Source organism: Ovis aries, chromosome 8 (genome assembly GCF_016772045.2).
Source record: "Ovis aries strain OAR_USU_Benz2616 breed Rambouillet chromosome 8, ARS-UI_Ramb_v3.0, whole genome shotgun sequence".
Lineage (NCBI taxonomy): Eukaryota > Metazoa > Chordata > Mammalia > Artiodactyla > Bovidae > Ovis > Ovis aries.
The window spans coordinates 46,485,849-46,557,937 of NC_056061.1; the positions used below are offsets into that span (position 1 = coordinate 46,485,849).

General features: G+C 39.4%; 1 long non-coding RNA gene across 1 annotated transcript; it reads left to right on the forward strand.

Moving 5' to 3' along the window:
• Positions 1–11,194: 11,194 nt before the first annotated feature.
• Positions 11,195–53,147, forward strand: LOC132660239 (uncharacterized). The gene is made up of 2 exons (XR_009601622.1): positions 11,195–11,921; positions 51,500–53,147. It is a non-coding gene; the product is annotated as an uncharacterized LOC132660239 (long non-coding RNA).
• Positions 53,148–72,089: the final 18,942 nt, after the last annotated feature.

The window sequence follows — 72,089 nt, forward strand, 5'->3', positions numbered from 1 at the left end:
AGGGAGCAAATCTTACAGTCATGCAAGCCTCTATATCATCAGTCCAGTCCCTGCACATGTGTGCTTCCCAGGACAACACGCATACACAATTCAACATGCATTACGACCCTGGACTTTAGAAACCTGTGGTCCTGGCAGCCATGATAAGGTCTTCATATCTGTGCATTTTCCAGTGGTTGGAGATAGTCATCAAGATCCTGTACGACTGTGGATGCACTTTGAAGAGTGTACCATGTAAATAAAATATCGCTTCTGACTCAGAAAGGGTCACTATTTATATCTTAACCTGAAATTGCCCTTATCAAGCATAATACTTTACCCTTAGGTTATATAAAGGCCACCTTGAAGTCACAGTTTTAATTGTCTGTGCTTTAATTTAAATCTTAATATGATTATCAATATGAAATCCTCTCACTGTTATTTTGCCTCCACATCAATATAACCTATTTAAATTCCTGAGTATATCCTCTTAAAATTAGAAAATGACTATTTGATGTGGAACACCATCAACAGATGATTAGTGTAGCTAGTTTGGTCGATGGAGATAAGCAACTGAGTGGAGACTTTTATCAACATAGCTGTGCAAATATCCTGGGTAAACCAGGTCACATAAGACCCATATTCCTCTGGCAGTACTCACGGTCACAGAAAATAGGTCTAAGAGCCATCTCCTTCTGGCCCTTTTCCAACCCAGTGATGAATCCGTTTATCAAAATCACTGTCAGGTAAATGTTCAAATGTTCTAAGACCTTGACCAGGGTATTCCTTAAACTTTAAGAGTTGGAACATTTTGTAATGTATTTTCAAATTGAAAGTCACTTATCCTCTTAGCACCCCAAGGAGGTTTATGAACCAAATTCATGCTAAGAAATATTTTGAAAAGAACCAGTTAGGCTTAGATGGAAAGCGTCAACACAGTGGATTGCAGTGTATTTCCAATTCTATCTAAAATAGGTTTTCATAATTTAAAGTTTAGGGTTTTATTTACTCAGGAAAAAAAAAAAGTAAATCTGAAGTACTGGAAACGGGATGCAATAAAACTCTAGGATTTCATCCAACTATTGCTTGGAAATGAAAATTCCCCAATGGGAATAGGTCTTTGAAATGGGACATCTGGGTTTTACTAAGTGGGTAATTAAAAGTTTGAAGTCTTGCCTGGAAAATGGGACAAAAGCTCAAATTACCAAGATAGGTGAGACATTCCCCACTGCCTTTATCATAGGAATGGCAGGGGTCCAGGCTCTAACAAAGCAAGGCAGAGAATGTGTGGAGCGTTAAGCCACCCAAGGATAAAGAGAACTTTGAAATCTGATTTCTAGGGGATATTTTTCAGAAAGCATGCTATACTTCCCACAGCTAACGACACATCCTCTGTTCCAAGTCCAGCATGTAGTGACTAATGCACAGCCAGGTAAACTGTCATCTTAAAACATCCTCTGCTCTTTACCGACTCACTGTCAAGACCTGGGCTTTCCAGGGCAATGGCCAGGCACCAGCTCAGAATGAAAGTCACCAGCTAGCTCTTCACCTGGATAGCCTCCTAAGACGTTTAGATGCACATCAAATTCAAATAGAAGCTGTCTGACTGTGCTTTATTCTAAGAATGGAAAAGCCTACAGGATCCAATATTGAACTTAAATGAGACTCTGATTATGTATGAACTTTGAGTGGTCTTCCCAAACCAGCTCCTATAGGTCTTCTCCCTATATTCTTTATAACTTACTTAATTTTTCTGTGACATTTTTGTTTAAAGAACATTGGGTAGCACATCTAGCTGGGTTGAAGGATTAGCAATAATAGACCCAGAAGAATGCTCAGGGAAAACTGTCACTGAATCATCACAGTACAGGATGTGCCTCATAGTAATGACATTCTACTCAGCAGGTTACTCCATCCAGGGGGACAGTTTATAATATCATCTGACAGTGAACATCAGTATCTTTAGTGTCTTTGCATCACAGTCTTCCAGGAGGCCATGAAGAACCATGATTCAAAGCTTGAAATATTTCACTTCTCATACAACTTTGTAAAATAGTAGGAAAAGAGTAAAGTATAATATTATGGTAGAAATGTGAGCACTGTGCCATGCTAAGAAAATGTTCGGTTAGTTAGTAAGTGTAAATTAGTTTAATTTGGCACCCAAAGTAAGAATTTCCCAAGGCTAAGCGCTAATATCCAACATTAGTGCTTCACAGTTAGAATTCAGAAATGTTCAGCATTCATCCTAACATTGCAAATCTTCTAGAAAAAAAATATTTTTCACAATCAAGTCAATTTCAGTCTTATGGTAAGTTCTAACAATGGTTTATTCTTTTCATCATACACTAAAAGGGATATTATACAACCTGAAAGAATAGATCAGAAATCAAGGTAAGAGGGTTTTCCAAGTTTGATTTTGTCCTTTCTAATGTTTGTGACCTTGAGCAAGATTCTGAAGCTCTCTGGGCTTCAGGTTTTCTTCATACAGGAAAACTCATGTGGCTATTTTACTTCAATCATGTTAAACTTTTGATTAGAAGCTGTTCAATATTTTACAAAAGGCAGTACAATGAACGAACCGTCTCACTAGGTCAAGGGCACAAGACCCGCTTCAACCATCTGCCTACTTTTGCCAGATGACCTAGTGCTGCCTTTTAGGCCAGAAGGTGCTGGAGGCAGTTAAGCAACTATTATTATTATTATTATTATTGTTATTATTTGCTTTGCTTTCATATTATCAAAACCCTCCAAACATCACAACTGCTGTGGTTTGTCAGTTGATCTGGTACCTCACTGAACCACCCTTGACCTCAGGAGCCAGTGGAGGACAGAACAATAGCAAGGTGGCCTACTCACCTGCTTTCCAAATGCCATGCCAGCTGTGGATATGGGTAGCTGAGGATGAGCCTCTGGATCTGCTGGCCCTCACTCTCATAGACAAGATTGCCACAAAGTACCACCTCACTGGTAATCCCAGTGGGCATGTGTCCTCAGTCTCTGCATCCATTTCATTGCCCCACCACTATTACCACATCTCCACCCACCCCTAATCCCATCCCTCATTATCCTTCTGGTCATCTCTTTAGAGAGTCTAGTATCACAGAGCTTCAGATCAAGAGCAGATAGACTGGTAACTCTGGATTCAGAGGTGTGGGCTAGACCAAATGATATTTTTGTCCTCTTTGCACTAATTTTAACCCATTTACCACTATTCCCACACATGCCTTAAATATGGGACAAAGAAGAAAATGAAGGAAGAAAGAGCAAAAAGTGAGAACTTATACTTTCAAATAGAAGTATTTCGGTGTCAAGTTTTCGCCACTACCTCAGATGGATATTAAGGATAAAACCTTATTGAGCAGCTAGAATAAAATCTGTGAACCATCAAAGTCCATTCTTTTGCTTATTCTGAATTTCTGCTTGATTAAATCAACACATAGCTTTTAAATCCAGTTGTATAACTCTTGCATTATCTCTCAGATTCTAGATTCTTTCAAAATCCTTATTATCAAATTGATCAATTTTGTAATGAATAAAAGTGGTTGTATTTTCCCCTCCATTGAAGGTATCAAAGATATGAAAATAGTTTTTACTTTTAAGAAAAGTAACCAAAACGTAACAACAGATGCTAAAATTTTACCTGACTCGACTCTGAACATAACATCTTAAATAAACATTCTGATAAATAAAACAATATGATACATAGAAAAATTATGAAAACTCAGTAGTTATAAAATAATTTGTCTCATAAAGCTCAATGCTGATACCCTTTGGGGGTTTAAAAATTCCAGAACTGAACTATAGTATAAAATGCAAGGAGACTACAAACAAACCTTTTGAAGCATTTTTTTTTAATATGACTGATACAACAACTACACGAAATAATCATAAAGTGTCAAAGCACAAAATGTGGCTCCAACATGCACAAATACTATAGTCAAGAACAGGATCTTGGAGTCCCCCAAGATGCTATTGTGAATTTCCTAGTGAATCAGGGCTATAATCACCCCCAACTCCAGTTTTGAACACAGCAGTATAAATGCTGAAGATTCACGTGGTGCTTCGTGATTTTAGCTCGTAATTTAAAGCCCTTGAGGAAATGTCAATGAAAAGCTAGAACCCCATTCTTCAACTCACAAATGAGTGTCTTTGCCTTTTTCTCTGCTTTTATTCATGAGAAATTCCTAAAGAAACCCATGGCACTCTGCTGGTGCCACCTGCAGCCCGTGAAACGGGGAGGCATGTGACTCCTGTAGAGCATCCCTGGGGCGTTCCATCTGAAGAGTCTGCCTAAGTTCAACAAAGTCTCTCTTGCACTTCCGCAAATATCAGGGAGAGATAAACATGAAGAAAGAAAAAAGTCACCAGCATAGTAAAAGGATGTTAATGAAAGAAAATAGACTGGAATTAAGAAGAGGGAAGTTTTAGCCTAAATATCAAGGGGGGAAAGAACTTCCTGATAATAAACTCACTGGATTAAGGTATTGAATGCATTTTAAATGACATAATAATTTAAAACCATTTAAAATTATATATCTACAAAAAATACAAAGGATTTTTTAAAACCTCCATTAGCTTCAAGAAAAGAATTTATCTATGATTAGACAGATATTTTTATAACTTAGCATTTTCTAGGACCAGGAGCTGACTGTGGCTCAGATCATGAACCCCTTATTGCCAAATACAGACTGAAATTAAAGAAAGTAGGGAAAACCACTAGACCATTCAGGTATGACCTAAATCAAATCCCTTATGACTATACAGTGGAATTGAGAAATAGATTTAAGGGTCTAGATCTGATAGATAGAGTGCCTGATGAACTATGGACGGAAGTTCGTGACATTGTACAGGAGACAGGGATCAAGACCATCGCCAGGGAAAAGAAATGCAAAAAAGCAAAATGGCTGTCTGAGGAGGCCATAAATAGCTGTGAAAATAAGAGAAGTGAAAAGCAAAGGAGAAAAGGCAAGATACAGCATCTGAATGCAGAGTTCCAAAAAACAGCAAGAAGAGATAAGAAAGCCTTCCTCAGTGATCAGTGCAAAGAAATAGAGGAAAAGAACAGAATGGGAAAGACTAGAGATCTCTTCAAGAAAATTAGAGCTACCAAGGGAACATTTCATGCAAAGATGGGCTCGATAAAGGACAGAAATGGTATGGACCTAACAGAAGCAGAAGATATTAAGAAGAGATGGCAAGAATACACAGAAGAACTGTACAAAAAAGATCTTCACAATCAAGATAATCACGATGGTGTGATCACTAATCTAGAGCCAGACATCTTGGAATGTGAAGTCAAGTGGGCCTTAGAAAGCATCACTAAGAACAAAGCTAGTGGAGGTGATGGAATTCCAGTTGAGCTATCTCAAATCTTGAAAGGTGATGCTGTGAAAGTGCTGCACTCAATATGCCAGCAAATTTGGAAAACTCAGCAGTGGCCACAGGACTGGAAAAGGTCAGTTTTCATTCCAATCCCAAAGAAAGGCAATGCCAAAGAATGCTCAAACTACCGCACAATTGCACTCATCTCACACGCTAGTAAAGTAATGCTCAAAATTCTCCAAGCCAGGCTTCAGCAATCCGTGAATTGTGAACTTCCAGATGTTCAAGGTGGTTTTAGTAAAGGCAGAGGAACCAGAGATCAAATGGCCAACATCTGCTAGATCATCAGAAAAGCAAGAGAGTTCCAGAAAAACATCCATTTCTGCTTTATTCAGTATGCCAAAGCCTTTGACTGTGTGGATCACAATAAATTGTGAAAAATTCTGAAAGAGATGGCAATACCAGACCATCTGGCCTGCCTCTTGAGAAACCTGTATGCAGGTCAAGAAGTAACAATTAGAACTGGACATGGAACAACAGACTGGTTCTAAATAGGAAAAGGAGTACGTCAAGGCTGTATATTGTCACTCTGCTTATTTAACTTCTATGCAGAGTACGTCATGAGAAACGCTGGGCTGGAAGAAGCACAAGCTGGAATCAAGATTGCTGGGAGAAATATCAATAACCTCAGATATGCAGATGACACCACCCTTATGGCAGGAAGTGAAGAGGAACTAAAAACCTCTTGATGAAAGTGAAAGAGGAGAGTGAAAAAGTTGGCTTAAAGCTCAACATTCAGAAAACAAAGATCATGGCGTTTGGTCCCATCACTTCATGGCAAATAGATGGGGAAACAGTGGAAACAGTGTCAGACTTTATTTTTGGGGCTCCAAAATCACTGCAGATGGTGACTGCATCCATTAAATTAAAAGACGCTTACTCTTTGGAAGAAAAGTTATGACCAACCTAGATAGCATATTGAAAAGCAGAGACATTACTTTGCCAACTAAGGTCTGTCTAGTCAAGGCTATGGTTTTTCCAGTGGTCATGTATGGATGTGAGAGTTGGACTGTGAAGAAAGCTGAGCGCCGAAGAATTGATGCTTTTGAACTGTGGTGTTGGAGAAGACTCTTGAGAGTCCCTTGGACTGCAAGGAGATCCAACCAGTCCATTCTGAAGGAGATCAGCCCTGGGATTTCTTTTGGAAGGAATGATGCTGAAGCTGAAACTCCAGTACTGTGGCCACCTCATGTGAAGAGTTGACTCATTAGAAAAGACTCTGATGCTGGGAGGGATTGGGGGCAGGAGGAGAAGGGGACAACAGAGGATGAGATGGCTGGATGGCGTCACTGACTCGATGCACATGAGTTTGGGTAAACTCCCGAAGTTGGTTGATGGACAGGGAGGCCTGGCGTGCTGCGATTCATGGGGTCACAAAGAGTCGGACACGACTGAGTGACTGAACTGAACTGAACTGAGGATATTCTTTGACACTACGAATTCCTAATATTTACATAGTTTTTACAATTTGCCAGTATTTTCTCTAAGCACTTTGGATACCTTAACTTATCCTCACAATAACCTTATTAAGTTATTACTATTACTAACCCCATTTTATGGATGAGGAAACTGAGATGCTAAGAATCTAAGTAACTTACCCAAAGGAACACAGATTGAGCAGCAGAAAGGTTCCAACTGGGCATATGGCTCCAATATATCTTGTGTAGAGACCTGTGTAAAAATATCTTGGTTTAAAATATCAACTTATTATATGGCTAATTCATCCTTGAGCAATTGTCATCATTTTACATGGTTGAGTTCAGTTCAGTTCAGTTCAGTGGCTCAGTCGTATCCGACTCTTTGCAACCCCATGAATCACAGCACGCCAGGCCTCCCTGGCCATCACCAACTTCTAGAGTTCACTCAGAGTCGCATCCATTGAGTCAGAGATGTCATGCAGCCATCTCATCCTTGGTCGTCCCCTTCTCCTCCTGCCCCCAATACCTCCCAGCATCAAAGTCTCCTCCAATGAGTCAACTCTTCACATGAGGTGGCCAAAGTACTGGAGTTTCAGCTTTAGCATCATTTCTTCCTAAGAAATCCCAGGGTTGTTCTCCTTCAGAATGGACAGGTTGGATCTCCTTGCAGTCCAAGGGACTCTCAAGAGTCTTCTCCAACACCACAGTTCAAAAGCATCAATTCCTCGGCACTCAGCCTTCTTCACAGTCCAACTCTCACATCCATACATGACTACTGGAAAAACCGTAGCCTTGACTAGACGGACCTCAGTTGGCAAAGTAATGTCTCTGCTTTTGAATATGCTATCTAGGTTGGTCATAACTTTCTTCCAAAGAGTAAGCGTCTTTTAATTTCATGGCTGCAGTCACCATCTGCAGTGATTTTGGAGCCCAAAAAATAAAGTCTGACACTGTTTCCACTGTTTCCCCATCTATTTAAATGAGGCAAAATTATGAAATAGGTAAAATCTGTCCACTTTTTACCTTTCTATGCCCTTTTTCTGAGCCTCATCTTCTCTTAGAGAATTTTTTCTGCAGCCCCTAACAATTAGGATTCTTTTTTTTTTTAACTTTCCCCCTAACAAAACCTGCTGACAGTTGTCAAATGATTTAATAAACCTATTCCAATGAAGGGCAAGTGCCCAGAAAGTGAAAGTCGCTCAGTCATATCCAACTCTTTCAGTCTATGAGATTCTCCAGGCCAGAATGCTGGAATGAGTAGCTTTCCCTTCTCCAGGGGATCCTCTCAACCCAGGGATCAAACCCAGGTCTCCCACATTACAGGCAAATTCTTTACCAGCTGAGCCATAAGGGAAAACCAAGAATACTGGAGTGGGTAGCCTATCCCTTCTCCAGGGGATATTCCTGACCCTGGAATCAAATTCAGGGATGCATGGGTCTCTTGCATTTCAGGCAGATTCTTTACCAACTGAGTTATCATGTAAAAGAATCCTCTAAATTTGTTGTTGTTTAGTTGCTGAGTTGAGTCCAACTCTATAGCCACCCCAAGGACTATACACCACCAGGCCCCTCTGTCCATGGGATTTCCCAGGCAAGAATACTGGAGTGGGTTGACATTTCCTTCTCCAAGTGACCAGAGCCTCCTGGTAAATAGTCAGTGCCCAATAAGTAGCTATTGAATGACTACTCAATGTTTATGAACTGCCTCCCCCCCCAAATTTTCTTAATGACTTTCTAGCACCAAAAGTCCTAGGATTTAGCAGCTGGGCTTAAAAACTTCACATTAGTCTTTGTGTAATTGAAATAATAACTTCAAATTATGTAGCACAGTTCCATAAAGCTAATCTCACTTGTCTATGCTCAAGTCAATTCTAATGAGAGAGAGAGAAAGAGAGGGAGGGAGAAAGCAAGCAAGCCTAAATGGTATTGCCCAAAGACTAAATCAAAGGTTCAGTTCAGTTCAGTCACTCAGTCGTGTTCAACTCTTTGCGACCCCATGAATCGCAGCACACCAGGCCTCCCTATCCATCACCAACTCGCGGAGTTCACTCAGATTCACGTCCATCAGGTCAGTGATGCCATCCAGCCATCTCATCCTCTGCCGTCCCCTTCTCCTTGTAAATCAAAGGTTAGTGTACCCTTTTACAGGATTTTGGGGAGTGGAGGCAGTGTTTGGGGCATGGGGTGGAAAGTGTGAGAAAAGACAATTCTACACCCTGTAATTTCAACACCTTTGGTATTCCACAAAAACCAAGAGCCAGCTGAAGGGAGAACATCTGCCAACTGCTTCCAAATGAAGGAGAATCATTCTTCCAACAAGAAAATAGTGATGAAGGGCCATCTTAGACTGAGAAGAAAATTGAATTTTCACAGTGCCAACATCAGGCTCATTTTTAAAATATTCCCTCAACATTTGTACATGCACCGGGAGAAAGAGAATCAGGAATGTGGTTCCTCAGAATTAAAAGCATATTGGAAAAATAGTTCTATTAAGCATGTGCCTAATTTAAAAATACAGAAGTTTTATTAAGTTGAGATATATAAAGCTGACACTTTTGAAAACCAAAAATGGTCAAATAGAGGCAAGTTCATATGCTTTGACCTAAAAGAGGATGTCATACTAATCAGTAGGTGGCTGTAAATCACAACAAACCTAATACTTTTAAGTTGTGTTGGCTATAAAGTGACTTTCCAATGGTCACAGAGCTGGCAGATGGGAAGTTTTCTGACTGGCAAAGTCCTCCTTTCAATAGGCCTGCCCTCGAGCATTTATTCATCCAACGCGTATATCTGAACATTTACCACGAGAAGGCAATGGCAACCCACTCCAGTACTCTTGCCTAGAAAATCCCATGGATGGAGGAGCCTGGCAGGCTGCAGTCCATGGGGTCGCTAAGAGTCGGGCATGACTGAGCGACTTCACTTTCACTTTTCACTTTAATGCACTGGGGAAGGAAATGGCAACCCACTCCAGTGTTCTTGCCTGGAGAATCCCAGGGACAGCGGAGCCTGGTAGGCTGCTGTCTATGGGGTCGCACAGAGTCAGACACGACTGAAGCAACTTAGCAGCAGCCATAGCAGCATGCATGGTGCTCAAGGGCATTTTTCAATGTGGGAGAATCACCTACTATTTCCTGCTCAACTGTTGGCCCCAAGAGCCATCAGCTGTGAAGGCCTGAGTTTGTCCAATGTGAGTCGAACAAAACCGCAGGGGGATGAGTGGTGATAAGAAATGACAAAGAGAAGGTGCAGACCTGATAATGAGATCTGTCTGCTTTTTCCAAGGGAACAAATGTGCATTTTAGACCCCACGACAAGCAGAGAAAGGGAGGCAGCCTGCGTAGCACACAACTTTTAAGAAACCCACCCAACCCTGTCCTACAGTCACAGCTTTCTCCACCAAAAAAGTCATCTCAGAGGGCCGGAAAGCAAGGTTGAAACAGCCCTTTCCAGCCCCACAGGGCATGGGCCTTGGACCTGTAGCAGCATCACCTGGGCGTTTGTTAGAAATACACACTCCCAGGCCCCACCCTAGACCTTCCCTACCAGACACTCTGGGGCTGAGACCCAGGAATCTGAGTTTTAACAAGTCCTCCAGAGGGGCCAGGGAGGGGGAGCTTGCAGATTCAAGAAGCTGAGGATCTCTGTTTTAGGGAAAAGGAGAGATCCTGCCAGAGGTGTAAGAAGGTAAAGCAGTGCAGGACCCCACAAGGTAGTGTAAGAACACAGGCCTTCCAGCCAGAAATACAAACCCTGCTTAATTTCCCATTTACACATGAAGACATGAACGCTGTGTCAGTGAGCATTTAGTCAATGAAAAATAAAAATACAAAATAAAAATAAAGCAAAAACACTCACTGAGTGTTTCTTAGGTCCCAGGATCTTGGCTAAGTACGTCACAAAGGTTTCATTTAGTCCACAAGACAATCTTATCATAAAGCAGGTATTTAACAGGTACAGAAACCCTTGAAATCCGTGGGAAGTAAAACACTGGGAGGTTAAATAACTTTCCATTTTCCGTGCATCTCGCAAGTCACAGACTCAATTGCGAGTGAGGCCTCCTGATAGCCCTCAGCTATCTATCTGCTGTATTTCAAAAGACACCCTAAAGCACCATGGCCCTCATTCCCATTATGAAAACATGACCGTTTATCCATACATTTTTCGATCAAAATACTGTAGCTCCCACGACAAGGTGAGAGGAATGAAGGACCGAGGCTCTCTCTGCTGACTTCCAATCCAAACCAAATACTTTTTAGTTTCTTTTAGAGAGAAAGCATCCACCGGAGAACAAAGGATGTAGCGCCACCTAGTGGATTCATGTTCCTATTTATCTCAAAAGGCTTTTCGCTTGTGCAAAGAGCACTGTAATGAAAATAGAAACTACTCTGGACAAATCACTACAAAGCGAGCAAGCCCAGCAAGGAGAGGAGACTCGGTTCAAGGAGCTGGCTCAGCTGTATTCCTCTTCGGTCATGACCTCCTGTGAGTTGTCTGTACCGCCGCCCGTCCTGGAGGAACACAGGACAGGACACGCCCAGCTAGGAACCCTGTTACCCGCCATCTCTGCGCACAGAATCTTTAAGCACAGAGAATGCCACTGTAGGAATCTCCAAGAAGGATTAAGCTTGTACCACAGAAATGCTAATTCTGCTTAACTACGCGGACCAGCTAGGCTTCACTGAATAAGACATCCCTTTCATTGTCTGCACACTCTCCTGAAAAAGCCACAGGGCAAGTGAAGAAAAGGAACACAAGACAGTGAAGTAATTTGACTAGGTTCCTTTAGTGACAGGGAGATCAAAATGACAGATTTTGCCAGGCTTAATCTGACTCTCCACTCAGAGTGACAAGAAAGGGGGTATTGCCTCTGGCACAGGCTCCAGAGGTTGTCCAGATTGTTCAGGGAAAATTTCAACTTCCTGCTATTTCGTGATCTGCTCCAAATAAAATTCCAATCTGTTCCAAGCCACCCACAGCAGCAGCATTTTCCAAAGTGTCGGAAATATTTGCTGTACGGCAATGGGGTTCTACGTTTATTCAAGCTTAGAAGACATTGGATTAAAAAACAAACAGCAACAAAGTCTACTGATTGAATCCAGAGCCTTCTTCACCTTTACCTGATAAATCTCCAGATGAAAGGTATGTCCCCTCTACTCCCTCAGGTATCTAGCCCAGGACGCTTTCCTTCTTTTTCTAGCAGAGCACCCGGTAGATGGGGACACACACAGAAAACCCTAACCTAAAGTGGGTCTATCACACCCCTGATTTCTTAGAGCACAGCTTAAAGTGAGGCAACCACACAGGCTGTTGGGGTCATTGTGGTGACTTTGGTAATGAGTATTTAAGAGAGCCCAACTAACGTGTCTTAGAGAAAAGCTGAATATCCATTGTCATTTTCCAATTTAATTACAAGTAGTTTCTCTTTATTTGGCTTCCCAGGTGGCACAGTGGTAAAGAATCTGCCTGCCAATGAAGCAGACACAGGAAGTGCAAGTTTGATCCCTGAGTCAGGAAGATCCCCTGGAGAAGGAAATGGCAACCCACTCCAGTATTCTTGCGTGGAAAATCTCCTTATTAGCCAGCTCCATCAACCCTGGGAAATGAGATCTCTATTCGACCATTCCAGACAAGAAAGAACAGTCTCTTCTCCCATCTCTGCCTAAGCACACATCTTTTAAGTCGGAGTGTACTGCCTGCCCTCTGCCCCTCTTCAGAGCTCTGGAAGCCCCTCCTATGCACAGAGTCTGATTCTTCCCGTTAGCAATTAGGGTGCACCTGGGGGTGGACAGAGGACAGAGGAGGAGGAAGGCACAGTCTCTGGTCTCCAGGAGCCTAGATTCTTATCTCTGGGCTTGCTCTTGTCTGCTCAGCCCTGGCTTTATTCTCTGGTTCTAAAGTCTGAGGATCATTAGCTGATTTGCCTGCCCCCTGCAGCAGCACCCAGGGGGTCCTGCACAGCTCTGCCCTGGATCTTCCTGTGGTTCCCCAGCATACCTGCAGCAGTCACCTCTGCCCCTACTCTTTCACTGATCAGAGCTGAGGCCACTGTTGGAGCTGCTCTTGGAGATTTTTGCTTGTGTTTTGCATGGCATCGCCGTGCTCTCTCCTAGAAATGGCAAACACTGCTTTTTACTGTTTTTCCACTTTTGGTAAAAATAAGTACTAGAGAGAGAGACAGACAGAGAGATGGAGGCCCCAGGAACCTGCATGCTATCAATGTTCTCTTCAGTTCTGGAAAGCCAGGAGACAAAGAAGCTGTCACCCAGTCACTTCAAACACTCTGAACAGGCTGGCAGAGCTGTGGGACCATCCTAACTATAGCCCGAGGCAGTGGTCTCGCAGCCTTTCCAGGCTCAGCTCAGCCAGTCACCCGCCAGTGGGGAGGTCCTCCCCTGGAGACCCCCTTGCAATATCAGAGTGGTATGTTTATCCTTGCAGCACTCCTTCCCACCTAGCACCCAGACAGGATTTCCTTTTATCACTCTAATTTGACACAAAAGTGCCTCTCTTCCCAGATTGCATCCAGGAGAGACAGAAAGAAATTCTATTCTTTCTTTCCTCTCTTCTGAGCAGCATAGTCCATTTTCCCTGGGCTCAGACAACTAAGTTGTTAATGCAATCTCGGGCTTGTGCAGAAACAGAACTGCCATTTATAGCCTCACTTCTGGGAAATGGCCATGCCTAGGGCACAGACTCAGGCACCCAGGGAGAGAGGCCTATTCCGTGATTGAAGGCACAAGTCCAAAGGTCACTCTGCCTTCTGATATATAAACTTTCAAAATGGAAGTTTATGAGTTGGGGACTTCTTTCATTTAGGCATTGACAGAATGATCCTCTAAAGCCATTGAAAATAAAAGATTGGGGTCTTTTGGAAAATAAACCTTGCTATGCCGCTGCTGCTAAGTTGCTTCAGTCGTGTCCGACTTTGTGCGACCCCATAGACGGCAGCCCACCAAGACTGCAAATGTGAGATGGGGGCAGGAGAGGCAAACCACAATTCCCAGGAGATAGGTGGCAGAAAGCCCGGTTCAGAGGGTGCAGAAGCTGACCTCTGACATCCTGAGTAACTACCACCTCCCATCTTGCCCTTAATAAGGCTTGGTCCTTCCTCTATATCTGGATAATAAGAAGTGCCAGTTTCACACTTTGCTTTGAAAGGATGCTGACTCCTGCCTTAGATCTGGGGGAAGGGGGGCAAAATCTCCAATCTAAATTCCAAGGGAAAATTAGATATTTACATCTCAGGTTTTTGGTGTTGGTTTTTTTTTTTTTTCCTACCATTTATGGGGACAGAGATAAAACACCATTCAGTGAATGTCAAGAGTCTGTTGGTTTTAAGAACAAATACTAAATTATTTAACATAATCATCAAGGTCCTGTATGAGCCCCTACTTCCTGTTGGCCTCCCAAACCTTGGTCATACCACTGACCATGCCAACTTGGCTGGTCCTCTTTCAGACCATCCCAGGTGCCTGGTACTTCCTGCTGTAAGGTCTTTACACAACTGTACTCTCTGCTTAGAATTCACTTATCCCTTCAAAAATTGTCCATAGCCCCCCTCACCCAATGAAAACCTCCTCATCCATCAGTACTCAGCTCAAATGTCTCTTCCTCATCAACTCCTTCCCCAGTCTTAAGTTGAATTCTCCCACCCCACCCTTGCTGAGTACTTTCATAGCCTTCTTTGCTTCCCAGTGCTTTTCAAAATGAAAAGTGAGCAATTGCTTGGATAATTGGCTGATTAGGCTTGTCTCCCCCTACTCTACTAGCAGAAAGAATCGCAGATAGAGGCAGCCAAATTGTGATATGAAGGAAGGCACTACAGGGCTTTGAAAGAAACCTCCCTTAGGTCACAGCTTCTGCAGAGAGGCAATATCTCATAGGATCAAGGACACAAACGCTAGAGTCAGACTGCCTGGATCGTCATCTCAGCTCTGCCACTTGTCAAGTCTGTGACCTGGGGAAATCTGCATAACCTCTCTGCCAGATTTCTTCTTTGTAAAAATGAACTATTTGCACTCTGTGACCTCTGAGCTCTGCGATTTGATCTTGGTTTGGGGTTTAGTTTTGAGCTTTCAACCAGACGGTAGGTATCTGAGGCCCTATAAACTTGTACTTCTTATGGACCAGACAGGGTTTTCTGTTCCTGGTTTGGGTTGTGGGATTTCGTTTCATGCCTTTAAATTAAGTATAGGGGAGCACTGTGCTTTCAATGACCACTCAATGCTCTACATGAAGCTGATGGCTATGGACTGAGTTCCTTGGCAATGTTTTAGAATATAAGTTCTATTTTCATTGCGAAAGTTATGACCGCAATATAATTTTCACTGAGCAGAGATTATGGATTTTCTTGTAAAAAATTATTTACAAATTATTTTGGAGTCAGTATTGAAGCTCATTGTTATATTTCCAAATTGGCTGTCTCCTGCACAATCTGATAAGAGAGCAACCTCGCAATGTGGGGTGTCTTTCTTACCTCCTATTGCTGTCTTTCCTGCACTTTAAACACAAATAAACATGCATAAATATATAGAATAAAATGCAACAAGCTATGTAGTTGAATCACTAGAAAAGCAGGGAGACAGTATGGAGGCTTTCTCTGGGTGCTCAGCCCAGATGTTTTAAATCAACCATCATAGGATCAATGAGGGTATGACACCATCTCATCTTCCCCTTGACGGCAAGGAACAAATTGGCCATGTGACGACTGAGGATGGCCCTGGGTCTCAGGCATCCTCAGTCCATAAATTCTTCAAGCCTGCCTCCCTTTACACTTGATGCACACCTTTCCAGCTGCTCAGAGGCTTCAGAGAAGGGCGGGAGCAAAGACTGGGCATGTATTTTGCTAATCAAAATTGGCTTCAGTCCGAGTTTGGCACTTGAATTATGTCTCCTCCAATGAATGAGTCCACCTGATATGACTGCAAATAACATTTGATTGTGTTTGTTTCTAGTTTTCTACCTTAGAGTTTAAATGATTTTCCTTACATTTCATCCCCAAGTTCATGAGATAATTTATGACCTGATATCTACAAAGTGACTCCATTTACTATTATTATAACCATGTCATTCCTCCAAAGCTTCACTCTGGAATATTATGACAAAATAGCAAGCACATAATTTTAACACACATAAAAATTATTACCGTGCAGCTGTGCAAGTATTTCTTTCCTGTACTGAGGTCCACAATCAATTCTATTTGTGCATACGACACAAAGAGAGTAATAATTTAACACCCCTTGATAGTTTTTTTCTTCCTCCTTTTCCTGAAATCTATTCAGGAGGTAGTAAAAGGCCTCCAAAACCTAAGCTTTGTGCCAAATATCTGCAACAGTCCTCCTGCACAAACTGGAATGAAACAATTAAGAAGCTGCTTAAGTAACCATTTGCCACAAACCAGATTGAGGGATTTGAAATATGTACAAATATTTTTAAATAACCCCCCAAAGGGGAAATTCGTACTAATAAGTGAGGGCTGAGGCAGTGCCTGCTGCCAGCTCTGCGTCCTGGGAGTACATATGAGTAAATATAAACAGGTTCCAACATTTTTTATCTTCCCTAAGGTATCTGAAAGAAAGGCTCTGATTTTAACGGCTACAAATCTGGGGCAGAGCTTTTTCTAATAAGATTTCATAATCTTCACAGCACAATACTCTCTATGTGAGAGCAATCCCACGACTCGTAATTCCCCAGCAGTTAGTGTGCCAGGGTGAAGTTCTGAGTCTCAGATAACATTACGGCTGTGGTTTATGCCCTGATTGATAACATAGTCGATGGAAGCAACCTGTCCCAGAGAAAGGATCCAAAAAGCTTTGCATAGTGTTTACGATACAGATAACCTCCCGGCTGACATCCATGGAGGAAAACCTTTGATGGATGAAAGAGGCTCGGAGATCCTGTGCACCCAGATAGCGCTGGTGAGTTTCTCGTATATCACTCTTTAGACAATTATAGCACTTTAGTCATTTTATTTAGTCACAAACGCTTAACTGATTTTTATAACAATATGTTTTGCAGAGAATATTTGATAAATATAATGAAATCATTTTATGCTAGATCCCAGGGGACAGACCAGGGAAAATGCTGTTAAAAGACACTATTTCTTTGTTATGTATCATATTCAGTCTGTACTGTTACTGGAGCCTGAGTCTGAAAGTTTGAGAGCCTCCATCACCAGTACATCCTCTGCCTAACTCCTTGCTGCTTAAAAGGTGATGAGTTGACCCCAGCATCAGCACCACCAGAGAGCTTGTTAGAAATGAAGAATCTCGGATCCCATCCCACACTTACTGAAGCAGAAACTGAACATTAACCAGATCCTTCTGTGTTCCTATACATGTTGAATTCTGAGATGCACTGGTCTATTACATCTTAGAGCAAGCTGCAGCCCCAGATTGGAGCCAGTAAAAAATAGAAGGGAAAAGGATGTGGACACCAAGTAACCAGGTTTTTTTCACACACACACACACACCCACCCACCCCAGCATCCTTTCCATGGAAGTTTGGCATTGACTAGCCAGAGAGGGCAGTGGCAACCCACTCCAGTACTCTTGCCTGGAAAATCCCATGGATGGGGAGCCTGGTGGGCTGCAGTCCGTGGGGTTGCTGGGGGTCTGACACTACTGGGCGACTTCGCTTTCACTTTTCACTTTCATGCATTGGAGAAGGAGATGGCAACCCACTCCGGTGTTCTTGCCTGGAGAATCCCAGGGATGGGGGAGCCTGGTGGGCTGCCGTCTATGGGGTCGTGCAGAGTCGGACACGACTGAAGCAACTTAGCAGCAGCAGCAGCAGTTCTAAACTGCAACTTAAATGGCTCCAGTGGGCCATGGATTACACGTAAAGTAGTAAACACATGAGAGCTTTATGCAAAAAGAAAAGAGAAGGCACTTCTAGAGAACCTGATAAAAGAATGTCCATGGTTTAGACTAAAACTTCTTAAGCTGCTTCAGGGCAGTTTAATGAGTGTGGAGTGTGCAGAGCGAATTCTACATCCTCTGAAATCTATCAGTTTCTCAGATGCCTTTCCTGCATTCACAACTTTGATCTACCCTGATTCATTTCATTCCTAATAGGTTTCACTAGTCTCCTAAAAAATAAACAACTAAAAGAATGAGTTATGGTACACAAAAGGCTAATGGGACATCCTTAAAGCAAAGAGAAATGACAAGAAAGAGAAAAAAAATATTATTTGTACTCTAACGTCTGATGCAATTGTGAAGTTGCTGGTTATAGAGAATTCAAGATCAGATGCCATGTGCACCCTCTTTAAAGATTAATCATGACTTGGAGAGGCTCTTAGCTGATTGAAATGAACATTAAGTTTTTGAACTGCCAAAGGGACTCCTTTAGACAACTTGAAAAGATCAATAACCAGTGTAAATAGCATGCTGACTACCTGCCTCTCCTAAAAACTGAGGTGAAGTGCCATGTGCAGAATGCTGGAGTTCAAATTGGCCAGCACCATGAAACCAGATGCTTCCAGAAAGCTTTCCGAAAGAGAGATGGCTTTATTGAAGAAAGAGTCTTTAACCTCCAAGTACCAGGTTTCTGGAACAGAAATTATTAGATTTTTCTGTTGTTGGCTAAAGGGATGATTCAACTAGATTATTTCCTTGAAATAGCAAGAGAGCCCCCAACTTATCAGCTTTCATGTTTTGCAGGAAATAAAAAATAATAGAACCAGATTATTTTGTTTTTGAAGTCCTTGGGTCAATCAAGAACAGCTCTGGGGTTCTATCACTATTTTGCATTCTACCAGGCCAGCTGGCAGCCAAGCTGGATACAGCAGAGTGCTTTTGTAAGTGGATAGAAATGTCTAACATGAATGATAGGGCTCAAATCTTTTCAAAGCTATTATATTAACATACCAAAGATCCTTCAGCCAAATGAGGTCATAAGGCCATAAGCAAAAACCCCAAAGAAATATTGTTTGTTGTCCTTTGTCTCTTCCTCTAGCATTGTTTTACTTGATGAAATTGAATAACAACATCTACAATACAGCTTTATGATGTTTACGCTTTACAAAGCACTGCCACATATTCTTTTATTTAATACTCAGAGCATCCCTGTGAGAAATATGTTAACATCCCTGTGTTATAGATGAACGAATACAATTCCCAAAGCTCTGCCAAGCATCTCATGGGTAACAGGTGAAACAGCTGCTTTATTTCCTTAACAGAGTGAGGTCAACACTATACTTAATTACGAAAGAGATATATCAACAGTCCCTCCCTAATCCCACCAGGAGAAATTAAAATTTTACAGAAAAGTATAGAAAGGCAAGCAATAAACAAAGAATTCAAGCTTTAGTGCAGGGTCATTTCCTACAGTAATATCACTGTGAAGAGTTTTATTCCCTTATCTTAAAATGCAACACCTTGCTTTACCCTGTCAAGCCCTTTTCATCACTCAGAATCCAAAATTAAGTCCTTCCTCCTCCTTGAAGCCTTCCTTGCATACCAGCCACAAGTGAATATTCTTTCCCTCAAATTAAGATGGCAGGGATTTTGATTACACATGAATCATGATACCCTGCCTGTGTGATGGTGGCTCATGTCCATGGCTAGCCCGACTATTTGATACATGGGCTCTAGAGTGTAGGAACTGTTATTGTATGAGTGGAATAACATAACCTCCTGTAGACCCCATGGGCTCTGGAATTAGCTGTGTCTAGATACAGATTTCTGCATCTCCCCTACACAACCATGAAGTATTCCTGCCTTCTACCTCTCTCAGACTGCTTAATATCATAATGTCTCTCATTTTCACTAAAGCAAAATATGTATGTCCGTGCCAAATCATCTGTTTCAATTTGAGGCATGGACTGCTAGCATGGAATGCAAAGGTAGGAAGTGAAAAGATACCTGGAGTAACAGGCAAATTTGGCCTTGAACAAACAGAGTTTTGCCAAGAAAACTCACTGGTCATAGCAAACACCCTCTTTTAACAACACAAAAGAAGGCTCTACACTACACAAGGACATCACCAGATGGTCAATACCGAAATCAGATTGATTATATTATTTGTAGCCAACGATGGAGAAGCTGTATACAGTCAGCAAAAATAAGACCAGGATCTGACTGTGGCTCAGATCATGAACTCCTTGTTGCAGAATTCAGACTTAAATAGAAGAAAGTAGGGAAAACCACTAGAACATTCAGGCGTGACCTAAATCAAATCACTTACATTTATATAGTGGAAGTGACAAATAGACTCAAGGGATTAGATCTGATAGAGTGCCTGAAGAACTATGGATGGAGGTTGGTGACATTGCACAGGAGGCAGGGATGAAGTCCATCCCCAAGAAAAAGAAATGCAAAAAGTCAAAACAGGTGTCTGCGGAGCCCTTACAAATAGCTGAAAAAGAAGAGAGGCTAAAGGCAAAGGATAAAAGGAAAAATATACCTATTTGAATGCAGTGTTCCAAAGAATAGCAAGGAGAGATAAGAAAGCCTTCCTCAGTGATCAGTGCAAAGAAATAGAGGGAAACAATAAACTAGAGATCTCTTCAAGAAAATTAGAAATACCAAGGGAATATTTCATGCAAACATGGGCACAATAAAGGACAGAAATGCTATGGACCTAATAGAAACAGAAAATATTAAGAAGAGATGGCAACTATACACAGAAGAACTGTACAAAAAAGATCTTCATGACTCAGATAACCACAATGGTGTGATCACTCACCTAGAGTCACACATCCTGGAGTGCCAAGTCAAGTGAGCCTTAGGAAGCATCACTATAAACAAAGCTAGTGGAGGTGATGGAATTCCAGCTGAGCTATTTCAAATCCCAAAAGATGATTCTGTGAAAGTGTTGCACTCAATATGCTAGCAAGTTTGGAAAGCTCAGCAGTGGCCGCAAAACTGGAAAAGGTCAGTTTCATTCCAATCCCAAAGAAAGGCAATGCCAAAGAATGTTCAACTACTGCACAACTGCACTCATGTTACAAACTAGCAAAGTAATGCTCAAAATTCTCCAAGCCAGTCTTCAATAGTACATGAACTGTGAATTTCCAGATGTTCAAGCTGGATTTAGAAAAGGCAGAGGAACCAGAGATCATATTGCAAACATCCATTGGATCATCGAGAAATCAAGATAGTTCCAGAAAAACATCTACTTCTGCTTTATTGACTATGCCAAAGCCATTGACTGTGTGGATCACAACAAACTGTGAAAAATTCTGAAAGAGATGGGAATACCAGATCACCTTACCTGCCTCCTGAGAAATCTGTATGCAAGTCAAGAAGTAACAGTTAGAACAGGACATGGAACAACAGACTGGTTCCAATTTGGGAAAGGAGTATGTCAAGGCTGTTTATTATCACCCTGCTTGTTTAACGTATATCCAGAGTACATCATGCAAAATGCCGGGCTGGAATCAAGCTTGCTGGGAGAAATATCAATTACCTCAGATATACAGAAGATACCACCTTTATGGGAGAAAGTGAAGAGGAACTAAAGAGCCTCTTGATGAAAGTGAAAGAGGAGAGTGAAAAAATTGGCTTAAAACTCAACATTCAATAAACAAAGATTATGGCATCTGGTCCCATTACTTCATGGCAAATAGATGGGAAAATAATGGAAACAGTGACAGACTATTTTGAGGGGCTCCAAAATCACTGCAGATGGTGACTTCAGCCATGAAATTAAAAGATGCTTGCTCCTTGGAAGAAAAGCTATGACCAACCTAGACAGCAAAAAGAAGAGATACTACTTTGCCAACAAAGGTCCATCTAGTGAAAGCTATGGTTTTTCCAATAGTCATGTAAGGATGTGAGTTGGAGTATAAAGAAAGCTGAGCACTGAAGAATTGATGCTTTTGAACTGTGGTATTGGAGAAGACTTGTGGGAGTCCCTTGGACTGCAAGGAGACCAAACCAGTCAATCCTAAAGGAAATCAGTCCTGAATATTCATTGGAAGGACTAATGCTGAAGCTGAAACTCCAATACTTTGGCCACCTGATGCAAAGAACTGACCCTTTGGAAAAGACACTGATGCTGGAAAAGATTGAAGGCAGGAGGAGAAAGGGATGACAGAGGATGAGATGGTTGGATGGCATCACCAACTAGATGGACATGAGTTTGAGTAAGCTCCAGGAGTTGGTGAGGACAGGGAAGCCTGGCGTGCTGCAGTCCATAGGAGTGCACATAGTCAGACATGAACAACAGAGTCAGAGCAACTGAACTGAACTGAAACAACTGATATATTAGGTTTAAACAATTGGCAGCTCATTCAGTAGAGTTCATTCACTCTCTATTACATGACTATCTCATACCTTCTCATCCACCCCTTAGTTTCCAATATCTTCTCCCTCTCATGACTCTCAGCTGATGAACTTTTTCCCCATCCTCTAAGGAAGTGGACACATCACAAACCAACTCCTGCCCACACGACCACCACATCTACTGTCCCAGTTGCATCTGAACACTTGGAATCTAGTTTCCATCTTGTTACTTTGGTGATGGGTCCATGCTCCTATCTATCGCCAGCCTTTTACATTTTCTCCAGATCCCATCCCCTCTCGTCTATACAATCACATCGCTGTGCCATCACATTTCTCTCTCCTAATCGTCAGGATGTTTCCCCCTTATAGGATCATTGCCGTCAACAGTAAATATGCCAAAATTCCCCATGCTATAGCTTGGATTCCAATGAATAATAATTTTTAAAAACCCTTCCTAGACCCCACATCCAACTCCAGCTACAGCTCCATTCCATGTTCTCATCTACAACAAAAATACTTGAAAGAATTATCTACATTAATGTGTCTAACACCTTATTTCCTCACCTCGAGGCCATTCAATCAGCCTTTTATTACCAGCAAATGGCCATCCTCAAGGTCTTCTACACTGTCCTCAATGCTAATTAATGTCAGCCTAATTCTTAAGGATTAGAATTATCCAGAACATGTGATACAATTGGGCATTTGCCATTTCTTTGCAGTTTATTGAGGTATAGTGACAGTAAAAATCATATATATTTATTGTGTGCAAGGTGATATTTAGACATACTTACCATAGTCAAACTAATCAATGTAGCCGTCACCTTGCACAGCTGCTTTTGGGGTGGGGGACAGGGGGAACAGCTAGGACCTACTCTTTTAGCATGTTTCTAGTATACAAGTCAGTATTAATAACTAAAGAAGAATTAAAAAGCCTCTTGATGAAAGTGAAAGAGGAGAGTGAAAAAGTTGGCTTAAAGCTCAACATTCAGAAAACTAAGATCATGGCATCTGGTCCCATCACTTCACGGCAAATAGATGGGAAAACAGTGGAAACAGTGGCTGATTTTATTTTGGGGAGCTCCAAAATCACTGCAGATGGTGATTGCAGCCATGAAATTAAAAGACACTTTTTCCTTGGAAGGAAAGTTATGACAAACCTAGACAGCATATTAAAAAGCAGAGATATTACTTTGCGAACAAAGGTCCATCTAGTCGAGGCTATGATTTTTCAAGTAGTCATGTATGGATGTGAGAGGACTATAAAGAAAGCTGAGTGCCAAATTGATGCTTTTGAGCTGTGGTGCTGGAGAAGACTCTTGAGAGTCCCTTGGACTGCAAGGAGATCCAACCAGTCCATCCTAAAGGAGGTCAGTCCTGGGTGTTCACTGGAAAGACTGATGTTGAAGCTGAAACTCCAGTACTTTGGCCACCTGATGTGAAGAGCTGACTCATTTGAAACACCCTGATGCTGGGAAAGATTGAGGGCAGAAGGAGAAGGGGACGACAGAGGATGAGATGATTGGATGGCATCACCAACTCAATGAACATGGATTAGGGTGAACTCTGGGAGTTGGTGATGGACAGGGAGGCCTGACGTGCTGTGGTTCATGGGCTCACAAAGAGTCGGACACGACTGAATGACTGAACTGAACTGAATGTGTGTGTATGTTTGCTTAGTCTCTCAGTCACATCCGACTCTTTGTGACCCTGTGGACTGTAGCCCACCAGGCTCCTCTGTCCATGGGATTTTCCAGGCAAGAATACTGGAGGGGTAGCTACTCCCCTCTTCAAGGGATCTTCCCAATTCAGGAATTGAACCCAGGTCTCCTGCAGTGCAAGCAGATTCTTTACCATCTGAGCCACCAGGGAAGCCCCATAGTCACTATACCTTACATTAGATCTCCAGAACTTATTCACCCTGCACAAGTGAAACTTTGTGCTTTTTGACCGACATTTCCCCATTTCCCCTGCTTCCCAGCCCATGACAAATACCGTTCTACTCTCTCTTTCTAAGGGTTCAGCTTCATTTGTCCATTCTTGGGATGCTTTATTCACTTAGTTTGAGTCGCCACACATTTGAAACTGTCCTTCTACATCACTGGCCATTCTTTTCCCAGATTCAAGGCTGATTCTCCCTCTTTCTTGACCTATATGTGTTAGAATGGCCCAGATTCAAGCCTACCATATTCCTTACCATCCCTCCCTCCCTGGGAAACCTGATCCTATTCCCTCCTGTCAAATAGACATTGATATGCTGAGAACCTCCCAAACTTGCATCTCCAGTGAGAACTTCTCCCTTGAATCTAGGCTCACTTCTTCCATCTGACTTGATATCTTCTCTTAGCTGCCTAGTAAGTGTCTCAAGTTTAGCATGCATAGCAGTCAAGCTCCTCATCCTCTCTCCTATCCTTAAGGCAAGGGAGCAACTCCAATTTTCACAACTGCACAGGCAGTGAAAAGGACTTTGAAGTCATCCTTGCCATTTCTTCTTCTCCCACACCCTATATCCAATCTGTCAACCAGTCTTTGGACTTTTACTTCAGAATTCTGCTTTTCTTGATCTAAATCACTATCATCCTATCATTAGGTTATTCTAAAGTCTTTTGACTGATTTCTCTGCTAACTTCTGGCCTCTATAGAATAATTTCTCTACACAGGAGGCAAGGTGACTTTTTTAAAAGCTAAATCCAAACTTGGCATGCCTCTGTTCAGAAAGCCAAAATTTATTGTCCCAGGAGCCCTTGGAATTGACCTTATCATCTCTTTGCCCAGTTTCCTCAACCTCATCGCCCCTCCTTCCCCTCTCTCATGTTGCACTGACCTTCTGCTGTTCTGACAAGCCCAACCCACTCTTCCCTCAGTACCTTGTGCCAGATCATCCCTCTGTCTGAAAATGTCTTCTCCCAGATTTTCCCATTGCTTTCCTCCTCAGAGTGTCAGTGATGATCACTTTATTGATCACATGACCACAGAGGCCTTCATTAATTCTCCTGTATAAAAACTTCTCAACATTCTGCATCCCTCTTTCCCTGTTTCTCCAAACCCTTCATTATCATCTGACATGAGTATACTTACTTACTTACGGTTTCTCCCTGGAAGGAGAATTATGACCTACCTAGACAGCATATTAAAAAGCAGAGATATTACTTTGCCAACAAATGTCCGTCTAGTCAAGGCTATGGTTTTCCAATGGTCATGTATGGATGTGAGAGTTGAACTATAAAGAAAGCTGAGTGCCAAAGAATTGATGCTTTTGAACTGTGGTGTTGGAGAAGACTCCTGAGAGTTCCTCTGACTGCAAGGAGATCCAACCAGTCCATCCTAAAGGAGATCAGTCCTGAGTGTTCATTGGAAGGACTGATGTTGAAGCTGAAACTCCAATACTTTGGCCACCTGATATGAAGAGCTGGCTCATTTGAAAAGACCCTGATGCTGGGAAAGATTGAAGGCAGGAGGAGAAGTGGATGACAGAGGATGAGATTGTTGGATGGCTTCACTGACTCAGTGGATATGAGTTTGTCTAAACTCCAGAAGTTGGTGGTGGACAGGGAGGCCTGGCGTGCTGCAGTCTATGAGGACTCAAAGAGTCAGACATGGCTGAGCAACTGAACTAAACTGAACCAAACTGACTTATGATTTCTATTTCTCCTCATTAGAATATGAACCTTATGGGGCTTCTTCACTACAGCACTGATACATAGTATGTGTTCAAGAAATGTTTATTGAATGAATGAATAGCAACTTCTGTGAACACCCAGAGGAAAGAAGAGATTTATGTTTATCACTGTGTATTTGTGATGTGTATGCCATCAGCAATGAACCACCACAGGTGTCAGTCCAGACTAAATTTCTTAGCCATAAAAGACCTCCCTTTACCCACTTAACAGTTATTGAGGATGAGGATGATATAATGATTTTTAAGGCAAACAGAAAACAGTAAAATACACTGAACAACACATAGGGAAAATGATTTTCTTATTCTTCAGATATTGTGTATAGTTACTTGGCTTGAAAATGGTGAAACTAAAATTTTGGACCCTAAAATATAGCTGTCCAATATGACAGCATCTTTTTTATATTGTTCCTAACAAAAAATACAATGCTTATAAAGAACAGTTACTTTCCCGGACTCTGTTCTGGCTCCTGTTTGACTGCTTCCTGTTGTTAAAGCCCATTGTGAGAAATAATACAAGCTTTTCATCATCAGCTATTAACCAATAGTTATTTCACTCAAGTTTTACTGGTTCACATCCCTTTTCTAGCTATTTTATGTCTAGAAATATTTGCTTCATTTTCATAAAGTCCTATTAGTAAATTCTTCAGCATCCCAAGTAACCATAACGATTAAACACATAATAATTGTAAATTGAAAATCTACATATGGGATTAGCTCAATTACTCATTTTGTGAATAATAAATCCCCAAAGAAACTCACATTCCATTGCTGTGTAATTTATTCTGGAATTGTAAATACAGAAACACTTGATGTATGTGGGTACACCAATTTGGAATTTGAAGAAATTCAGACAAGGTGAGCAACGAAGGTTATCTTTGATTAGGATGTTCTTCTTAATAAGGTTGAATAAATTAATTTCATAGCAAAATATAAAGGGGAAAAATACTTGAGAATAAAATAAACACTCTTGCAGAACTCTTCAAAATAAGAATAAGAGTTCTGTTTCACTTTGGTTTTTTAAGGTAAAAAGTGCTTAAATGTTCATTCAGTTACTTCAATTTCATTTAGTAAAGTTCTAACCTAATAGCAGAATCAACTTTGATACAATGGTTCCCTCAACTCTTTGATTTTATTATTTTAGGCTATAAATTCTTCTACTCAGCACTAATCCTGTAGCATACACTGAGTTATAATTATTATCTTAGTTGTAGTAGTAGCTTAGAAGTAATAAACTAAATCTGAAGCACTATTAAATAAATACTGAAACTCAACATGCTTGCTATTTTAGACTTGTTTTTCCCCATCTAGTCTGAGTTAGTAATGCTTTAGTACATAAGAATACTCTATGCTGTGAAACCTTTTAAGGATCACTAACATTTTTTGAACAAGACAATTTAGGTGCAATTTACCTTTGATGAAATTGTTTTCAATTTAAAGCAAACATATATTAGCAAATTTTATTTTTTGTTTTTGAGACATCAAATTGTTTTCTCAGTTAACTTTGCTAATAAAAAATTAATTATAGGAAAGGGAGGGAAAGATGGCGGAGGAATAGGACGGGAAGATCGCGTTCTCCCTCACAAATTCCTCAAAAGAACATTTCAACGCCGAGCAAAATCCACGAAACAACTTCTGTAGGCTGGCAGAGGACATCAGGCAACCAAAAAAGCAGACCATTGTCTTCAAAAACAGGTAGGAAAAAATATAAAAGACGAAAAAGGAGACAAAGGAGGTGGGGAGGGAGCTCCGTCCCGGGAAGGGAAGCCCGTCCCGGGAAGGGAATTTTAAGAAGAGAGGTTTCCAAACACCAGGAAACACTCTCCCTGCCGAGTCTGTGGCGAGCCTTGGAAACACAGAGGGCAACATAACAGGAAGGAAAAATAGATAAATAATTAAAACCAACAGATTACAAGCCCACCAGTAACTCCCCCAGCGGAAAAGCAGCACAGACGCCTGCATCCGCCATTGGGAAGTGGGGGCAGGGCAGGGACGCGCGGGAGGCGCGGGCTGCAGTGCTTTGTAAGAATCGGGCAGGAACGCCCCACGCTCCACCAGAACGATCTAACTTGGGCTAGCAAACCAGACTGTGGGATAGCTACCACGCGAAAAGTTCGAACATAAGACACCGCCAGGACCCAGCACAGAACAAAGGACGGAACGGAAAAAGCCGGCTGCAGACCATTCCCCTCCGGGGACAGGCAGCCAGAGCTGTAAGGACTGGAAAGGGGCAATTGCAGACCCGGAGAGACTTTACTTACCTAACTGCAAGCAGGCTCCTTTGCTAAGACTTCTGGGGGTGCTGGACAGTCACAGTCTGCCTCACGGGGTGCGCCAGCGGTCCACCCAGAGAGCTGAGCGGCAGCGGCGGAAAAGGTGACAAGCCACGGCAGTTGCGCTCGCCAAACTCCTGAGCTACTCGGACCTGGGAAGGGCACAAAGCGCAGTCCCAGCCGCATTTGTGCCTCTGAGGGCTGCCTGAGGGCCGAACCTGAGCGGCTTGGACCGGGGAAGTGCACGCAGCCTAGGGCCGGCCCCAGACGGTTCCCGGCTGAGCATCTTAGAGCCGGAGCGGTTTGTGCGCCGCGAGGAAGGACAGGTCAAGCGGGGCAGAGATACTGTGTGCACATGACAGTGCTATTTGTTTGCAGCATCCCCCCTCCCCACAGTGCGACTGAACTAGTGAGCCTAAAAACCAGCAAACAGAAGAAGTTAAACAGAGGGAACCACCTTGGAAGTGAGCCCACACGGCCCATAACATCAGAGAAAAGCAAGATATATTTTTAATTTTTTAATATTTTTAAAATCATTCTCTTTTTTTTTTTTGCCTTTTGCTTTTTTTTTCTTTTTTTTCCGAGCTTTTTTTTAATTGTTAAGTCTTCTATTTCTCCTCTAATTTTTATTTCTATAACCTAGTATTACTATTTAAAAAAAAAAAAAAAAGACTTTTTTTTTTTTTAAGGCAAACACCATATATACTCTTTGGATGGTTGTTGGTGTTTTGTTTTGTATTTTTTTTGTTTGTTTGTTTTTTAATAACTCTTTTTTTTTCTTTCTTCCTTTTTCCTTCTGCTTTTCTTTAATATTGTATCTTTGAAAATCCAACCTCTACTCCAGATTTTTAATCTTTGTTGTTAATTTTGTACATTTAAAAACCCAAACTTCACTACCCAAGTTTACCTGAGAGCGAGATTATTGGCTTGTCCACTCTCTCCTCCTCTGGCCTCTCCTTTTTCTCCACCAGGTGGCCTCTGTCTCTTTGCTCCCCCATCTCTTCTCTATCCAACTCTGTGAATCTCTGTGTGTTCCAGACGGTAGAGAACACCTAAGGAACTGGTTACTGGCAGGATTTGTCTCTCTCCTACTCATTCCTCTCTCTTATCCTCCTGGTCACCTCTGTCTACTTCCTCCCTCTCCTCTTCCCCGTATAACTCTGTAAATTCCTCTGAGCGGTCCAGACTATAGAGCGCACATAAGGAAGTGACTACTGGCTAGCTTGCTCTCTCCTCTCTTGATCTCACCGCATCTCATTCCAGTTACCTCTAACTACCCCTCCATCTTCTCTTCTTCTTGTAACTTAGTGAACCTCTCTGAGTGTCCCTCAAGGTGGAGAAACTTTTCATCTTTAACCTAGATGTTTTATCATCGGTGCTGTATAGATGGAGAAGTCTAGAGGCTACTGTGAAAATAAAACTGAAAACCAGAAGCAGGAAGCTTAAACCCAAAGCCTGAAAACATTAGAGAACTCTTGAATTCAGGGAACATTAAGCAATAGGAGCTCATCAAAAGCCTTCATACCTACACTGAAACCAAGCTCCACCCAAGGGCCAACAAGTTCCAAAACAAGACATACCACGCAAATTCTCCAGCAACACAGGAACACTCCCCTGAGCCTCAATATACAGGCAGCTCAAAATTATCCCAAAACCTTTGATGTCTCATAACCCATTACGGGTCACTCCACTGCACTCCAGAGAGAAGAAACCCAGCTCCACCCACCAAAACTCCAACACAAGCCTCCCTAACCAGGAAACCTTGACAAGCCACTGATAGAACCCCACCCAAAGTGAGGAAGCTCCATAATAAAGAGAACTCCACAAATTATCAGATTATAAAAAGGCCACCCCAAACGCAGCAATATAACCAAGATGAAGAGACAGAGGAATACTCAGCAGGTAAAGGAACAGGAGAGTTGCCCACCAAACCAAACAAAAGAGGAAGAAGTAGGGAATCTACCGGAGAAGGAATTCCGAATATTGATAGTGAAAATGATCCAAAATCTTGAAATCAAAATGGAAACACAGATAAACAGCCTAGAGACAAGGATTGAGAAGATGCAAGAAAGGTTTAACAAGGACCTAGAAGAAATAAAAAGAGTCAAAATATAACGAATAACACAATAAATGAGATCAGAAACACTCTGGAGGCAACAAATAGTAGAATAACGGAGGCAGAAGATAGGATTAGTGAAATAGAAGATAGAATGGTAGAAATAAATGAATCAGAGAGGAAACAAGAAAAACGAATTAAAAGAAACGAGGACAATCTCAGAGACCTCCAGGACAATATGAAACGCTCCAACATTCGAATTATAGGAGTCCCAGAAGAAGAAGACAGAAAGAAAGATCATGAGAAAATCCTTGAGGAGATAATAGTTGAAAACTTCCCTAAAATGGGGAAGGAAATAATCACCCAAGTCCAAGAAACACAGAGAGTCCCAAATAGGATAAACCCAAGGCGAAACACCCCAAGACACATATTAATCAAATTAACAAAGATCAAACACAAAGAACAAATATTAAAAGCAGCAAGGGAAAAACAACAAATAACACACAAGGGGATTCCCATAAGGATAACAGCTGATCTGTCAATAGAAACTCTTCAGGCCAGGAGGGAATGGCAAGACATACTTAAAGTGATGAAAGACAATAACCTACAGCCCAGATTACTGTACCCAGCAAGGATCTCATTCAAATACGAAGGAGAAATCAAAAGCTTTACAGACAAGCAAAAGCTGAGAGAATTCAGCACCACCAAACCAGCTCTCCAACAAATTCTAAAGCATATCCTCTAGACAGGAAACACGAAAAGGGTGTATAAAACCGAACCCAAAACAATAAAGTAAATGGCAACGGGATCATACTTATCAATAATTACCATAAACGTAAATGGGTTGAACGCCCCAACCAAAAAGACAAAGACTGGCTGAATGGATACAAAAACAAGACCCCTCTATATGCTGCTTACAAGAGACCCACCTCAAAACAGGGGACACATACAGACTGAAAGTGAAGGGCTGGAAAAAGATATACCACGCGAATAGAGACCAAAAGAAAGCAGGAGTGGCAATACTCATATCCGATAAAATAGACTTTAAAACAAAGGCTGTGAAAAGAGACAAAGAAGGCCACTACATAATGATCAAAGGAACAATCCAAGAAGAAGATATAACAATTATAAATATATATGCACCCAATATAGGAGCACCACAATATGTAAGACAAATGCTAACAAGTATGAAAGGGGAAATCAACAATAACACAATAATAGTGGGAGACTTTAATACCCCACTCACACCTATGGACAGATCAACTAAACAGAAAATTAACAAAGAAACGCAAACTTTAAATGATACATTAGATCAGTTAGACCTAATTGATATCTATAGGACATTTCACCCCAAAACAACGAATTTCACCTTTTTTCAAGTGCTCATGGAACCTTCTCCAGGATAGATCACATCCTGGGCCATAAATCTAAACTTGATAAATTCAAAAAATCGAAATCATTCCAAGCATCTTTTCTGACCATAATGCATTAAGATTAGATCTCAATTACAGGAGAAAAACTATTAAAAATTCCAACATATGGAGGTTGAACAACACACTTCTGAATAACCAACAAATCACAGAAGAAATCAAAAAGAAATCAAAATATGCATAGAAACTAATGAAAATGTAAACACAACAACCCAAAACCTGTGGGACACTATAAAAGCAGTGCTAAGAGGAAAGTTCATAGCAATACAGGCATACCTCAAGAAACAAGAAAAAGTCAAATAAATAACCTAACTCTACAACTAAAGCAACTAGAAAAGGAAGAGTTGGAGAACCCCAGAGTGAGTAGAAGGAAAGAAATCTTAAAAATTAGGGCAGAAATAAATGCAAAAGAAACAAAAGAGACCATAGCAAAAATCAACAAAGCCAAAAGCTGGTTCTTTGAAAGGATAAATAAAATTGACAAACCATTAGCCAGACTCCTCAAGAAGCAAAGAGAGAAAAATCAAATCAATAAAATTAGAAATGAAAATGGAGAGATCACAACAGACAACACAGAAATACAAAGGATCATAAGAGACTACTATCAGCAGTTGTATGCCAATAAAATGGACAACGTGGAAGAAATGGACAAATTCTTAGAAAAGTACAATTTTCCAAAACTGAACCAGGAAGAAATCGAAAATCTTAACAGACCCATCACAAGCACGGAAATTGATACTGTAATCAGAAATCTTCCAGCAAACAAAAGCCCAGGTCCAGATGGCTTCACAGCTGAATTCTACCAAAAATTTCGAGAAGAGCTAACACCTATCCTACTCAAACTCTTCCAGAAATTGCAGAGGAAGGTAAACTTCCAAACTCATTCTATGAGGCCACCATCACCCTAATACCAAAACCTGACAAAGATGTCACAAAAAAGAAAACTACAGGCCAATATCTCTGATGAACATAGATGCAAAAATCCTCAACAAAATTCTAGCAATCAGAATCCAACAACACATTAAAAAGATCATACACCATGACCAAGTGGGCTTTATCCCAGGGATGCAAGGATTCTTCAATATCCGCAAATCAATCAATGTAATTCACCACATTAACAAATTGAAAAATAAAAACCATATGATTATCTCAATAGATGCAGAGAAGGCCTTTGACAAAATTCAGCATCCATTTATGATAAAAACTCTCCAGAAAGCAGGAATAGAAGGAACATATCTCAACATAATAAAAGCTATCTATGACAAACCCACAGCAAACATTATCCTCAATGGTGAAAAATTGAAAGCATTTCCCTAAAGTCAGGAACAAGACAAGGGTGTCCACTTTCACCGCTACTATTCAACATAGTTCTGGAAGTTTTGGCCACAGCAATCAGAGCAGAAAAAGAAATAAAAGGAATCCAAATTGGAAAAGAAGAAGTAAAACTCTCACTGTTCGCAGATGACATGATCCTCTACATGGAAAACCCTAAAGACTCCACCAGAAAATTACTAGAACTAATCAATGAATATAGTAAAGTTGCAGGATATAAAATCAACACACAGAAATCCCTTGCATTCCTATACACGAATAATGAGAAAGTAGAAAAAGAAATTAAGGAAACAATTCCATTCACCATTGCAACGAAAAGAATAAAATACTTAGGAATATATCTACCTAAAGAAACTAAAGACCTATATATAGAAAACTATAAAACACTGATGAAAGAAATCAAAGAGGACACTAATAGATGGAGAAATATACCATGTTCATGGATTGGAAGAATCAATATAGTGAAAATGAGTATACTACCCAAAGCAATTTACAAATTCAATGCAATCCCTATCAAGCTACCAGCCACATTTTTCACAGAACTAGAACAAATAATTTCAAGATTTGTATGGAAATACAAAAACCTCGAATAGCCAAAGCAATCTTGAGAAAGAAGAATGGAACTGGAGGAATCAACTTGCCTGACTTCAGGCTCTACTACAAAGCCACAGTCATCAAGACAGTATGGTACTGGCACAAAGACAGACATATAGATCAATGGAACAAAATAGAAAGCCCAGAGATAAATCCACACACATATGGACACCTTATCTTTGACAAAGGAGGCAAGAATATACAATGGAGTAAAGACAATCTCTTTAACAAGTGGTGCTGGGAAAACTGGTCAACCACTTGTAAAAGAATGAAACTAGATCACTTTCTAACACCGCACACAAAAATAAACTCAAAATGGATTAAAGATCTAAATGTAAGATCAGAAACTATAAAACTCCTAGAGGAGAACATAGGCAAAACACTCTCAGACATAAATCACAGCAGGATCCTCTATGATCCACCTCCCAGAATGCTGGAAATAAAAGCAAAAATAAACAAATGGGATCTAATTAAAATTAAAAGCTTCTGCACAACAAAGGAAAATATAAGCAAGGTGAAAAGACAGCCTTCTGAATGGGAGAAAATAATAGCAAATGAAGCAACTGACAAACAACTAATCTCAAAAATATACAAGCAACTTCTGCAGCTCAACTCCAGAAAAATAAACGACCCAATCAAAAAATGGGCCAAAGAACTAAATCGACATTTCTCCAAAGAAGACATACGGATGGCTAACAAACACATGAAAAGATGCTCAACATCACTCATTATTAGAGAAATGCAAATCAAAACCACAATGAGGTACCACTTCACACCAGTCAGAATGGCTGCGATCCAAAAATCTGCAAGCAATAAATGTTGGAGAGGGTGTGGAGAAAAGGGAACCCTCCTACACTGTTGGTGGGAATGCAAACTAGTACAGCCACTATGGAGAACAGTGTGGAGATTCCTTAAAAATTGCAAATAGAACTCCCTTATGACCCAGCAATCCCACTTCTGGGCATACACACCGAGGAAACCAGAATTGAAAGAGACACATGTACCCCAATGTTCATCGCAGCACTGTTTATAATAGCCAGGACATGGAAACAACCTAGATGTCCATCAGCAGATGAATGGATAAGAAAGCTGTGGTACATATACACAATGGAGTATTACTCAGCCGTTAAAAAGAATTCATTTGAATCAGTTCTGTTGAGATGGATGAAACTGGAGCCGATCATACAGAGTGAAGTAAGCCAGAAAGAAAAACACCAATACAGTATACTAACACATATATATGGAATTTAGGAAGATGGCAATGACGACCCTGTATGCAAGACAGGGAAAGAGACACAGATGTGTATAACGGACTTTTGGACTCAGAGGGAGAGGGAGAGGGTGGGATGATTTGGGAGAATGACATTCTAACATGTATACTATCATGTGAATTGAATCGCCAGTCTATGTCTGACGCAGGATGCAGCATGCTTGGGGCTGGTGCATGGGGATGACCCAGAAAGATGTTATGGGGAGGGAGGTGGGAGGGGGGTTCATGTTTGGGAATGCATGTAAGAATTAAAGATTTTAAAATTTAAAAAATAAAAAATAAAAATAAAAAAAAAATAAAAAAAAAAAAAAAAAGAAAAAAATGGATAAATCTACAAAAAAAAAAAAAAAAAAAAAAAAAAATTAATTATATTGTCTACCTGCATGAAAATTGCAAATTTTATATTCCACTATAAGAATCATTAGCTATGTATATGAAGTGAATACTCAGGTTGAGTTCAATTGGGTTTGAAAGACTTTCAAAACTGATAACTAAGTTGGAAGACACAGCTTTAACCTTCTTGTGCTAAAAAAATGCAAAATATTTCTCCTTATTGACACTGAATATTTATTAACTCACTATTTATTGGCTTGCTTGTTGTTTTCATTACTTGAAATGCCTCAAGGAACCATCAGACCCACAGATCAGATAATTCCGGCACAAATCATATGAATTAAAACTATCTCAGCAGACACCATGTTGATATATGGGAAAAAAATTATATTTTGCACCTGATGGTCTGCAAACTAGCAGTTTGCCTTCCAGAAGGGGAGGGAATTTCAGTGACAAGGGTCTTCTGAAACCGTCTGTGTCTGCTTCCCTGAGATTCAAAAATGGCCTTGTACATTCTCTCCGAGCCTCAAGGCTTGAAAGTCATCCAAAAGCTGGGGACCAATCTAAAGTAGATTGGCTTATACCCAAATTTAATGAAACTTCCTTAGAGGAAACTGATTTCCCTCATTATCCTTTATGTAGATAATATGTGGAATTAATTCTCCTTCACTAAGTTATCATTACATTGAGCAGACAAACACAGATATAATATTATTAAAAGTAATGGAATGAGTTCATCCACTGTTAACTTTAATGGTTTGTATCTTCTCAAATGTCCCAGAGAAATGCCTCTGTCTCATCGCTTTAGCAGATTAAAGGTCAGGGCTAAGGTTACCACATTTCATGCTCACTACAGAAGGATCTGCACTCTCTCAGGCCTTACTTCCTTGGCGCTTTGAATGAAGCTGGCCTAAGAGCAAACATAACTCTTCTAAAGACTTCTTTCCAACCAGAGTGGTAACAGACGCAGAATTGTATTTCTATACATTTATTTTGCAAAGTAATTCCAAAATATTTATTTTTATAATGAAATTATGAAGAGACATATGTGAGATATCTAACCTTTGTTTTCGATTCTTCCTTTCTGCATCTTGGAAGTAGCATTTCTTAGTTAATATTCAACAATCATACTTATATGCTTATTAATATTCAGAGTGAGTAAAGGCTGGGCAGGTAACACCTTTACATTTTAAGCATCAATCTTGTTGTTCATTTTGCTGAAGTGAAACCTAATCAACCTTTCTTTGCTGCAAAAAAGCTTTTACTAAGCATCTCTCAGCTGTGTAAAAAAAGAGAATTCCAGAACTGTAAGTGCAATGGAAAGAATATACACTTACACACACATATTCATACATATACAATTGCATATATATAATAAAAATATGTATTATATACTCATATGTAAAACATGTAATAGATTGTCAGAGAAACATGTGCTTACTCTATTTTAGTTTCATTCATTCTGCAAGTATTTATAAAATCTCTGCTCTGCATTAGGCATTGTGTTAGTACAGAGAATATAAAGACAAACATAAAAGTTTGTGCCTTTTAGAATGATTGAGAAGGCAGACTTAAATAAATATTGATAACTATTATTACATGAGAACCACCCAACATGTCAAAAACAAAGTTGTTGGCATAAAAAAATATTAAGAAAAGCAAGACTTCTGGATGAAATATAGAAACAGGGATCAAATTTACCATCTTATTTGAAAAAAAAAACTAAAATAACAGACAAAATATGTAAAGGCATAGTCATCAACATGTTAGAAATAAAGACGAGTGATTATAAAAAAAAAAAAATAGCCATGAAACAAATAAGGGGAGCCTTATCATTGCTCTAGCTTACTCCTCAGAGAAAGTTCCCAGTTTGTGAAGCAGGGAGAGGAAATTCAGGCAAAGTCTATTGAATATTCTGAGTCAAGAAGACAGAGTAAGGAGTTTAGAAAACCCAACCTGACTGGTGTTTGCAGGGTGGGATACTGAAGAGAAGAAAGTTGCACACAAAGAGAACTCCAAAGATTGCAGCTGATCCCTGCTTAAAGCAGGTAGAGACCCACTTGCATTTGTTACCCTCTTGTGTTGGTACCTATAAGAATCCTTCCTTACCATGTCACTTGCACCAATAAAAGGAAACCAAGGTCAGTTCAGAACCAAAACACAGCTTTATTCTTTGATCAAAGAATGGAGAGGTGCAAGCCCATGCTCTAGAGCACACTCTCTTCATGCAAAGCCATCTTGGGGGCTGCATTATGGAATTCTCAGCAAGGAGGGGGCAGAATTCTTGCAGGTTGGGTGCAGCTATGCTGCTCACACTTCAGATCACATCCCTGGATGTGGCATCTCTGTACAAGGCTCATGATCACCATACTGAATTGCAATATTGTGCACAGCACTTCTGCACACACTCTATGCAGCTATTTTGCACTAGGAGCTCTGGTTTGAAATGCCAGGTAAGAAGCCTCTGCACATGGCACCCTATAAGCAAGTGAAACTAGACTAAGCACAGAGAAAAAAAAACAAAGATTAGACTTTTTTTTTACCCAGATTCTATTTTTATTCTCTGGGAATTGTTAATGGGCTTTGCCAGTGACACATTCTTGTGAGGAAACTACCTGAGGCCAGGAAAGGAAATACCCAGAAGGATTAAAGATAATAGTACCAAGGAAACACATAAGACCAGGAAGCATGCCTGTGCTCAATAACCAAAATGGAAAATTGTATCATCTTTGGCTTCAGAGAACTAAGAAGAGTATTGCCTGAAGCGTGGGGGGCAAACAAACACTGCTGTAGTCTCACATAACAAAGCTTAGAAAGAAAAAAAAAAAAAGATTTAAACTATTACCAAGTACTTAACAGCATTTGAGTACAAAGTTCAAAAATATTCTTTCAGAAATACCCAGAATCACAATGTCTGACACCCACAAAAAAAGTTTCAAGTATACAAAAATGAAGGAATACATAATACAAAGAGAAAAAAAAAGTTAACCAATTAAGCCTGACCAATATGAGTTTGGGTAAACTCCGGGAGTTGGTGATGGACAGGGAGGGCTGGTGTGCTGCGATTCATGGGGTCACAAAGAGTCGGACACAACTGAGCCACTGAACTGAACTGAACTGAAATATGATATAGATGGCATTAAAAAGTAATTATAACTGTATGCTATTTATCCAGAAAACTGATGGAAAGAATGAACATTTAAATAGAAGGTATAAAAAAGACCCAATTTGAACTTCTAGAAGTAAAAGTTAAAATTTCTGCTTTGTAAAATACATAGGATGGAATGACATTTCAGAAGAAAAGAAAGTAAAATTGAAAATACAGTAGTATGAACTATCCAAAAGGAAGCACACAGAGATAAAAGTTCCTAAAATGGAAAGGACAGAAAAAATATTTGAAAAAACAGTGGCTTAAACTTTTGAAAACTTGATGAAAAATATAAACACACATATCAAAGAAGCTTAATAATCTAGGTACAAAATATATATATATAAATACAATTATAGCCTGACATATAAAAGCCAATTACTTAAAACCAGTGATAAGAAGGAAATGTTAGAAGCAGATATAAGTAAAGAATTATGTGCAGAAGAATAGATATATGGATGAAAGCAGATTTGTGGAAATAATGAAAGCAAGTAGCAATTAATCAAATTTCTTTAATAAAATTATTAGAATTTTGTTTCATACAAAGATATTTTTCAAAAGTAAAGATAAGTTATGTGTTCAGTGGCTCAGTCATGTCCAACTCTTTACGGTCCCATGGACAGTAGCTTGCCAAGCTCCTCTGACCATTGCATTTTCCCAGCAAGAATATTGGAGCATGCTGTCATTTCCTACTCCAGGGGATCATCCTGACCCAGGGACTGAACCCACATCTCTTGTGTCTCCTGCATTGGCAGGGAGATTCTTTACCACTAACGCCACCTGGGAAAGCAAGAATACTGGAGTGGGTTAAAGATAATTTAAGGGCTTTTTAAAAAAAATTAAGACTTTATTTTTTAGAGTGGTTTTACCTTCCCAGTAAAACTGAGAGAAGAGTTCAGTGGTTTTTCCGTATACTTCCTGACCCCACATATACATAGCATACCCTGTTATCAACAGCCCTCACTAGAGTGGCACATTAGTTACGATTGATGAACCTGCACTGATACATCATAATCTCGCAAAATGCATGGTTTACATTACCATTCACTTTTGCTGTTGTACATGCTAGAGATTTAAACAAATGAATAATAGCATGTATCTATCATTATGGTATCACACAGAGTATTTTCTCGCCCTAAAAATCCTCTATGGTCTGCCCATTCATCCCTTCCCACCTACTTTAAATCTTTAGCAATTACTGATCTTTTACCATGTAGGACCTTTTCAGAATGCAAACACTGAAAGAATTCACTATGAGCAAATCTGAACTACAATAAATATCAAAGGATATCCCTCAAGCAGAAAGAAAGTGATATCATACAGAAACATGAATCTTCACAAAGAAATAAAAAGCAATGGAAATGATAAATGCATGGGCAAATATAAAGGCTTTTATTCTCATTAAATATCCACAAAAGATAATTGCTTAAAGTAAAAATAGTAACAGTATGTTGTGGTATATATAATATATATATAAAGTAAAATATACCATGTTAATAGCACAAGATGTATACGGTAAGAACTAAAGGATGTTTACATGTCAAAATAAAGAGTTATAGTCAATAAACAAAGGAATCTCAGTGGAATCATTAAAAAAAAAAAAAAACCCTCGATCTAAAAAACGAGGGAAAGGTGAATGGGAATACATGAGCCAAATAGAAAACACATAGCAAGATGGAGTACTTAAACTAAACCATAAAAATAATAACACTAAATGTAAATAATTTAAACACTCCAATTAAGAGGCAAATATTAAAAAATTAGATAAAAGAGTGAAGCAACTATATGCTAACAAGCATAAGATGTGCATGCATGCTCATTTGTGTCTGACTCTTTACGACCCTATGGACTATAGCCCGCCAGGCTGCTCTGTCCATGGGATTTCCAAGGCAAGAATGCTGGAATGGGTTACCATCTCCTTCTCCAGAGAATCTTCTCAACCCAGGGACTGAACCCAAGTCTCCTGTGTCTCCTGCATTGGCAGGCAAATTCTTTACCACTAAGCCACCTGAGAAACCCAAATATACAGATGCAAATAGGTAAAAATAAAAAGATGGGGAGAGAGTGTCCCAGGCTAACACTAATCATGGGAAAGCGCTAGCAGCTATCTTGATGCTGTCGTTTGTTGCTGTTGTTTAATTGCTAAGTTGTGTCTGACTCTTTTTCAACCCCATGGACTATAGCCCACCAGGATCCTCTGTCTGTGGGGATTCCCAGGCCAGAATACTGGAGTGAATTGCCATTTCCTCCTCCAGGGGATTTTCCTGACCGAGGGATTGAACCCAGGTCTCTTGTGTCTCTTGCATTGCAAGCAGATTCTTTGCTCCTGGGCCACCAGGGAAGTGCATCATGATATTAGGTGACATGAAACAAAGATGATGGCAGGAACAAGTAGAAATTGATTGTAATGATTTTTAAAAAATCATCAAGAAAATGTAACAAACCTTATCACTTACACAGAGTTTTGAAATATCTAACACATAAAGCATAATATGAAACTGAAAGTAAAAATAGACAGATTTACAATTACAGTCGGCAGTTTCTACACCTCGGTCTCAAAAAACAGCAGAAACAAATAGAAAATCCGTAAAGGTATAGAATACTAGAACAACAACATCAACCAATCTGATATAATTAAAAGTTACAGATCAAACTACCCCCAAAAACAACAGAAAACACATTGTTTAACGTGAACATGAAACATACTGGGCCACACAAAAAATCTTAATAATTTAAATAGAATCGAGTTATTGAAAAATTTGTTCTCTGAGAGTTTTATAGCTGTTCAGTAGCTCAGTTGTGTCCGACTCTTTGCAACACCACGGACTGAAGCAGGCCAGGTTTCTCTGTCCTTCACCATCTCCCAGAGCTTACTCAATCTCACATCCATCTCGGTGATGCCATCCAACCATCTCATCCTCTGTCGTCCCCTTCTCCCCCTGCCTTCAGTCTTTCCCAGCATCAGAGTCTATTCTAATGAGTCGACTCTTCACATCAGGTGGCCAAAATGTTGGAACTTCAGCTTCAGTAACATGCCTTCTAGAATATTCAGGATTGATTTCCTTTAGGATTGACTGGTTTGATCTCCTTGCAGTCCAAGGGACTCTCAAGAGTCTTCTCCAACACCACAGCTCAAAAACACAAATTCTTCGGCATTAAGCCTTCTTTATGGTCCAACTCTTACACCCATACATGCCTATTGGAAAAGTAATGTCTCTGCTTTTTAATATGCGGCCTACCTTTCTCGTAGTTTATCTTCCAAGGAACAAACACTTTAAATTCCGTGGCTGTAGTCACCATCTGCAGGGATTTGGGAACCCAGGAGAATAGTCTGTCACTGTTTCCATTGTTTCCCCATCTATTTGCCATGAAGTGATGAGATTGGATGCCATGATCTTCATTTACTGAATGTTGAGTTTTAAGCCAGCCTTTCTCTCTCCTCTTCCACCTTTATCAAGAGGCTCTTTAGGTCCTCTTCACTTTCTGCCATTAGGGTGGTGTCATCTGCATATGTGAGGTTATGGTATTTCTCCCAGCAATCTTGATTCTAACTTGTGCTTCATCCAACCTGGCACTTTACAAGATGTATTCTACGTATAAGTTAAATAAGCAGGGTGACAATATATAGCCTTGATGTACTCCTTTCCCTATTTGGAACCAGTCTGCTCTTCCATGTCCACTTCTAACTGTTGCTTCCTGACCTGCATACAGATTTCTCAAGAGGCAGGTCAGGTGGTCTGGTATTCCCATCTCTTGCACAATTTTCCACAGTTCATAGTGGTCCACACAGTCAAAGGCTTTGGCATATAATTAAAGCAGAAATAGATGTTTTCTAAAACTCTCTTGCTTTTTCAATGATCCAGTGGATGTCGGCAATTTGATCTTTGGTTCCTCTGCCTTTTTCTAAAACCAGATTGAACATCTGAAAGTTCACGGTTCACATACTGTTGAAGTCTGGCTTGGAGAATTTTGAGTATCACTTTTCTAGCATATGAGATGAATGCAGTTGTGCAGTACTTTGAGCATTCTTTGGCATTGCCTTTCTTTGGGAATGGAATGAAAACTGACCTTTTCCAGTCCTGTACCTACTGCTGAGCTCTCCAAATTTGCTGGCATATTGAGTGCAGCACTTTCACAGCATCATGTTTTAGGATTTGAAATAGCTCAACTGGAATTCCATCACCTACACAAGCTTTGTTCATAGTGATGCTTCCTAAGGCCCACTTGACTTCACATTCCAGGATGTCTGGCTCTACATTGGTGATCACACAATTGTGACTATCTGGGTCATGAAGATCTTTTTTGTATAGTTTTTCTGTGTATTCTTGTCACCTTTTCTTAATATCTTCTGCTTCTGTTAGGTCCATACCATTTCTGTCGTTTCTTGTGCCCATCTTTCCATGAAAAGTTCCCTTGGTATCTCTAAGTTTCTTGAAGAGATCTCTAGTCTTTCTCATTTGATTATTTTCCATTATTTCTTTGCATTGATCACTGAGAACTGAATTCTTATCTCTCCTTGCTATTCTTTGAAACTCTGCATTCAAATGGGTATATCTTTCCTTTTCTCCTTTGCCTTTAGCCTCTCTCCTACTCACAGCTATTTGTAAGACCTCCTCAGACAATCATTTTGCTTTTTTGCATTTCTTTTCCTTGGGGATGGTCTTGATCACTGCCTCCTGTACAATGTCACCAACCTCCATCCATAGTTCTTCAGGCACTCTGTGTATCAGATCCAATCCCCTGAATCTATTTGTCACTTCCACTGTGTAATCATAAGATATTTGATTTAGTTCATACCTGAATGGTCTAGTGGTTTTCCCTACTTTCTTCAACTTAAGTCTGAATTTGGCAATAAGGAGTTCATGATCTGTGCCACAGTCAGCTCCTGGTCTTGTTTTTGCTGACTGTATAGAGCTTCTCCATCTTTGGCTGCAAAGAATATAATCAATCTAATTTTGATATTGACCATCTGGTGATGTCCATGTGTAGAGCCTTCTCTTGTGTTGTTAGAAGAGGGTGTTTGCTATGACCAGTGGGTTTCTTTTGGCAAAACTCTGTTAGTCTCTGGCCTGCTTCATTCTGTACTCCAAGGTTAAATCTGCCGGTTACTCCAGGTGTTTCCTGACTTCCTACTTTTGCATTCCAGTCCCCTATAATGAAAAGGACATCTTTTGGTGGTGTTATTTCTAGAAGGTCTTGTATGTCTTCATAGAACCATTCCACTTCAGCTTCTTCAGCATTACTGGTCAGGGCATAGACTTGGATAACTGTGATATTGAATGGTTTGCCTTGGAAAGGAACAGAGATCATTCTGTCTTTTTTGAGACTGTATCCAAGTGCTGCATTTCAGATTCTTTTGTTGACTGTGACGGCTACTCCATTTTTTCTAAGGGATTCTTGCCCACAGTAGTAGATATAATGGTCATCTAAATTAAATTATCCCATTCCAGTCCATTTTAGCTCACTGATTCCTAAAATGTCAATGTTCACTCTTGCCATCTCCTGTTTGACCACTTCCAATTTACCTTGATTTATGGACCCAACATTCCAGGTTCATATGCAGTATTGCTCTTTACAGCATCGGATTTTATTTCCATCACCAGTCACATCTACAACTAGGTATTGTTTTTGCCTTGGATCTGTCTGTTCATTCTCTCTGGAGTTATTTCTCCACTGATCCCCAGTAGCATATTGGGTACCTACCAACCTGGGTAGCTCATCTTTCAGTGTCCTATCTTTTTGCCTTTTCATACTGTTCATGGGGTTCTCAAGGCAAGAATACTGAAGTAGTTTGCCATGCCCTTCTCCAGTGAACCACGTTTCATCAGAACTGTCTGCCATGACCCATTCATCTTGGGTGGCCTTACAGTGCATGACCAAATGGGGCTTATCTCTTTAATGCAAGGCTGCAAGGTTGTTTTCATATTTAAAATTTGATAAATGTCATTCACTTTGTAGACAAACTAAAAAGAAAAAGCAATATGGTCATCTCTATAGATCAGGAAAAGTTTTTGAGAAAATTTGATATCTAGCATCTATTCCTGAACTTAAACAGAAATAAAATTTCTCACCAAATTCTCTATAAAAATTAACTTCTCCAGTCTGATAAGGAGAAATTAAAAAACAAACTACAAACCAATAGCACAGTTAATTATGAAAGAATGTTTTCCCTCTAATGTAAGGAATAATGCAATAATTTTCTTTTTCACCATTTCTAGTTGACATTATACTAGAGATCATACCTAGAGAATAGATCAGAAAAAGAAATAAAAATCTTTCATATTGGAAAGGAAGAATAAAACTAACTTTATTCAGAGATGACATGACATTTGTCTAGAAAATCCTATGGAATCTACAAAAAAGCTACAGAACTAAAAATGAGCTTAGCAGGTTACATAGTACAAGATCAACATGCAAAAGTCAACTGTCTTTCTAGATAGTCTAACAAGATGTGGTGCGCCTGTGTGCTCAGTTGCTCAATTGTGTCTGACTCTTTGTGACCCCATAGACTATAGTCTGCCAGGCTTCTCTGTCCATGGGATTTTCCCAGAAAGAATGTTGCATGCTCTCCTCCAGGGGATCTTCCCAACCCAGGGACTGAACCCACTTCTCCTACACTGGCAGGTGGGATCTTTACCACTAGCACCACCTGGGAAGCTCATGAGCCTCCTGAACATGGTATCAAAAAACAATGCCATTTACAATAGCAAAACTAATCTGAAGCACTGAAATAAACCTGACGAAGAATATACAACATCTGTAAGCTGAAAACTGTAGACCGTTGCTGAGATGAGGAATATTAAGGGATATACCATATTCATGGCTGAGAAGATTATCTAAAGTTCATATAGGAATGCAAAGGACCCAGAAACCATTTGAGAAAAGAACTTACTTAGAAGATGGCACCAGCTGAGTTTAGGACATAAAAAGCAATAGTAATCAAGAGTGGAGGGCTGGCATTAAGATAGACAGATAGGTCAATGGAACTGAATGGAGAAATATATCCACATTTACATCATCAGCTAATTTTCATTAAGGAGGCAAAGACAATTGGGTGAGTAAGGATTCAACAAACCATGCTAGAATGTTCAGATTCCATATGCAAAAGATGAACTTTGATCCATACTTTACATTATCAGTTCAGTTCAGTCGCTCAGATGTATCTGACTCTTTGAGACCCCATGAATCGCAGCACGCCAGGCCTCCCTGTCCATCACCAACTCCCATAATCTAAAAATTCAAAACAATTTATCTGGAAATGATTTGTTAGTTTTTAAAACACTTATACATACACTTATTACACAACATTGCCATTTCACTTCTAGGTATTTACCAAAAGGAATAAAAGGAAATATCCCTATAAAGACATACATGGCTATTTATAGCTGTGTTATTTGTAATTGCCCAAAATAGAAACTAACTCAAATGTTTATTAACAGATAAATATATTAAAAGATTGAGATAGATCCATAAAATGGAATACTACTCAGCAATAAAAGGTAATAGCCTGTTAATACAGATAACAATATAATCTTAAAATAAGCAAGCTAAATAAAAGACCAAAAAATGCAGATATGCTATATGCATGAGTTTATATAAAATTCCAGAAAATACAGAGTATCTGATAGTGAGAGAAGGCACATCAGTGATGGCTTGGGAAGATCAGACAAGGAAAGAATCAAGGTGAGGAAATGTTTAATGCTGATGAATATCTTTCTTATGTAATCCAGCGATAGTGTCATAAGTTTATAAACATTCAAACTCATTAAAATGTAAATTTTAAGCATATGTAGTTTGTCAATTATACCTCAATAAAGCTGTTAATAAAAGAGAGAAGGGTTTTGTAAGTCCAAAATTTAAGGTAAAATGTAGATGTAAAAATGAATCCCAGAGTTAGGCAAGGAAAAGTCAGTTTATAGAAAAAAAAGAAAAGATAAAAAGGGAGAGAAACTCTAGAAGGAACTGTTTTTCAAAATATTGAAGAGCTTAGATATGTCATTCAAAAATATAGTGGAGAAAGTCAAACCATTTGACATTTCTCAGGCAATGGTGATTTTTAGGAACACAACTTGGAAAGAATAATGTGAACTCATGTTAAAGTCAGTCTTAAGACATAAATGGAGGTTATAGAAGAGACATGGTCAGAACACTCTGATGAGAAATGAAAGGAAAGGGATTAGGGAACAGGAGTCAAGGACTATAAAAGAGGGTGTTCTGGGATGTGAATCCTCAAGTGTGTTTGACAGCTGAAGGCAAGCAAAGCAGCCTGCGGAAAGGAGAACTGGAAGACTTAAGGAAGGAAGGAACAGATGAAACAAAATTTTAATTACAGGTTGGTATGGAATTAAATGTAGATGGTGATTGCAGCCATGAAATTAAAAGACACTTACTCCTTGGAAGGAAGGTTATGACCAACCTAGATAGCATATTCAAAAGTAGAGACATTACTTTGCCAACAAAAGTCCGTCTAGTCAAGGCTATGGTTTTTCCAGTAGTCATGTATGGATGTGAGAGTTGGACTCTGAAGAAAGCTGAGCGCCAAAGAATTGATGCTTTTGAACTGTGGTGTTGGAGAAGACTCTTGAGAGTCCCTTGGACTGAAAGGAGATACAACCAGTCCATTCTAAAGATCAGTCCTTGGTATTCATTGGAAGGAGTGATGCTAAAGCTGAAACTCCAATACTTTGGCCATGTCATGCAAAGAGTTGACTCATTAGAAAAGACTCTGATGCTGGGAGGGATTGGGGGCAGGAGGAGAAGGGAACAACAGAGGACGAGATGGTTGGATGGCATCACCGACTCGATGCATATGAGTTTGGGTAAACTCTGGGAATTGGTGATAGACAGGGAGGCCAGGCGTGCTGTGATTCATGGGGTCGCAAAGAGTCGGACACGGCTGAGTGACTGAACTGACTGACTGACTGATGGAATTGAAGGGTTCCCCAAGTGGCACAGTGGTAAAGAATCCACCTTCCAATGCAGGGGACGCAAGAGATACAGGTTCCATCCCTGGTTCTGGAAGATCCTCTGGAGTAGGAACTGGCAACCCATTTCAGTATTCTTGACTGGAAGATTCCAAGGGCAGAGGATCCTGGTAGGCTACAGTCCATGGAGTTGCAACGAGTTGGACATAACTGAGCAACTGAGCACACCAGCATGTGGAATTAAGAGTAAAAATCAATCAGGACACTTCAGAAAAGAGATAACCCTTGTTTTCCACTGAGGATAAAAAGGAGAAACCAGAAAATAGAGATGGATAAAAATCTTGAGCTAAATAGTTAAAGAAGAATTAGTAAAGAGGGGTGTTCATATAATTAGAGTTCCTATCTTCTAAGTGAAAAGGAAGATCAAGGTAACTAGCTAGGTTATGCTACGTGCTTTAGAGGACAGTTAGAAATTTAGAGTAGTTACTATAGAATCATCCAGAGATAAGTAAAATGTTGGCAGGTAATACTGAAGGCTCAACCAAGTTTAAGAAAAAACACACACAAATTACTATATAGAGAGACAGCAAATAAAGAGAGATGGTTTTCTTTATGCAGAGAAAACAAATGGTTAGTTTGACCCAGAATTGGAGGTTAGCCAGTGACTATAGCTAAAGGTCAAGAGGGAATGGATTGTGGTTGCTTCTTAAAGTGTATTCAAAATGGTTTCCTTGGTTCTGACACATCCATCCATTCAACAGAAAAAATATTTACTTAGGATCTGGTAGACCTGGGTTGTGGAGCATGCAAGAACAATTATCTTCAGTGAAGGTTAACAGTATATAATCAGTAGGAGAATAAATACGTTTATTGATTCCTGTTCTTTGCTGTGGACATTTACCTGCAATTGAATCACAGCATCTAAGGGCCAGAGAGATTTTAAGGGTTATAAAGTTCGACACCATCATTTTATTGATGAGGAAACAGACATAGATTATGCTGGAGATTTTTCCAAAGGTAATCAGAAATAAAACAAGATCCTTTAGATCCTGGTATTTTAACCACTCACCAAACTTACTTTGCAAAGTTGCTAGTCAACTTTAAAGGCAGTATAAAGGACATAATACCTAGAAACACCAAAATATGTGCATTACTATGGAGGAAAATTTTGCTTAGGGAACTCTGCTCTAATGATGACTATAAAAATGCACTAAGCAGTGGCCATATCCATATATTCAAGGAAACTGGATAAAGTGAATTTTCAACTTGGGACAATATCCTATTAGATAATATATATTCTTAGCATACTCCAGCTATAATACTGTTCTTTTACATTTACAACCGAAAACATGTGACTGTTTCTAATAAAAATATTCACTGCCCAGTTTTTCCAATTTCTAGCTAGTTTCTTCACTATAAGGAGTTTATTTGGACTAGAAATTCTGTGTTTTCAGCAACAAAGAACAGGATCAGAAAGTTATTCCCAAATAGGAAATGAGATTATATGCTCCTTGGGGCCAGGTATCATGCTTATTTTATTCACTGTTGTGTTATGCAGCACTGAGAACATTGTCATATATTAAATGCACAGAAGTACTGTTGAATGAACTCATAAAGTGAGACAGATGGACACAATCGATCTTATTGGATGAAGATCATGGTCTCCAAAGTAAAGGTAAATGTAGACTTGACTCATGGAGACACTGAGGGGTGCAGGGAGGCCTAACCCAGCAGGTGTAGGTACAGGCAAAGAGAAGCTTCACTATTTGGTACAGCAAACACAGCCAAGAATACCCAAAGCAGAAGAGGTAGGAGGTTTTTTTTGTTTGTTTGTTTCTTTTTTTATGACTCAGTGGCATCATGGGTCAGGAGGACTAGTCTGTGGCACACAGAATAATCTCTGTAAGATACAGGTGACAAGGATAAATTAGGGGAAAATCAGTAAGGTAGAAAAAGCACTGCATCTGAAGTCAGAAACATTGAGTTTAAATTTTTTGTTTTTAATCAACAGTGTGGACTGAGCAATTTGCTTGTCCTGCTGTTATTCCATATCAATTTTCTTGCTAATGGACCAGTAGCCACCTAATTGTCAAAACAGAGATAGGGTGGCTTAAACAATGAACATTTACTTCTCACAGTCACGGAGCCTAGGAATGCTAAAATCAAGACTGGCAGATATGGTGTCTGGTGAGAGCCTACATCCTATTTCCTAAGACAGTCATCCACTCTGTGTCTTCATGTAGCAACTGGGGAGAGGAAGCTCTCTGGGTCTTTTGTAAAGGCACTAATCCCATTCACAAGCACTCTACCTTCATGACTGCATCACTTCCAAAGGCCCCATCTCCAAATAGCATCAATCAGGGATTACAGTTCAACATACGAATTTGGGGGAACACAAACATCCCACCTGTAGCATCATTTCAACCTTCAATTCCTTCTCCTTTATTCTCTGTGTTTTGTAATGACACTAACTATTGACCCAAACCAGGGTGGTCATAGATGCCTCCATCTCCCTCACCCTTATATACTCAAGCAATGATTTCATCTTTATTTTCCATTTCTTAAATATTTTCATATATATTCCCTTCTTTCTTCTATATGCACTGCTGCCCAGGTTAGACTAACCTCTTCTTCTTCTAGTGTTTCCTACTGTAACTGCAATGCAGGAGACCCCAGTTGGATTCCTGTGTTGGGAAGATCCACTGGAGAAGGGATAGGCTACCCACTCCAGTGTTCTTGGGCTTCCCTGGTGGCTCAGCTGGTAAAGAATCTGCCTGCAATGCAGGGGACCTAGGTTCAATCCCTGGGTTGGGAAGATCCCCTGGAGAAGAGAAAGGCTACCCACTCCAGTATTCTGGCCTGGAGAATTCCATGGACTGTATAATCCATGGGATTGCAAAGTCGGACACTATATGTTACATATATTTAACCACCCTACCCACACTTCAAAGGATAAAGTCCAAACCCATTATCATTGTATGCAAAAATCTTTCATGACACGAAGCTTATTACCTCCTTTAGTCTCATCTCAACACCTTCCCCTCTGTCCCAGTCATATTGAATTACTTGCTGCTTCTGCGTGTACTCCCCTTTTGTTTTGTGGGGGAAAACCATCCCTACCAGAGTCACTACGCCCCCATTCTTCGTTTAGGACTCAAATCAAGATTTTCTATGATGCCTTGCCTAGGCTCCATGACTTCTCTGGAAAGAACAGACCACTGTCTCTTGTGCATTTAATTCTCTTATAACAGCCACATACTGTCTTTCTTTTAGCCATGTCAGTCTTTATGACTTTGTGATTCCTTAGAGGTCAGGAGCTATGTCTAAGTTACCCTTAATTTCTCAATACATAGCACAGTGCCTGGCACATAGAAAGTACTTAATAATTGTCAGAAGGACAGATGATTGGATTAATGAATGTGTCAGAAAGTTCTAGAGTATGAGAAAATGGACATGAGAAGAATTTTAAGGTCAAGGCAGTGAGTCAACATGGCACCCTATGTCCGCTTATTTCACACCCTATGTCTGGATTTAATCTCCCAATTAAAATTCTATTATGTAAAGAAGTCTTGGCTTTGAAAAATTACACCAGTAAAGCTGCCCTCTGGCACTACTGGATTGCACAACAGGAGAGAGAACAGGAAACCAGCTATCTGTAGGAATTTTTTTTTTTTTTCCCAAAATCAGCTTTCAATTAAAACAGTAGGGATCTTCCATCTAAATAATTTTTAGCTGTGTTAAAAGCTTGCAACTGGAATGAGTCAATCTCAAAAGATAAATAAATACTATTAATAATTTGAATTAGGAAGCTTCACTTCCACCCACATAAACTGCTTGTTCCCCTAAGAGAAGTTCATGATTTCCTTTCCCAGTGGTTTATCTCATTATTTCAAATTTCTGTAGGCTTTATTCCAGGAAGATCTTGGGCTTCTTAAATACAAGTCAGAGAATTTTCAGAGCTGGACTGGTTTTTAAAGATATCTAGAACAATCCCTTCATTTTTACAGATAAAGAAACTGAAATCTAAAGACTGTAAGTACCCAACACCACACTTTCTGTGAATTCAGGTCTTTCAGTTCTCACCTAGTTCCATTTATTACCCTCATCATACTAGAGTCAAATAAAATCCATTCAAAGTAGGCAAGAGGAATATCAAACCCTAAACACTACCTAACTCTGCCATCATGGGAAATCTTGTGTTACTAGAAAGTTTCTCAATGTTCCACCAGTCATTTTACAACAGGCTATTTTGTAAAAAACACACATCCTTTACCATGTGTATTAAGATTGTGCAGAAGTAATTTCAGTTTTGCATTGTTGAAATTTGGAATTTGATATTGGAATACATTCTTAAATAAACATGGCTATATTATACATCATTTTAATGCACATTTCTTGCTTTATATTTTTTGCTAATGAATTATTATTTGCTCTTTATTTTATACCTATTTTAGACTATGAAAATGATGTTAGACAAAAAGCAATTTTGAGCAATTATTTTTCTGTTCAAAATGGGACAAAAAGCAACAAAGTCAACTCATAATTTCAACAATCTACTTGGTCCAGAAACCACTAATGAACAAAGAGTACAGGGGTGGTTCAAGAAGTTTTGCAAAGGAGATGAGAGCCTTGAAGAAGAGGAGTGCATTTTCTGGCCATCCGAAGTTAACAACAACCAACAGAGGATCATCGAAGCAAATCCTCTTACAGCTACACAAGAAGTTGCCCAAGAACTCAACGTCAGACATTTTGCAGCTTAAGAACTCAACGTCGGACATTTTGCAGCCATTTGGCATTTGAAGCAACCTGGAAAGGTGAAAAAACTTGGTAAGTGGGTGTCTTATGAGCTGACTGCAAATCAACGAATAACTATCTTTTTGAAGTAGTTGTCTTCTGTTATTCTACATAACAACAAAAAAGTTCTTGATTGGATTGTGATGTGCAATGAACAGTGGATTTTATACGACAACCAGCAACCACCAGCTCAGTGTTTGCACAGAGAAGTTCCAAAGCAACTCCCAAAGCCAAACTGGCACCCAAACAAAGGGTCATGGTCACTGTCTGGTGGTCTGCTGCTGGTCTGATCCACTACATCTTTCTGAATCCGGACAAAACCATTTCATCTGAGAAGCGTGCTCAGCAAATCAATGGGATGCACTGAAAACTGCAACACCTATAACTGGCATTGGTGAACAGAAAGAGCCCGGTTCTCCTCCACAACAACACCTGATTACACACTGAACAACAATGCTTCAAAAGCTGAACGATTTGGGGTATGACGTTTTGCCTCATCTGCCATATTTACCTGAGCTCTAACCAACCAATTACAACTTCTTCAAGCTTCTTGACAACTTTTTGCAGGGAAAACGTTTCCACAACCAGCAGAAGGCAGAAAATGTTTTCCAAGAGTTCATCAAATCCTAAAGCATGTGTTTTAATGCTAAAGGAATAAAACTTATTTCTCATTCAAAAAAAAATGTATTGATTGTAATGGTTCCTATTTTGATTAACAAAGATGTGCTTGAGCCTAGTTATAATGATTTAAAATTCAGGGTCCGAAACCACGATTATTTTTGCCCAACCTAGTAACATGCATTCTTGTCTCCCTCTTTCATGGAATCCTCACAAAAGAATGACACTTTTTCTTCCTTCATGAACTGAGAAATGACTCAAGGAATCTTACAGTCCTTTGGTCTATAAAGGCACCGTGCTTTATATGAAGTATTTGCTATTCTTTTAACTTCACCATCTGGATTCTACCACTTCTCCCTCTTTAAGGTGATAAGTATAGTAATGACCTCACCATCAGGTATTTCTTGGGAATTAACAATCAACTGAGGTTAATGGCCCACAGAATAGCCATGGTCCATCAACTCCACCCAGCCTGTCATTAATCCCCAGGAAATGTCCTGCTTCCCAATTGTTATTGCTTAATTTAGACTTTTCATTCTCATCAAGCCTTACAATATTGCTACCTCCAATAAGAAGCTTTGTGTTTTATTAGTCCGTGTCCTAATGGTTCAGCAAGGGTTATTTCCCTAACTGGTGATCACATAAAACTAGAATGTACCTTATTAAAAGTTACCTTAATAACCATTACAACATCTCCAGACTTTTTAATATTTTATATATTTTAAATATGACTTTTAAATCAACAAATGGGATAGGGTACTATATCTTTAAGGTTAAAACCCCCAACTCATTCTCCAAATCCCTCTTAACCCTCTCTTCTCTCTTTACCTTCTCTCTTTTAATTAGAATAAATCTAATTACTTTATTTATTTTTACAAGTTACTCTTCCCATTTAAAGTGGTTTTAAACTTTAAATGGTGTCATAAGTTGTCTACAACACTAAATGTTACATATGCCTTACAAGCAATTTCCAGACATTACACAGCCCACACCACTGCCACCTCTTTCACTCGCTATACAATTCACTGCAATGCTTCATTTAATTCAAAGATGCACAAACCTTTGCTGGCCCTCTTTCTGGTTCATTTCCTTCTTCAGTTTGATGAATGGAGCTACAGCAAGGCTAAGAGAGGTAAGAGTGTGAGGCACAGAGAGAGAAGTCTAGGGATAATATGTAAATATCCAGAGCTCTTTCAGCATCAAAGTCAATTTCAAAAATACAGCCAGATCCCTATTATGAAAAATATATGTTGTCAACAAATAGTTTTTAATAAAAATGGGCTAAAATGATACCAATATTGTCATATTTTTATATGTGTATGAAGCAGAGCAAGAAAAACGGGATGCGTGAAGGACAGGGACCATGATTTTTGTTAATTCCATTAATAGTTCTTTTCATACAAGTAGAAGACAACAAAAATATTAAGGAATCAAAACAAGTATAGTAAGACATACTAAATTGATGCTTTTGAACTGTGGTGTTGGAGAAGACTCTTGAGAGTTCCTTGGACTGCAAGGAGATAAAACCAGTCCATTCTAAAGGAGATCAGTCCTGGGTTTTCTTTGGAAGGAATGATGCTAAAGCTGAAACTCCAGTACTTTGGCCACCTCATGAGAAGAGTTGACTCATTGGAAAAGACTCTGCTGCTGGGAGGGATTGGGGGCAGGAGGAGAAGACGCCAACAGAGGATGAGATGGCTGGATGGCATCACCGACTCGATGCACATGAGTTTGAGTAAACTCCAGAAGTTGGTGGTGGACAGGAAGGCCTGGCGTGCTGCGATTCATGGGGTCGCAAAGAGTCAGACATGATAGAGTGACTGAACTGAACTGAACTGAACTGAAGACATAAATGGGTATCAAGAGACCCAGGAAATAAGAGCTTCAGTCTTAACATTTGCGGTCATCAGTTGTATAACTTTTAACTGGTTGTTTATGCTCTCTGGATCTCAGGTTCCTCATCTAGAAAATAAGGTATTGAACTAGATAATGTTATCATTTCTTCTCAACAGCACCTCAGTTTAGTTCAGTCACTCAGTCATGTCTGACTCTTTGCGACTCTGAAAGTTTTGAAACAGTTCAGAAGCATCATTCTTCAGTGCTCAGCTTTCTAGATAACAACAGCAACTAGATAATATTTATCATTTCTTCTCTTGGCTTCCCTGGTGGCTCAGACTGTTAAAAATCTGCCTGCAATGAGAAGACCTGGATTCGATCCCTTCATAAGAAAGATTCCCTGGAGAAGGAAATGGCTACTACTCCAATGTTCTTGCCTGGAGAATTCCATGGACAAGGGAGGCTCAAGGGGTACAGTCATGGGGTCACAAAGAGTTGGAAACAACTGAGTGACTAACACTTTCAACAGCAACATTTTATGATTATTTTAATCCATAATCAACTGTTTGAATACTCAACTGTCAGAATTTAATTATATCTAGCACAGATTTTTATCAAAATAATTATTTTCTTCTACTTCAAGCTTATATCTGTACTTATATGTTTACTCATTCATCAAATAATAGATGGCATCCTATTAGAATACATACCAAGCCAGGTAAGCAGTATATAATACAGTAGTGTAAAAAGAAAAAGTACATGGAAGGCAGTAGATGATTCTTGCTCTTATACCATTTACTTTACAATTTAGTGGGTAAAACTTAAAAGGATATTAATGATAATAAGTGGAGATAGGTAAGAAGTGAAGAAGGTAAAAAACGTAAAATGAGCTAAGACAGATAGTAGATAAACCGAGAACAGAAGAAACTGGTTGTGTATTCAAATCCAAGGTAGCCAAAATTGCTGGGAGAAGAGATGAAGTTGGCAGGCTAGATGAAGCTGGACCTCATAGTTCATAGTAAGGAGTTTGAGTTCTATTTGAAGTAGAATAAGGCACTATTGGTGACTTTAAGTATGCAACTGTTAACTAGAAAATTCACTGCTGACCTTTCCAAAAGGAATATAAAAATAATTTTATTCCATCATTATATTAGCAATAGAAAGTATTTCAGTTAACCAGGTTTGAACACAACTTTTTAAAATTGTATCTTTTAAAAAACCTGTGAGCAACTATGTTAGGTAAATGACTATAATGATTAGTTAAGCTATATCTTCTATATCAAATTTCTACTTATGCAAAGAAACCCAAGTGCTGATTTTACCTCCAAAATGTGAAATAATTTTCACTATGATATATTTTACAATTATTTGGAGAGGATTCAGAATTCCATACAAGTCAAATAGATTTATCAAGGGAGAAGGGACTTAATCTGTACAGATATGCAACTAATAGAATGTTCAAAGACAAGGTCAGAAATTATGAGCCATTGAGGATATTAATGAAAAAAGAAGGGAGCTGGGCTTGGGCAGCCAGATCTCACTAGTGACAGCAATAAATGAGCTTACTTTGGGTTTCAGAACTGTTTGGCATGTACCAATCTACTATGTGAGATATAATCTTCAAAGGGAATTGATAAAAGCCTAAACTCAGAGTGGATAACACATTAGGAAGGATTTTCAAGGAATCAGTTCTGCACTAGGAAGAAACTGAACCCCATGACATGATTCATCCTTATACTTTTCTACTGTTCAATAAAAGTTTAAAGAATAGGGGAGGGGGAATTATTCATAATTCTTTTTATCTTCACATATACACAGTTTTTCAAAGATAACTGTACTAGTAAAACTAATAAAAGTGAAAATATAACTTGCGTTATACACTGCAATTTTAGATGTACAGTGGGTAAAATGACATAGAAGCAATAGATGCAATTTTCAGTTGACTGGATTTTAAGGATTCATGATTCTTTAATGAGACCTGAGGAAAATTATTTAGCTTTTTTACCACTCAGACTTTTTAACTGTAAAAATGGGGAGAACTAAGGGTGAGATTCTATACAGCATGTTTACATATCAGGGATTTTTGTCTGTGTTGCTCACTTAAACCCAGATTTTGAAACAATTCTTGAGATATAGTAAGTACTCACAAATATTTTTTGAAATAATGAATCAGTGAGCACACACGTATGTAGAAAAACATGCATAAAAATATGTTAATGGTGTGCAAGTTCACCAAAACTGTGTTATAGATTGCAACAGCATTAAAAAAAAAAGAAAGAAAAAACTTAAATAAGCTTCTTCCTCTTCCACAAATGATTTGAATGGAAAGAATATGATCTGTGAAGTCACACAGAACTGGATTGATATCACAGATTCATCACTTATACTAACTCTGTGACCTTGGAGGACTGATCTGTTCTGCCAGGGTAGGAGACATAGGAGACACGGGTTCGATCCTGGGTTGGGAAGATCCCCTGGAGGAGGAAATGGCAACACTCTCCAGTATTCTTGACTGGAGAATCCCACAGAGGAGCTTGGTGGACTACAGTCCATGGGGTCACAAAGACCCACAACTGAGCACACTCCACATACACGCATGTGCTGGCACTGAAGATGTCAAATGTGGTGCAACTGAAATTTGCAAGAGAATTTAATGGAGTTAAAATATGAGAAAACACTGAATACTGTATTGCCTGACACATATCAAGCCTTCATTAATGGTCACTTTTTCTCTGTTTTCAATTAAATTCTGTATTCCTGTATACAACTTGGCCAATTACTCACTAAGATTACTTTCAAAAAGAATCTTTGCTTCCCTGTTATCCTTGGCTGGGGCTCTTTGATGCTCACAGCATATAAAAGCAGGAACTAGATACTTGAGTTCTACATGTTTAGCTCAGATCTCTCTTTGGTAAATTTTTAAATTCAAATGTATTAAAGTTAAAACCCTCAAAAAGAACCCAATAATAAACAAAGCTCTTAAAAAGAATATTAAATATTAGAACACATCTCTGTTAATCATGGACATATTTTTGTTCTTACAGATATATGCACACATAAAATAAAGCATTTATTTGATTGTGAATCACAGCTTGTCAAGATTTGGCATCAATTACAAAACTCCATATTGAAGAAAAACAAATAAGAGGAATAATATAACATAACCCACATCCTTACAAATACAAACACAAAGAAAACAGAAAAAGTCCACCTAATTTTTGAATTGTTACATTTTTGCTTGCTTTAGTTGCTATAATTCTAAAAAGAAAAAAATAGATGAGTCACTCAAGTAAATTAAGTCCAGTTATATACATGTTATCTTTCAGGAATCATCTGAAGAAATATTTATGGCAAAGATAATCACTGATGGTTGAATTTACTGGAAAAACTAATTTTGAAGTAGATCAGGAATTCCTTCAAATACACTTAAAAACATCTAACCTGTCAACTGTAAATGGAGTAACACTGTTGATCCTGCAAAATTTTTTCACTGTCACTCTGAAGTAAACTAAAAAGAACCAAGAAAATGGTCAGCACCATGAAAACTATAAATTGCTTTTAGGATTTATATTTTCCCATCCTTCCAGAAGTAGCATTTAATAAAATAATCTGGTTCTTACTCCAATTCAATCATTGTAGAATAGAGATTCTCAAAACCAATTTGCTTTTATTTCTTTACTGAGTTTTAAGCACCTTTCATCCTTAGAACCAGAGTCTTGCTATCAAAAAAAAAAAATAGTATTCATCCATAAGCTCAATAAGATTTATGAATTTTTTGAGAGAAAGTAGCAATGACCTGCAGAGGAGATGTTCTCCCTCTAAGTCACTTGTATGGACAGCCCATAAAAAGACATGAATCCCTGGGAATTTGAATCCCTGGGAATCCCTTGACCTGTGTTTGTGGGGGTTTTACTGTTGTTTCATCTCTTGATGGAGGAGAACAGGCAGGGAACTGATATTTGCTGAGCACTTACTCTGTGCCATGTACTTTACATACATTATAACATTGTATCCTCAGACAACTGAGCAAGAAGAAGTTCATATGCTCACTTTACATTGGAGAAATTGATGCTCCAATAGACAGTCCATCTAGAAAGTGGCAGAACCTGACCTAGGCAGGGCTTGAGTCTGTTGGCTTCTATCTTTCCAATAAATCATCTCAATGACACAACTTCACCTGCGAAGAGAGCTAAGGACAGCTAGGAAAAAGATATACTCTGCCAGGAAGATGTGGAAGGCCTGCACATTTCAAAGACAGGTAATTATTTCAGCAAACAGCCTAAAGTACAGAGCTGGCATTAGCAAAGGAGTTGTAAGAGCCTTAGTTTAGCAAAGTAAATTTTCAACACTTCATGAATTGTTCTTGCCTGCTCTCTCATGTATCCACAGACACCACAGATCTCAAACTTCAACTTGTGATTCCAAATATTTCGGGCAAATATTTACAAGCATTTTACCTCCGATGTGCAGCTAAGGGGATAACAAGAATCAGATTTCATTTCAGCATTTCCCTGTGCTGTGGTCAGAATCATAGTAAATACAGGGGGATAGTAACATCTTCCACTTGTTGAGAGATTACAAGCCATTATGCTAAGGGCATTTCAAGCACTATATTAATGAACCTTCAACAACTTTTTGAAATAAGAGCTATTACTTCTCCCACTGAAAGGTGTAGATGGTATGGTTTAAGAGGTTAAACAAGCCAGCTGAGATCCCACAGCTGGTGAGTGGCAGTTTGGAGATCCAGAATCTGGTATGTCAGACACCCAAATTCATGCACATGGGTGCTCTGTGACCCCATCACTACTTGGCTCCCTTGGTCTCTCCTCCCCACTTCACCTCCACCCAAAGATGGGTTTTTATTCAGGCTTCAGAGTGGGTACCACAGAAATGATGGCTAGAAAATGTTGTCAAATTTATACACTAATTATCTTCTGTAATTTATAAATTGTATGGAATTTATACCAAAAATATTCTGCATTTCCTTTTGTTGAAATCAACTCTTTATCACCTTTCCAGACCCCCACATAGTCCAAAATGTGTTCATGATATTAAAAAGGTTTGCTAAACCCAAAGGTAAGAAGGGGTTACCTGCCTCTCAAGCAGTATGATTCAGAAACAAAGAGACCACTCATGAGAGAAACAAAAATGTTTTCCTATTCATTTTCTTCATTTATCTTTTTTGGAATATTTTCCAATTCCTTTGTTAAAGGAGTGTCTTGGTATCTTTCCCCTTTTATTACATTAGCTCTTTCAGACTTCTCTTGTTATCAGCATTTTTCCCTATCTTAAAAGCAGAGTTATAAGTTTTCTGTCCCTTTAGACTTTATAAGAGAGTAAAAAAATATAACTCTATGGAGACTTTGCCTTATTCAATTTTTTACTCAACTTGCATGTCTGAATCAAATCATTCCAGTGTTAATTGATTGGAAATAGTGTTTACTAGTTTGCAACTAGAAATAAGATTTGATGGATTTGCCCTTGTTTCTTAAGACATATATCACCAAATCCTTGCCGGGAATTACATTTTTTAGAGAAGATAAAAATGGAAGTAACTGGATAAATTTTTTTGGTGTGTGAGTTCAACAGATGTGTGTCAGAGTATGGAATACACTGGTCGATTCTCACAGACACTCTGGACATGCTATCCTGTGTTATGAATATCTAAAGTAATGATATTCTTCCCCAGTGACTCAGACAGTAAAGAATCTGCCTGCAATGTGAGAGACCCAGTTTCAATTCCTAGGTTAGAAAGATGTCCTGGAGAAGGCAATGGCTACCCACTCCAGTATTCTTGCCTGGAGAATTCCATAGACAGAGGAACCTGGTGGGCTACAGCCCATGGGGTCGCAGAGAGTCGGACACAACTGAGAAGAAAGCTGGCTTCTCCTCATTCACTTGGCAATCTCCTTCTTACTTTCATAGTCTTTCTATGTATACATCAGCGGGAGTATCCGCTAACACATTCATAAACTTTTAACATCAGAATATTGTGTGACTTCTGACAATTTTTAAAACTCACAACTTTGGTAAAGAAAATTTAGTCTCTGTTATTGATAGTAAGTTTTCTTGTTTTTCCTGCCAGTCATCCTGATGACTTGAATTACTAACAGGATGACTTCCTTTTAACTGCTGAAAATATCCTCTCTAATTTGGGTTTAAAGGGTTTTCTAAATGACTTGTATTTCCTATTCACACGTGGAGAGTAAATACTCTATTGAAACTTGAGACTCGCTTGCAAAATTAAAATGAAGCAAATAATGCTTCAGTGATATAACTTCCTTGACTATTTTTTTTTAACCAGGTGAAATAGAGGACCATCAGTTAAAGCTCAGGCACTCCTGTGAAGCTGAAAATACTTAACATTCAAATAAAAAAAAAAAAAAAAAAACTGCTGTGGGTGGGAGGTTTCCCCTTCTATCTTTAATATAAATCAACCGGAAAGTCTCAGGAAACAAAACTAGGCTATTATCTCATGGTCTGGAATCATCTGGCCACATGCCCTAATTCAGAGCTTCTAGAAAGTTAAATACAGACAGCAGGTAGCTTTAGTCTGGGCAGATCCCAGCTGGGAAAGAAGGAAGCTTCTCTTGTTGTCTTGGATAAACTGACATTTCTGTCAGTCTCTCCAGCTATAAAATCCATGTTAAATCTTTGCTATATAGAACAGTCCTGTTTTTAGGATTACTAGGGGAAGATCAGAGCCTTAAATATTCACTAACTGGATTTCAAAAAGATGATCTATTATCATGACTGTAGAGTACCAACATAGAGGGAGAAAATGAAATCAGTCTGGCCTTCTCTCTGAAGGCCCCCATTTTTCAGGATCTGGGAAAATTACTACTATTTCAGTAGTAACAGAAATAACAATTGTTTTTTGTTTTAAATAAGAAGATAATTAAAAACAGCTTTAAACCTCTTTACAAGGTCCTGTTTTTTTTTTTTTCCCCCCATGTTCTCTAGTCTTCAAAGATTGTATTATCCCCAAATGCATTTCATATTCCCAAATAATGGTTCAAAACCCCATCTTCATGACCTGAAGAGCCTAATATTTTGCCAAATCCTTCTCTCCACTGAGGATCTTTTCATATGTTCAGTAAACAGTTAGTGCAGCAGAAAGATATACTGTTCTGTATACAGAAATGGTACAAGAAGAGTTTCCTAAGGAATAATTAAAAGCAGACTTTAAGGGCTATTTCTATGTCATTCACACTGTGCCACTTAAATTGCATTCCACCCCTATCTAGGTAAGATCCTTGCTCCCTGAACTCCCAGGAGACAGTATATATTTCTCTGTTATAGATGGTACTTAACAGAAGCAGAAGATATTATGAGGAGGTGGCAATAATATACAGAAGAACTGTACAAAAAGATCTTCATGACCCAGGTAATCACGATGGTATGATCGCTCACCTAGAGCCAGACATCCTGGAATGTGAAGTCAAGTGGGCCTTAGAAAGCATCACTATGAACAAAGCTTGTGTAGGTGATGGAATTCCAGTTGAGCTATTTCAAATCCTGTAAGATGATGCTGTGAAAGTGCTACACTCAATATGCCAGCAAATTTGGAAAACTCAGCAGTGGCCACAGGACTGGAAAAGGTCAGTTTTCATCCCAATCCCAAAGAAAGGCAATGCCAAAGAATACTCAAACTATCATACAATTGCACTCATCTCACATGCTAGTGTAAGCAATGCTCAAAATTCTCCAAGCCAGGCTTCAGCAGTATGTGAACCATGAACTTCCAGATGTTCAAGCTGGTTTTAGTAAAGGAAGAGGAACCAGTATCAAATTGCCAACAGCCGCTGGATCATCAAAAAAGCAAGAGAGTTCCAGACATCTACTTCTGCTTTATTGACTATGCCAAAGCCTTTCACTGTGTGAATCACAATAAACTGTGGAAAATTCTGAAAGAGATGGGAATATCAGACCACCTGACCTGCCGCTTGAGAAACCTATATGCAGGTCAGGAAGCAACAGTTAGAACTGGACATGGAACAACAGACTGGTGCCAAATAGGAAAAGGAAAAGGAGTAAGTCAAGGCTATATATTGTCACCCTGCTTATTTAACTTCTATGCAGAGTACATCATGAGAAACGCTGGGCTGGAAGAAACACAAGCTGGAATCAAGATTGCTGGGAGAAATATCAATAACCTCAGATATGCAGATGACACCACCCTTATGGCAGAAAGTGAAGAGGAAAGCCTCTTGATGAAAGTGAAAGAGGAGAGTGAAAAAGTTGGCTTAAAGCTCAACATTCAGAAAACGAAGATCATGGCATCTGGTCCCATCACTTCATAGGAAATAGATGGGGAAACAGTGGAAACAGTGTCAGACTTTATTTTGGGGGGCTCCAAAATCACTGCAGATGGTGATTGCAGCCATGAAATTAAAAGTCACTTACTCCTTGGGAGGAAAGATATAACCAACCTAGATAGCATATTGAAAGGCAGAGACATTACTTTGCTAACAAAGGTCTGTCTAGTCAAAGCTATGGTTTTTCCAGTAGTCATGCATGGATGTGAGAGTTAGACTGTGAAGAAAGCTGAGCACCGAAGAACTGATGCTTTTGAACTGTGGTGTTGGAGAAGACTCTTGAGAGTCCCTTGGACTGCAAGGAGATCCAACCAGTCCATTCTAAAGGAGATCAACCCTGGGATTTCTTTGGAAGGAATGATGCTAAAGCTGAAACTCCAGTACTTTGGCCACCTCATGCGAAGAGTTGACTCACTGGAAAAGACTCTGATGCTGGGAGGGATTGGGGGCAAGAGGAGAAGGGGACGACAGAGAATGAGATGGCTGGATGGCATCACCAACTCAATGGACGTGAGTCTGAGTGAACTCAGGGAGTTGGTGATGGACAGGGAAGCCTGGTGTTCTGTGATTCATGGGGTCGCAAAAAGTCAGACACATCTGAGCAACTGAAATGAACTGAGCTAGCACAGTGGAGTACAGAAGTTCACCTTTCTGACTCTATTCCTATAAGACTCTTCAAAGCATGCCAATAAGTTCTGTTTCATAGTCCTGACATCTATCACAATTCTTAGCATATTAACAACAATCAGTGTATATTTATTGTTCAGATATTGCATCCTTGAAAGAAAATCTTTAGAGTTAGAAATTTAGTTGATATAGCAACTGTACCCAAGTTTTTATTTGTGATAGACTTAAGTTTCTTCAAATTTGATCTGCTCATAGATTAAAATATTATAATTATCTCCCCTTTATTGTTAGAAGACCCTTAGGGGGCTTGGTTGCCTCAGCAACTTTGGTTTTTCACACTCTTGGGAGAGTCAGAATAACATGAGTGATGGTATTTATTGACCACATGCTGTGCTGTTCTAAGTCCTTTCAGTCAGTGTCTGAATCTGTCCAACCCTATGGACTGTGCCCTCCAGGCTTCTCTGTCCACGGGCTTCTCCAGGCTAGAATACGGGAGTGGGTAGCCACACTCTCCTACAGGGGATCTTTCTGACCCAGGGATAGAACCCGTGTCTCTTACATCTTCTGCATTGGCAGGCCAGTTCTTTACCACTAGTGCCACCTGGGAAACCCTTATTGATCACCTACTTTGTGCTACATACAGGAAAGAGAGAGAAAGAAACTGATTTAAGTCACTTATCAGCATTGTGAGGTAGATGTTGAATCTGAGAGAAAACAGATTGAAAAAAATAAAAGGATCTACTGCACAAGTTAAATATTTTCATGTAATTGAGATTCTAAGTAATAGATTTTTTAAAACTAAAATGATCAATCACATTCTCAAATATATTCTTGCTGTTCAAAAATCTTAAAGTCTCTAATTTTTTCATTGATTTATATCTCATATCAAAAACTGCTTAAGGTCTCTCCTTCAGTATCTACTATATAATCTGCATTTTAGATTTTTTTCAAAAAGAGGAACAAAATATTTGTGCATGAATTTACATTAAATAGGCCCATCTCATTTTTTACAAGGTGACAAATAAGTGTACTCCCAGCACCTCTCCATTTGAATATAAACCCTTTAGGTCAATAATTTGTTAACGTTTTATATAGTCTCAGAACCCTTACTTCAGACAAAATCTTACTATAACCTTTCAAAGCAAAAAATTGTCTACATGGCTCCACTTCTCTAGGCTGCTGCTAGGGCTCAAGGTAGAGTTGAAAGCTGTTGTCCTAAAGATCAAGTTGATTCCTATAAGAAACGAGCTCTTAGGAAATCTTCAGGTAAAAAAACATCAAGTCCAGTCTTATTGACATTTATACGTAAAACAAATAACTGTGAAAAGTTTATTTATTGTAATTAGTTTATCTAAATAACTTTTATATTTCTATGATGATGAGAATAGACATTGGTTCCCTTGTGTCTGTAAAAAGGCAAAAATGAGAAAATGAAGCAGTGATTGAAAATTAATGTGTTCAATTATTCTTCTCATTTTCATTCTTCTAATTTTATTTGGTTTCCTGGGATTGTCACTATGTTATTAGAATAATCTCACTGTGCTAAACATACATTAAAGAAATGTCAGGATATAGTAGCTCTATAGCAAATATTAATGCACAATTTATATTTCATTTTATAGTTTAAAAAATTCTTTCATATGATATTTAATATTTGCCCAGTCCTTGGCAGCAAGCACCCCTATTTTTCAGATAAAGAAACCAAGGTTCTTCAATGTGGCTAACTATAAAACAGGCATTTATAGTAGGCTCAGGATTAAATTGTTCATACCCAGAAAGACAATTTTTTCTATTCTGCATTGTTAATGAATAATTTTTAAAAGGGTAAAATTATGACACTCAGAAAAAGATAAATGAACACATGCCAAAGGTTTACTATAACTTGCTAATGAGGTAACTAGTAAGATGCTAAAACCAGTACAAAGGTCATTTAAGTATCCAGATCTATGAAGGCAGTTTAACAGATTGCTGAGTTAGACACAAAACTGGTTAATGTCCAACATAGCCAAACCCCACAACTTTGGGGATTATCTGTCTCATCACACAAAAAGCATTTACAACTCTACCACACAAAAATCAGCAAGTTAACCACTGCTGATACATACTTTAAAAAAATAGCCAAATAAATAAAAAGTCAAGCTCAGCTCTGTTATGAAAGAATACCCAGCATTCTCTTTTGCTTATTTCTATGTTTCAGATAACTTTCGATAGTATATTATAGCTGCTTTTCTAGAGACAGAAGAAAACTTAAAGACACATTGCCTTGAATTTCCAAATAATGGGAAATTGGCTATGAAAAGTTGAGAAATTATAGTACAGAACAAGCTTGGCCTGAAGGCTTTAGGAATACTAGCTATTAATTTTCAGTGAGGGAATCAAGAGTATCTGCCTAAAAGGAAGAATTGCAAATAACGCCAGACTTGGGAAAATAACCACAACAGTCATAAACCAAAAGTTTGTCTTTAAGAATCCATTTTTATTTACTATTTCACAGAGTCCCTGCTCTGTGCCAAAAGAAAAGAGCGCTCAAACAATAAAGATAAAGTCCCTGCCTGTCCTTCAGGTCATCCCTGTATTGAGGGAAAACTAGTTCTTCAGCAGTAATCTGGTTATGATACTAGTTAAGTTCTTATGGAAGCATAGGTGAGGGACTTCATTTGGGAGAAGAGGTGAAGAGATTAGGAAAGGCTTCCTGGAGAAGGTGTCTAGCCATTGAACCCTGGTTTGAAGGAAGCATAGAAGTTATCTGGGAGAGGGGAAGGGAGTACTATGGGGAGATTCATGGACTTTTAAAGTGCTCAAGGTTATAGGGCAGAAAGTGAGGGTGAGGTGAGAAATAAGAAATGAGGTTGGGGAGCCATCAGGAGGAAGACAAGTTAGGGGTTTCCCTGGTGGCTCAGAAGGTAAAGCGTCTGCCTGCAATGTGGGAAACCTGGGTTCGATTCCTGGGTCGGGAAGATCCCCTGGAGAAGGATATGGCAATCCACTCCAGCACTCTTGCCTGGAAAATCCCATGGACGGAGGAGCCTGATAGGCTACAGTCCATGGGGTCCCAAAGAGTGGGACACGACTGAGCGACTTCACTTCACTTTTGCACTGCTGAGATCACTTCATCCTGCAGGCAAAGGAGCCTATTGTAGCATTTTCAACTGAGAAATATAGTAGGTCTCTGGTGGCAGGATGAAGAAGGGACTTAAAGGGGAAGGGAACAGGAAGACCAATTAGGAGACTGATATGGTTATAAAATAAGGAGGTGATAATGGAGGTGAGAAAAGTGATCCAAGACTGTGATAACAGGCTGGGGGAAGCTGCTATGCTTCCTGGGGATGCTCGCCTGACTAGCTGTCTTTCAGCTTACTCTGTCTCCCTCTTTGACAGCAGAGGAGATGGTTTTCTGCTGTATGGGATGGCTTAGCTGGAAGAGAACCAAGGTCAAGTCTCCCCTGGGAGCCATTAGAAGCAGGTTGGGGGGAGGGGGTGGGGGGCGGCAGGCAGGCTTCCCTCAGATGCCTGTGAAGCCCTGACAGTCCCTTGCCTTCAGGACACCTCCCGCTGCACCCTCACTTCTCTGCTCTCCGCTGATCCCACTCCCTGACCCGAAGTCACAGACATTTATTTCTTTTCTTCACTTTTTAGTTTTCACACTCTGGGCTCCATCAATGACTTCTGAGAGGAAGCGCTTGTTCATAAAAGAGCCATCCATTTCCACACACGGCAGACAAAGGAACTTCAGCAGCTTTATTCTGCAGTTTCTTCACAATTACCCATTTCTTTCTCAGGGCCAAAAAAGTTTAATCGGCTTTGAAATCCAAATGAAACTCCCAAGCACTTGCTAGGGACTTCATTTTGAAAGTAAGGGAGTCCAGGAGAAACAGCTTTCTTCAGATGCCTAGCAAAACGGGAAGCCCTTTTCTCCATCTAAATCCATCAGCTCTCTCAGCCTTAGTTCTTCCTCAAACTTTTCTGTCTTGCCATCTCCAAGGAAAATGCACATTGTCAGCTTGACTGTTGTTTGTTTTGGGGTTTTCTTTTCTTTCCTCTTCTTTTTTAAATTCTTTTCATGGTACTTAGCCAACTCAGTAAGAGTTACTCAACAGGTCTCCTGACATTCTGAGTTGTGCCAAAATGAAAGCACACAGACCCAGCTGAAATGCAGAAACATCCCATGGGTATTGAGGACCTCAAAGATGCTTTCTAAATTTGTATCCTTCAAGGCTTGAGACCTTTAATTAAGAAAGGATATAAATATAACAAATGTAGATGAATTCCCTGAAGTTTCAAGTAGGGACCCCAAGATTATGCCAGGGATAAAAACCGTGCCGTGAAAATTCTTGATTGACTCCACTAATGAGAGCCTGAGATTTCTCCGTCATAACCCCATGCCTATCTCTTGATTAATTTCCTTCCAATACTTAATCTTCAGTGCCTGACACTTTAACCACTAAGCTTATTATTCTAAAAATAGTATTCTAGCTGTGCCAACTTAGCAGATATACATGTGACAATCTCATTTCTACATCATTTCCTTAGGTGTTTAAATGTTAATATCAGACTTGTACAAAACGTAGTAAACAACCATGCTAACAGAGATGAGTAATTTTTCATCCAGCACTATGTCCTAACTCCTATATGTGAAAGGATTTCCACAAATTTTTCCACTCTGAACCCTGAGTGGAATGGATAAATGTTCTTTTATGGGAACAAAAAGGAAAGTCACTATATTTCCATCTGTGAGCAGGAATGGATCTCTAGCTATACAAACCAATCAAGGTAGCTTATGCCACACCACCTTGGGCTGTGCCATGTCAGTGAATTTTTATGACAACTTCTAAGATAAAAATAAATTATGGAGGATTTTTATCAAGACTCTAGGTTAAGAAATTCATTATGCTGGGGGAACAAGGCAAGAGTCAGGCATCAAGACAAAATCAGAGGGAACAATTTTAAGTTGGGTAATAAGATGAGATTTATGTCTCAATCCTTTTTCCTCTCTTGGCAGTGATAGGTGAATGGATACACAGGAAGATATTTCAGTTCACATAAAACCTTTACTAGGAAAAGAGACATCGCTACACCTCACTGTAGTCTACGGAAAGCCCAGCACTTGTAGTCATGAATGTGGTTGCCTCGGTGCACCTGATTTTCCTATAATTATAATGTGCCGCCTGCTATCACCACCTGCTGGAAATTCTGCCCTGCTTCCTGGGCACGCTGCTCCCTCCCTCACAAGTAGAAGACTACAGTTGCTGGAAGGAAACATGAGTTTGGCTCCTTGCCAGTATGCCCAGGAACAGGTAATCAATAGGAAAAACACACCGACCTTGGATTTCTCCTTTAGCAATCTTATAAATGAAGGTCTTTACTTCACCTCACCCTCTGCCCAACCCCCGCCCCTCACCAAAAAAAAAATCCCTATAAATTACACATATAATAATTGAGGAAGCATTATAAGATACAGTTCTCAAAACACAAAATCTCCATGGCGTGTTACAGCACACCCTAAAACTTTTTCTCTTCCTCAATGTCATATTAATAACTTTTTAACTCCAGTGGTTCAGATATGAAAGAAGGATCATTTCATAGTCACTTCACAAGTCGGGGAAAGCATAAACACAGGTGAACGATATTGTACTGTCAATATTTTTCCATGCAGACTCTAAGTAAGTTGCAGTGAGCTATTTACACTCTTGTGTGTTGCGCAAGGACCCTTGAAATTGCACCGCTTAATTATGTGACAACTACTTTAAGACAGTCAGAAAATATCACATGCGTCTCTCTTTATCCTCTTACCCACCACAACAAAATAGAGAAAAAGATGGAACATGTGCAAATTAAAAAATCTTTGGGTAGAATATTGCCTAACATAACACATTAGCTGCCATGTAATGCAAGCAATGCAACAAATTATTGGTGTCATCTCGGGACCTCTGTGTCACTCTTCATCTGTTCAGGCCTCTGTCTCCAGCTCAGGGTTGCATTCTCTCCCTCTGAGTCCAGCGTTATCCTATAGGCAAGACACAAACCACCCAAGATGACTCATACAATAAGTTGACTTCTTGGTTCCTTGCAGATCCATCTTTAAGGACATCCTCTTTCACTTATACAGCCATCCATTTTACATCCATATTATAGACACTGACTCCTCCACTTCTAAAATATGAATGTAGACATTTTGCTCTCTCACCACAGCTTTGTAATTTTCTGGCATTCTTAGGCTTCAGTACAAATGAACTTTTCTTCAAGCTTTCTGAACCACAGTCCTATCTTCTCTCTCTGTCTTTATCAATCCCCTACAGGTTTTCTTTTCTTATCCAAGTGAATCCACCACTCGCAGAGTGCTGCTGACCATATCATTAATTTCTTTTTCCTATCACCTTCCTGTCCACCCACTTGGCAAAATCCAGAAAATCCAGTGTCTCTCAAATGAAGCAGATTGCTGCCAATATTAAATAGCAGTCACCAGTCTCAATTGGGAGCTCAGCAGGGCCCAGATATTATGCTCTATTTCTCCATCATTCACTCCATTTCTCCACCAGAGCTAGTTCAAACATTATGGAACTGAAGAGATGAGGCTTGTCTGAGATACAGGTGTTGGGGTTATTGCTATACAGGTGGTAAGTGAAGCCACCGGACGCAATTGCCCAGGGAGAATTTGAGGAGGGAGAAGGAAATGGGCTCAGGAAAGAGCCTTGAGTAACACTAATATTGAAATAGATGTCAGAAGAAGAAAACACTGACTTGCAAAAGAAACTGATAAGAAATGGCTAAAACTGGGGAAGAAAACCAAAGGAAAAGTGGCATTGGTTTTGTCAAGCAAAGTGATCATATTAAGAAGGAGAGGACAATGAAAATGCCAAACATTATTGACAGAACACATAAATTCTATAGACTAACCCTCCAGGTTTAAAGACAGAAATGTCACTGAGGATGGTGGAGAGGGAATTTCAGTGGGAAAGTGGGCAGATGCTAGATATCATCAAGCTGAAACCTAAGAAGGGCATAAGGAGTAGGGAAAGGGTGTAATCAGTTCTGACAAGAAGTTTGGATGGGAAGGTAAACTCAGGAATACTAATTGAAAAGCATTAGATCTTGAGATAAAGGGTTGTCATTATATTTCAAAACCCACCTTTTAAGTATTTAAGAGTGACCAGAGAATCTGCAGAAACTGCCTGAGATTTCCTCCAGAGAAAGAGAGAGAGCTAGTCTACAGAGTTGAATGGAAAGGGGCAGAGGTGAGAAAAATGGCATTGTTTTCTTTGTGCGACCATCAAAAAGAACAAAAAACACTGTTTGCCTAAAATGACTTTATTAAATCCCTTGGTTGTTTGCCATTGTTGTAAGCATATGCTCAAACTCTTTAAAGTGGCTTAAAGCCCCTTGCTAACCTGGCACTGGCCTAGCTCTCTCCTGGGGAGTTACCACTCTTCCCAGACTCTTGTTCCAGCCATGGGGAACAATTTCTGGTTCTTGGAATGTTTGTCCCTCCCTCCCTCACCTCCATGATTTTGGATACAAAGTTCCATCTTTCAGGAACCCTATCTCCACTATTGGCCTGGCCAACACATACTTACCTCTCATTGTAGAATTGCTTCCTCAAAGGAAGCTTTTCCTGTTTCCAAAATCAAGGTCAAGGGCCCTGTCTCCACATTCCCAAAACATCCTGCACTTGCCTATCACACCTTCTTTCATAGGTTATGCTACAACTGTGTCTGACTGTTTCTTTCACTGCATGTTTGAACTCCATGAGAACAGAGGCCATATCTACCTTATCATTTTATCACCAGAACCTAATACATGGCTTGATGTATAGTTGCTCAATAAAAACAATGACCCAAATGACAAATTGATACAATTTAAAGAAAAGCTAAAGCATTTATTTAATCATATGACCATTTTATTCAAAATTAGCTGAAATTCTTGAAAATGAGTATTTTATCTATTGCTACTATAGTTTAAACATTTTCAATGACATCTAATACTTCTTACCTTACTTTAGTCATTTTTATAGTACATTTCATATTCTAATATGGGCTTTCCAGGTGGCACTAGTGGTAAGAACCTGCCTGCCAATGCAGGAAACATTATTTATTTATTCATCATGCTGACTATGAGAACTCCTTCTCTAGAATGTAAGCCTCCTCAGGGAAAAGACCCTTTCTGTTTTTTTCACTGATGCATCCTCATATAACCATGCCCTGGAACATGAATAAATAAAGGGATGAATGAAATGTTTATCCATGTTCTTTTCATTAATTAGGAATTTTATAATATAAGATTTTTTACCCTATGTCTGAAAGTATGTAAAATAACTTACATATTCAAACATGGTGCAACCTAACTTTTCCATTTAAAATAAATTCATTTTATTATGGTAAGTGAAATAAGACAGAGAAAGAGAAATATTGTATGATATCACTTACACATGGAATCTAAAATATAAAACAAACTAATGAATATAATATAAAAGAAACAGACTCACAGACACTGAGAATAAACTAGTAGTTACCAGTGTGTAGGGGGTGGAATGCAGGGGTGGGAAAGTTGGAGGTACAAACTATGGGGTGTAAGACAGGCTAAGGATGAATTGTACAACATGAGGAACATAGCCAATATTTTATAATAACTTTAAATGGAAAGTAACCTTTAAAAATTGCTTAAATTTTTAAAATTTAATTTTGAAAAAGAAATAGCAAAAAATAAAACAAATAAAGTAAATCCAGTCCATTCAAAAGTAGCGGAGCTACTCTTTCCAATAATTACATTTGAGGATATTACAGTTGGGGACAATAAATTTAGTACTAATTTTTACAGTAGATAGTTAAGTGGGAAACCTGCATTATTATATCGTTTT